The 59,475-nt window shown below is 43.8% G+C and overlaps 1 protein-coding gene across 1 annotated transcript; it reads left to right on the top strand.

The window, feature by feature from the left end:
* The first annotated feature begins 2,126 nt into the window (after nt 1-2,126).
* Nucleotides 2,127-54,320, top strand: LOC306941884 (pleckstrin homology domain-containing family G member 3-like). Its single transcript, XM_079527524.1, has 19 exons — nt 2,127-2,396; nt 10,537-10,604; nt 27,570-28,087; nt 32,067-32,167; nt 35,898-35,967; nt 36,070-36,116; nt 36,860-37,010; nt 37,870-38,001; nt 38,300-38,482; nt 39,476-39,568; nt 39,813-39,890; nt 40,012-40,045; nt 40,304-40,396; nt 44,439-44,471; nt 46,622-46,695; nt 47,194-47,586; nt 49,015-49,131; nt 50,690-52,199; nt 52,633-54,320. The coding sequence occupies exons 2-19, from the start codon at nt 10,556-10,558 to the stop codon at nt 53,409-53,411; spliced, it is 4,455 nt and encodes a 1,484-aa protein (XP_079383650.1). The 5' UTR covers nt 2,127-2,396; nt 10,537-10,555; the 3' UTR covers nt 53,412-54,320.
* The last annotated feature ends 5,155 nt before the right edge of the window (nt 54,321-59,475 follow it).

The raw sequence follows: 59,475 nt of genomic DNA, 5'->3' as shown, positions 1-59,475 counted from the left end.
GTCTTTCAGACCTCAACACTCGCATGCATAATTCCACTAAACAGACTAGCATATTGTTCTCTCCATCACTTGAGATGATCACAAAAGACAGCGGCACGGCGTGGAGCAAAGGCATCCTTTCCTATTCAATCAGCAAGTCATAAATTAGCATCAACCCAATTGATTCACTCAAGCTTTTTGTGAGTTGCCCTTTTAACTGACCTGCCCCTCATAAATGTACAATTGGTAGAATGACAATTTGTTACTTTGGTTCACAAGCCTGTCCGATTTTTTAGCCTATGCTCAAAGGAGGAGAGGCATGTTAAATAAAAATAAATAAACAAGTTTAGGATAATGGCAAACTTTGCAAAGCAATTGTACTGGAGAATTAAAGTAAACTAATGACCAATTTGATTGAAATTTAATCAAGATAAAATCACAATGGAGTTTGCTGGTGATTCAGTCTCCTCCAGGACAAATGGTGAGCCATCAATCATAGGGCCTAGTTGTGTGCTGTGTCTAAAACAAAAGAGATGCTTAGACTGGGGAAAGAAAGCCATTGATCCTGGATGACAAAATCACTTTTTATGCCAACACAATCCATCTGCAGATATTATTTATTTAACACGTTTATTTTAACACAAAACTGTGACTGTATACGTCTACTATATTTGCTGTTTACATTTCTGACTAATAAAGTAGGCTATTCAAATATCATTGCAACTTTATTATGCGTGGTGCCTGTATAGCCAATTATTCGATACTAGCCTATTTGTATTTATTGATTTATATTTATGATGTGTATTGTGTGTTGATTGAATATAGCATAGACTATTTGTTGCAAGTCAAATTATAACAGTAGCCAGTGGTGGAAAGTAATTACATGTACACAAGTACTGTACTTATTAGCACTTCGCACTTAAGTTGTACAGTTTTCAGTACCTTCTACACCACTACATTTCAGAGGCAAATGCTATTTTCAATCATTTTAGTACTTTTACTCTTGGTACTTTAAGTACATTTTGATGCCAATTCTTTTGAACTTTTTACTCAAGTAACATTTTGAACACAGCAACAGGCCTTTGAATTACTTTATTTAACTGTATGATGACTTCCTGTTTTTCATATAAGTGTATATTTTTACATCTTTTACTTTAAATGTTCTGATGAATTGAAAATGGAGGTCCCTGATGTAAACGAGGCTTAGTGCTTTTCCTGGTTTCATCCTCGTAGCAGTTTTTGTATTGACTTGTGCTTTCGTTTGAAATTAGCTCTGGTCCATAGCTCTAATGCCTTCATTAATGCAACAGCAAGAGCAGTAAGAAGGCTATGGACCAGAGCTAGTTTGAAATGTACTCTAGTTTATAGAGTACATTACATTCTACATTCTACATACTAGAATACATAATGTAGGCCTACTAGAGTCTAGATTGATTGATTGATTGATTGATTGATTGATTTAATCAATCAATTAAGCATTACACTTGTTTACAAGAGGGTACACCATGTTCAATTCATCAAAACATTTAGAGACGTACAAATAGACATATAGACAAAGAACAGAACAGGAATTCATCATAATGGAGGTGAAAAGGGAAAAGAAACATATACAGTGGGGGAAAAAGGAGGGGGGGGGGGGGGGCGGTGAGGGGGGATTCAGATTTTACGGGGCCAGTTTCGAATTGCAGCCATCCGTATAGGTGCCCTTTGAGAGCGGTTTTGAAGGAGTCATGGGATTCGCATGTCTTAATGACTGTTGGTAGGGCGTTGGTAGGGCGTTCCACATTTTACATAGTACATTATGTATTCTACCTACTGTGAATACAAATTTCAATCAATCAATCAACCAATCAACCAATCAATCAATCAATCAATCAATCTGTTTATATTGTGGTATTGCAAAAAAAATCAGTAGCCTACTTCTTCTACCACTGACAGTGGCCATTGGATTTAACTAGCCTAAGATTTAGACTCTCGTAGAGGTATTTTTCGATTCTGACGTCTACTCTCTACACTACAGACGTCAGAATCGAAAAATACCTCTACGAGTGTCTAAATCTTAGGCTAGGATTTAACTATCCAATCCAATCGAATAGCAAAGTCTACATTGGCTCTCTGCGCACAGGGCTGTGCGCTCCAGAAGTAGGCGGTCTTTGTCCATCACTTGTCTCACTCAACCTAAGCAAGCCCAGGCGTTGCGTGCGTGTGTGCCTGTGTGGATGTTTTGGGACGCTAGTAGTACGAGCTGATGATATTCCGTGAGATGAGATTTGCCTGTCTCGGAGACTTTACAACTATGTGAAATGAAGCAACTAACGGAGTAAACCTCAATCTTTTTGACGAGACTTACAGGAAGAAGAAAAAACTAGTGTGTGTGTGCGAGATCTTGGGAACGAGGACGGGACTTGGGAATTTTGGTAAGTGCGCTTCTGCTTTAAACTGAAGAAAGTTAATTTATACTACGGTGATGTTTTGGCGTTTTCTTCCAGGTATAGACTTTTTTTGTTTTGTTTTTTGTTTTTACTACATAATGTACTTTTAACTTCGTTATCTATCTCACTTTGCACAGTTCTCGTTTTAACGCGCGTGTTGATTTGTTACTCGTGAAATCAGTTGAATTGACCCACTCCGCATTTTGGACCCACTCACATGTCAAGAAAACCACACACTGAAAGAAAACATCTGTGATGGATAGAGTTTTAAAGATGTCACATGGTGCATCTCGATTTCAAATGACATTGTCATTGAGCCCATGGGACTCTTTACAGAGTTCCCGTCCCTGTGCGTTCTTCTCATTCCCCGGGGGACCACCTCATTCCCAGGACCACGGCTCTGCCTCTTCAACAGCCTTGTGATCATTTGCATTGCATGCCTGGCTGGTACCTTGGGTGCAAATTTCAGATGTTCTTTTTGGGAAGAAAAAAATAAATAGCCCTGCACATTCCCTCTCTCATAGTAGAGTCATCACGAATCTCTGGCAGGGCCATGAGTTTCAGTCTGATAAGTGTTGTTTGTTCTTTGAAAGAAAACAGCTCTCTGTTGAGTGAACTTTGATCAGCTGCACTGGCATCTGCTGACTTTAGACTAAATTTTTCCTGGTTTAGGTTGGAGAGCAGAGTAGACTGATACTGTACATGCAAGACATAAATAAACCTGTGCTGTTTTGACACTGTGATGCAGCTTGAATCATTTGTCCATTTCCCATTTTGGATACATGTGCCATCTTCTTCCCGCATACTTCACATGACAGACCTATATGTTTATTTTCTGATGACTCTGAGCATACCTGCTAGATAGGGTAATCTCTAAATTTAGGCCGTTCCTTGGTCAGTGAATTTCCCAATCTATTGGGAAACAATGGTGCAGTCAGGCAACTGCTAATTTCATCATTTGACCTGTCAGACAATAACGCCCAAGTCCATAATTTGACCCTTCGGACAATAACTCTAAGCCCATCACTTTGACCTTTCATCAGTTGACATTTCAGACCATAACATCTTAAGTGCAGTCCAGTCAATCCTTCCCAGATGGAACACAACTCTCTTCCAGGTGGTCTGGGTGGGGAGGAAGCTGCTCTTGGCTCTCTGAGAAGCGAGAGACGCAGAGTTGGCACACTTACTGCTTCACACTACACAGTCAAATCCTGAGTGTTAACTTAACGCTGCAACAGGGTCCATTTGTAGACCCTCGGAGTGAAACAAACGCATGCTTTTTTCAGTGTAGTCTTTGGTATGTATGCTGTAACTCCTCTGCCAGTCTGCTCCCAGTCTCACTGTAGTTGTTGATGAGCAGACAGAACTCTGCTGCAGACAGACAGCATGGAGTGTCCCAAGCACTTGAATTCAATAATTGCACCTGCAAATACATCCAGAAACGTGTTATCTTTAGAATGGCAACTGTCCCAAATTGCCAGTATTTAACCCATTAAGACCGGATGCTGATTCTACAAATGCCTTCTAAATCTGTTTTTCAGTTTTCTCAGACTTTCGAAAATGTTCAAAAATTGCAGATATACAAGCTCACAGTGCAGCTTATATGCTATTTTTGAATAGCCAATGCAAACATCTTAAATGACACAGTTTTCATGCTTTCCCCGGTTTTAATGGGTTAAAAGAATGGTTGCAAATTGTTAGTTTGCGCTTAATTTTATATGAAGGAATAATGTAGTGTGATATAATGCTGTTCAGAATACATCATGCCATTTTTTTTATTGACCCCAACGTCAAAGCACAGCGATCCCAGCATCCACCAATGTGTAACAAAAAAGAAAAAAGAGAATTCTCTCATGTGACTTTGCACACATGACCCTGAAGTTTCAACTTTTTGGCAAGTTACAGCTAGGATTACACTGGCAAGGTTGGAGGTCAACTTCAAAGGTAAACAAAGCTGGAAAACATTGGTTTCGTTTGAGTTTGTGCTTTAATGTGTTCACACTTAACCACTTTCAACCGTGTCCCTATTTTGGGCATGTCATCATTATGGGAAAATAATCTTCAATAATGTTCAAAAACAGCAAAAATAACTGATCTACAAGCTCACATGTCGCACTGTGACACGTGAGACACCTGTGACACTTGTATATCGGGTATTTTTGCAATTGTGGAAAAAATGTGGTTTAAGAGGTTATGTTTGTGCACTCTAGAGACTAGAGACTATGGAGGTTAGAGTGAGTGTTTGTTCCTCCAACACATTGTTGACAGATGAGCCTCAAACTTGACATGAAGGCAAACGCCACATAATGCACCTTTAAGTGGGCACGTGCCAGATCTATTTCTGAAAACTTGCCCTCTAATTTTAAACCAGCCACCATCTCCTCTCCCCTCCTCACATTTCAGCAGATAATGGAGGACCACTCAGCCACTCGTTCTGTACCGCGCACACTCTATTGGACGGTGAAGTCTTCACTTGTCGTTACTCAATTATGGTGGCGATTTTCACTTGCCAGGTATGCATTTCCAACATGCCTTTAGTCTTATATGGTTGCAGGTCGTTGGTGGTGAGGTGAAAATTACCCTGCGTTCTCTGCCACAGCGGGAAATAATTATACTGCCATTAGGGTCATTTTGGCTGTGGTGCATGTACGCGCGCACTGTGCGGGTACAGCTCTTTGTTTGTCTTCACAGCTCTCTGGTAATCCAGAGGAAAGGACTGCTTAAGATCACCCCAGCTAGGCAGCAAAATGCAATTGTGAGGATAAAAAGACTAAACTCATATGTTGTTGTCTTGTCTTGTGGGAAGTGTCACAGGTTTTGAGCTGTGCTATTCTAAGGGCCGTGTGGATTTGATTGAAGCGGAGGGAGAGCGTCTGGTTTATTGTATTCCCGAGTGAATGAGAAGCTGTTAGTCACTTAAACTAAAGGCCCCAATGTCAGGGACAAACTGCAGGAGTAATGTGGGAAAGAAGGCACCAAGAGAAAGGCTGTTTGTCAGAGGGTATTTTCTACTGGGGTAGTTCAGGGGTAAGAGGGTACGAAGGAGGTCATGCAGTATAAACATGGCCCCCGATGTTGAAATAATAAAGGCTCTCTGTCTCCAGACCCTCTCGGACCTCTGCCTGCCATTCGCATGTTGGCTTTTATTTTCACTTTCAGAGGGTCCCTGCTGACTGATGGGGTCTGGACGAAATGCCACACCATCATGTTGGAAGACGTCCCACAAGGCTTTGGTCGCATTTCCACTGAATTACCCCACCGGGCCTTGTTGGGGGTAGACGGTGCATGCATGCATGCATGGGCAAAGACAATGTCATGTGGTGTGTGTGTGTGTGTATGTGTGTGTGTGAATGTGAGGGAGTGAGAGCACAATTTCTCTTGAGTATTTTTAACTCCTATTTAACGGTTCATCAGCTGCTTCCACTCAAGTTAACGTTGGCAATTTGCGTGCGTGTCAGTGTGTTTGTGTGATGCTCACTGTCTAAAAGTGTTGTTGACTTATAGAGTCGGCTAGAACCGGGGTTTCTAAACCTTTCCATGCCAAGGTCCCCCAAATAGCCATAGCCTCTGGCTAAAATATGAATAATATATATTTTTCTTTTTTTTTAAGCACTTTCACATGAGACACCAGCACGAGAATAAAAATGTTCATGGTTCAAATCCAGATAATGTTGATTGGCAGCAGACTTGTACATGGCCATAATGAGGTCATATCCTTCCTGTCCTGTCTGTGACCCCTCTATCCCTTCCTGGAGAGACAGAGACAGAGTGGCATGATGTCTGCCCAGGAGCACAACTCCTCTCACTTTCTGCTGTCTGCATGGAGCAGTGAGTGAGGACCCACTTCATGGTTTCACTTCCTTGATGGACTGCCAAGTTAACGGTGAAAAACAATCCAGATAGTCATCACTCCCAGAGGGGGTGGGGGGGTGTGGGCGTGGGTGGGTGTGTGTGCGCGTGCGCATTACTACAAGCTCGCTCGCCTGTGGCGCGCTCACGTCTAACGCCACACGTCTATGGGTGAAACACACACAAACCAAACCGTACAACAAAGGACTGACAGCGATTTATCTTTGGCCACTGACAACGCAGAGGTCAAGGCGGTGACGTTATCACGACCACCAAGCACAGGCGTAAACGGCACCTCCACATAAGTCACGGTCTATGTCGTGGCCAACCAAACCGTGCACAAAGTGTGCTCTTCTCAATTGTGTATATTTATAGATACTTGTAAGGGTCAAATCTCCCCACGGGTAAAAAAGATTCAGGTTAGGATTGGACATTTAGAGGTTAGGGTTGGAGATACACCTGATTTATGATTACTTGCGTACCAATGTCAAGCACCAAAAATGGCAGATCTGTAAACTAACAATATGTCGCAGATGCAACGTGTTGTGAGCTTGAAGATCTGCTATAACTCCCGCTTTATGCTGGGTTAGGGTTAAAAATAGCCTTTATACAATTGCCGTCCTAAAATCTTGACCTCACAAGTATAGTAATATGTGTGTGCGCGACTGCACGTGTGTGTGTGTGTATCAGGCGGGTGAGGCTTTCTTTTCACACATTTGTGGTGGCGATGACTCAACCTTGAATTTCCTCAGCGTTTTCATGAGTCCGATATCTTGACCAACATCTGTCCTCCTTAATCGTCTGCTTGTTGTTGTTTTGAAACAAAAGCTCTCTGTCGGAATTCACGGTTCAGAGACGTCGCCTGGATCAGCTTTAATCCAGACGGTTTAGAGGAACAAGGAAAAGTTGTATCTCCCCATCTGATAGGGACACCGGAGAAGTGATCCATTGCAGTCTTTAGTTTAACAGCCAGAAGATTGGCTCTTGTAACATCTGTCATCTATTAAGGAGGTCCATTCCCATACGGGAGGTTCATGTTGCGGCTAACGTAATCATCAGCTGTGGTGGGAAACAAATGCTCTCCATTTGGGTGGAAAGAGCTGCTGGCTCCAGCACAGGTGGCTGACTAGACTACTCCACATGAATGTCAGCCTGTATCGCAGTGTTTTCCTTACGACTTTGAACATAACCTTGCTGCTTCCCTCTCCTCCTTAGGAAAACACTGATTTTTGGAATTACCATTGCTCAGCAAACTGGAGATGAGGGATAATGAGTTAGAATGGTTGAAGTCTGTCCATATGTTGAAAGTTATTCTGCTTTATACTGGGTCCTCCTTGCAGTGAGACATTTTCACAAATCTTCAACCACTTTAAACCTGGCGTCCCTAATAATGTTGGGCATGTCATCATAGGTGAAAATAAGCAGATCTACAAGCTCACAGCGTAACAAGATGTGACACATTGTGAGCTTGTAAATTGGCTATTCGTCGTGCGATGAACTGTTTAGCTGCCTGCCATAGCTGAATGGGTAGAGAGGCCGTCAGGGAAACAGAGGGTCTCGCGGCCTGGCCCGGTGGCCCCTGGTCCTTGTTGAAGTGTCCCTGAGCAAAACACTTAACCCTTTATTGCTCCCCGGATGCTACCCCCGTAGCACGGCACCCACCGCTCCTAATGGCTAGAATGGGTTAAATTTCACAAATGTGTGTGTGTGTTGTGCCAAAACATTTCCCAAAGGAGCGGGGTTCATATTACTATATTATAGTCGGGCTTAAGCAGTTAACTTCTCTGGACAAGTGTGTTTACTCACGCATAGACAAATGTGCTTTTATTGAAACAATGTGAGGGAAAAATATTTACATTTAACAATTCAGAGCAGAGCGACCTACAAATTGCAAGGTCGGATTAAGAGGCATTTGTCAGCAGTACAATAACATCAGCAGTGATTGAGGAACTGTCGACCTTTTGAGAACCCTTGTTTCTCGCCTGGCCACTCACTGTCCAGAAAGATAATAGCATAGTTCTGGTCTGGTTATTCAGCAGGGATAGTTGTGGGGATTTGACTAGTTCAAAGCATGCCCTTTGACCTCAACACCCTCCCCACTGTGTGTACAGGCTCTCCGCAAACCACTTGGAAATCAATGGGCCTCACTTGGAGAATGAGCGTCGGGGAAGGCTTCACTGTGTAAGAATGTCATTCTAGTAGTTCTTCATTGACAGAGCCCAAGAAAGACTCCGGCTCAGTTGGCTCACAACATCATTTTCCCTTCACGGTAAAACTCAGAGTGTTAAATCAACGCTGAGAGTGTAAATGCTCTCAGCGTTAAATCAATGCCCTGGATTTCACGGTGTATTTTCTTTTGATGTTGCAATGAGAAAAAACGATGGTGCCTCACAAGTTATGCCCTAGTTTAAGATGGATAAATGATAATAACTGTGTTCCTTGGCTACTTGAGCCTCCTGACTTAGCACACATCCTTTCCTCTGGTGCGGTCCACAGCTGCAGGCAACCAGCTCAGTGATCACGATGTGCACATCCATCCAGCCCTGTGAGTGTCTCCCTCCCTCCCCCCCACCCCCTCGCTCTTCCTGTGCATCTTAATTGACAAACCTGCCCTTGGCAGCGAGCTTGGCTCGGCCTGGATTCTGGGACCAGAAGAAGTACTCAGATTTACTTAAGTACAAAAGTAGCGGTGTGAGAAGTCTTAATTAGTAAAACCTTTTTACATCGTGATGCGACACATTGTGAGCTTGTAGTTGTACATTGTCTATTTTCTAAATCTAAATCTGCAAAGTAACTTGACGTGGAGTAAAAAGTACAATACAACATTTGCCTTTGAGATGTAGTGGAGAAGAAGTATAAAGTATTAAAAAAAAATGGGAATACTCAAGTAAAGTAAAAAATACCTCAATCTTACTCAAGTACAGTACTTGAGTAACAAATCTACTTAATTACTTTCCACCACTGTCCAGGACGACTGGGCTGGCTGTCAGCTCGGGACAGTGGCCACTGGCCAGCGGTGCACTCGGGAACAATGCCCGTCTTAATCCGCCAAGAATTCCCGCTCCTCTGATGTGCCTGGCCCGAGTATGGGACTGTTTGAAAGGCTGTAGGCTCACTTGGAATCACAGGAGACAAGTTCTCAGGCACAGTCCTCTGTGTTCATTTGCTGTAAAGAGGCCAGAGAGGGAGAAAAAAAAACGTGACGGACTGTGTGAGCGCTTTGGTTTGCTCTGCTGTGACACTCGCTGGACGCGGAGATAAGAAGCCGTGCCAGGCAGCCGATGAGCATGAACTTTTAAACTCGGCCTCAGCTGAAATATCGATGATGGGAAAATTCCTTCAATGTAACGCAAAATGAATTACTGAAAGTGCTTGTTACATAATACATGTTATCTTTTTCGGAATCAAGCCTTTCTTTCTCTTATATAATTCTTTTAGCGGACCTTGTATTGTACTGTACTTCCCTGTGCTTGTTCATGCAAACTGTTAATAAAGTATTCAATCAATCTATATTTGATTTAGTCTTATGGAATCCGTTTTGTTTTTTTAAATTATATGCCAAGCATTTTTATAAAGCACAGGTTATTTCATCTATTTGTTGCGCAAAGTTGCATGGATTCTTGGATTAATTTACCATGTGAGGAGACAGCTGTTTCAGTATAAAAACGTCTGGGTTTCCGAGGCTACTGTTTCAGTGACTTTCATCTTTTTGTAGTACGACAAATGGTGAAAATAGCGGATCTACAACCTCACAACGTGTCTCGTTGCAACACATTGTTACCTTGTAGATCTACAATTCTTTTCTATTCAAACATTTTTTGCCGATAAATGCAAGCCCAAAATAGAGACGCAGTGTAATAATGGTTTGATCAGTCTCAAACGCCTGCCGTCTATGGCCCCAGGGTCCTATATGTCGGCATGTGTCTGGCTGACAACACAAGCTAGCGAGTAGCTATGCAAGCAGTGGAATGAGAAGAATTTCCCATTTCAATACAGATAAGACCTGGATAGTTTTAACTTCACTTCAGCGAAGTGGGCTTCGAGGAAAGCATTCGACTTTTAAGGCGGTCTCCAAAACGTATGACGCACAAGACATGAGAACTATGACTCGCCTAATAAGAGGTTTTATTATTAACTAACGGCATTGTTTCTGTGACTGCGCTTTCACAACTCTATGTGTGAAAGATCAATATTGCTGCAATGTATGTACAGTAAACCCTGATATGGAGTGCTAAAGTGTCGCTCAACGCTTAATGTTTGTTTTTTGTCCCGTCAGCTCCAGAGGCCAGAGTGCCATGCCAGAGGAGTCGCACCGTGCTCTCCACCAGCGCCCAATGGGGGAAGGTAAGACCCTTATCTTAGAGATTAAGGACACAGTCATGCCTCTCGCTGCGGTCCTTTACTAAGTACACCTGAGAAATGGCCAGACGTGCATTAACACACATTAACACATTATCTTTGGTGAGTTCTTTCTCATGGACGGAACTGTGCTTTCTTGCTTGAACGTGCATGTACTATGTGGTGCTATAAAGTGGTCAACGTGTTGATTCCAGCAGCTGAAGTGCAGCAGAGGTAAGTGGAAACGTGCTGGAAGTGAGAGTACAGAGGAAATCCAGCGTTTCTTTAAATGTAAGAAGCGGTGAGCAGTGGAACGTCCCTCCTACGTCTTCTAGGCTGGTAGAGAGGCTCTTTGTGTGGCTGTGGAAGCGGGCCAGTCCCCCCCCCCCCCCTCCTTTTAAACAGCTGAAAACTCTGTGTACCCAGACATAAAAACAGAAAAGTGTTGGAATCCCCAACAAATCCATCGTGCAACAACTCCCTGTACACTGGGGGACACTCGCTCAAATTACATATTATTTCACTGTTCATTATCTTCAGCATCAGAGGTCCACTGCAGCATTGACACAGTGCCTCTTTGTATCTGCATGTCCACATTGTGCCTCTCCACCCCCACCACCGCCCCTTCATATCCCTCTCTCTCTCTCTCTCTCTCTCTGGCCCTTCTCTCTCTACTGAACACATTTGGCGCTTGACTTCCACTTTGGCTGGAGAATACCGATGTGTCAATGGTTCCCTTTTTCTTTTCCGCCCGTCCCTTTGGTTCAGCCGTGGCCAAAAGAGGCCGCTCACTGGGGGGAAAACGTGTGCCGCCCTCGTGAAGATTTGTGTTTCTCCGTCCGTTAAAAGGTCGCATAGCTTCTCAGGGTGCATGTTCTCACAGCTCGTTTCCAAACTCAAAACTCGCCTAACATCTTTACTCAAGAAGACAAGACCCACTTGTAGCTGAGACATTTTTGGATTGGTTTGTTTGTGGACCAGTTGGAGTTGGATCGGTGTTGGTTAAATCTGTAAGATTCATGTCCTACCCGCGATTCAAAGCCGGGTATCCTGTGCGAGTGCAGAAATGTAAACCACTGACCATTTTTTTACCCCCGGGAAGTTCCACTTCTGGTACGACCAGATCAAAATTTCTCAATATAAGAGCAGGGAGTACAGATTAGGCAAAGTAAAGTTTCATTCACTAAAAAGAGTTATGGAATGCAGCTTTAAACTCAGTCAGGACAGCTGGAATGCTGTGTCCACATGAGGTGGTGAGTTGATGTAGTTTAAAGAGGCAGGAGGAATGCATGCGTTAAGGGGAAGCCTCAGCTCTGTGTCAAGGTAAACAATTAAAGAGACTATCTAGTTCCACCTCACCTCAGGGAGTCACAAGAGCCAGAGGGTTTGTGTAGTGACCACGCCATTGAAACAGAACCCAGGGGGGTTTCTCGATGCGTGTAATGTCACCGTGGCTGGCATGATGTAAACATTTTAGCGCTGCTACAGTACATGACGCACCTCACCTCACCTAATGTAGAATCATACATGAATGACTCTAGTTAAGAGTTTAAGTTTTTTCCCTTTTCATGCCTACTTCATTGTCATTGAAAGCCTAAAATGTCCTTAGCCTTTTCTTTTTAACTTTACTCAAATGTGAGTCTGCTGCATTGTCATTAAAACGTTTGTTTTGTTGTTCATGGCCACTCCAAACCAGTACGACTGTAATCATCCTCTAAAACCCCAAACTATGAGACATGTCCATGTCAAAAGCTGACGTCTGTCCCGGTCTCAGTCTGTCAGCTCAAGAGCGCTGACTTCACCAATGCAGCCAACCTGAGGCGGGCCGGGCACCGCGCTGCTCACACAAACACACGGCCGATAGATAAGGGCTCCCTCTGACCTACTTAACCCTGGGCATGGAATGTGTCTGTGTCTGCAGAATGTACAGCTTTAAAGAGGGTCCTGTGGGATGGATGGATCATCCCCATTGACTGCAGCTTTTCCAGACCAGTGGGCATAGGGGTTGTGGATTCAGGGATGGTTGCACCCCTGAGTGAGCTTGTTAACCGGAGCCCCCCTCCCCTCCTCCCTCCCACACACACACACACACACACACACACACACACACACACACACACACACACACACACACACACTGTGCAACGCCTCCACTGCTTAATGGGCTGTAGCAGTGCTTCCTAAATGGTGGGCACAACACGGGTCCAGATGTCCTGTGAGACACATTATCATTAATGATTATACTATGTACCGTAATAATAATGGTTAAAGTAACACTTTAACCACTTTGAATCTGGCATCCCTATTTTGGGTGACAATTTTTTCTTCTTCACAAATTAATTCATTGTGAGCCTGTAGATCTGCTATTTTCGCTGTAAATACTGAGGAGCGACTTGAGATTTTGACTTGCCCATTGGTGTGCCTTAAGTGCGCACACAAGGTTTGAAAAGAACCACTTCTGGGTAGCATTAGTCACTTACTGCTTTAAGGAGATGCTGTAGCAGAAAAACCTGAACGACTAGGGTTGGACATTTGCACCACCAGCCTACCGGGTTCTGCATCTATATTTAAGTAGATCTGTGTATTGTAATATTGTGGAATTTGTACAGAACTACAGTCACTGTATTTCATTTCATTGTTCGGCCCGTCGACTCCTGCACTCCCCACAAAAGCCATTTATTTCAATGTAAATGATTTTACTGCCTTGTACAATAGCATTCCTCCCATTGAAGTCTTCCAGTGGATTAAACACATTAGTTACAGGCTGCTGTCAGATGGCCTCTCAGAATCTCATTTGAATCTATAAGACTCATTCCTAGCCTGTTGCGTAACTGTTTAGGCGCAGTCAAGTGTTATGCAATGTTTTAACACAATTTACCATGATGGTATGGTATGCACCAAACATATATTATAGGAGCTAAAACCTCTGCATTGCGGTGGATGCTCAAGTGTCGGGGTACATAATGAACAACGCATGTGAAACCGTCTCCTCTGACAAAGTGTCTGAACACTCTTCTGCACGACGATGCTGGTGAGATTCAATATTCAAAGTTTCTATTTGTCACTCGCTTATACAAGTTCAAACAGCTAAATGACAGTCAGTGTATGCTCTGTTTTGAGCAAAAATGGCTCTTTACAGTTTTGACCTGGCTGCTTTGTCTTGTCTTTGTCCAGGGTTCTGATAGCCTTGGGGGGGGGGGGGGGGGGGGGGACATCACAGGCACTTGCTTGTCCGCATTGAATAAAGCGCTCCATTGATGGTGTGATATTTGTCCTTCAAAGTCCTTTTTAGCTCTGCTCAACACTATTGTATTAAAAGGATTTATAAAGTTGGTTAAAAGAAGGCTGGACTCTGGAGTTGTATCTCTTCCTCCTCCTCCTATCACAGTAAACATGGATGTTCATGTGCGCTGATGGCAGTGTCCCTTCACACAGCTGTCAGTGCATCCATCAGTGCATGTGGACCCTCCAGAGAGGTGCTAACAGGAATGTAGCATGGCTGTGGACTGTCGGCCTGGTGGTAAAGTCTACAATGGACTCGCACCTCAGGACTACATCAGGCCCCAGATGTTGTGTGGGTGTGTTTGTGCGTGTACGTGTGTGAGTTAGAGCCAGACCTATCGGTCACGCCATTATGTCATTATTTGACTTTTGTGACAACACAACAGTATCTGCAGTTACGCACCTGATTTGTCCCATTGTTTTTGAGTGGTGCAACCACTCCAAGGAACAGCAATGTCCGTGTTAACCTATGTGTGACTGAGTACCAGTAGGGGAAAAAGTGGCGCTGTTGTGCCGTAAACAGAGAGAGATAGTGCTGCACTGTTGCCTGCTAATGAGAGAGAGGGAGAGAGAGGGAGAGGGGAGTTGCACCACTCAGTTCACACGGGTGTGATTTTTTTTACAACTTTCAACCTTTCAGTCCATATATTTTGGTCATGTAATTTCGTAAAAATTCAAAAAAGATCTAAGAGCTCACAATTGATTTTGTTAACAGGGCAAGTGTTTAAATAAATATATTCTAGTTAGATGTTCTCAAAAAGAAAATCAAATCAAATTACTTGTTGCGCTTTTTGACAACATATCGGTCAAAATAATAATAATCGGTGGTCTATAGGACTCTCCCAAAATCGAGATCAGCATCAGACTCAAAATTCGGGCATCGGTCGGGCTCTAGTGCACGTGCATCTGTGTGTATGTATGTGTGTGTGTGTTGTCCTGAGGAATTGCGAGTGTGGACCGGCCCCAGGTCTGACAGGGGGCCTCTTGGTGGGGTATAGGCGTGTTGCGTGGCGGCCCTTCCTTAAGTGGATCATCACATGCCTATGGACTGAGGTCAGTGGGCACGGCGGGAAGCTTTAAGACATGCCTATGGACTGAGGTCAGTGGGCACGGCGGGAAGCTTTAAGATCCGGAGGCCGAGAGCACAAGAGAAGTTCACAGGATTAAACGTGAGCCTTTTGAGTTAGCTTTATCTTTACAGGTACTTTGGAGAGATCCCCAGCCTGTCTTTATTGCAGTGATTGACTCGGCCTCTTTGAAAGGTGTCGGGAAAACCTTTTTCAAATCTCGACTTTTATTGGTATAAATTACAAGTTTGAGTCTTCCTGGCGCTTCCTGGCGCTTAAGCATATTCTGTCGTGCCTATGTTTTTATGGTAAGATTACAGTTCAGCAGCCACTATAGTAATAGTAATTCACGGGGAAAAAATGTAGGTCACGGCTTCTGAATCTGAACAGATAACCAATTTCGACACGCTCCAGCCTCCAATCCTGGGAGTTACAGGGAGTTAACTTACAGGTCACACTATCTCATTGAGCTCCCAGACACTTACCCTGACCTTAACCACACCAAACCCATGGCTACACATACTATCTCAAATTCTATGTCTAAACAATCATTTTAGCATTATAACAACATTTGGGTTCATTTCCACTGTGGCAGATCATGCAATAATAACGATTTTAAAATGCGTCTGTGATGTACAGTAAATGGTTCAGTTTTCAGTTTTTATGACCCAGATCAAATAAAATAAAAATGCCTTTGTGGTTGTTTCACAAAATACAATAATTTGAGTTGCAATTTCAACCCACATCAATCACACAGTACTTTCACTTTTGAACAGAGGAATTTCCCCCCAAAATTCCCAACAAAATATTTTTACCGTGTCTGTTGTGGAATGCAAGTCCAACATGCATGTATGTGTGCCTAGTCCCCGTTTGTCCACAGTGGTTTATTTACTGACCTTCATGTTAACTATTAACCACTTAAACCACCGGAGTCCCCCAGGGCTCTAAACTTGATCATCCAATTTTTTCCCTCTACAATCTATCAATCTCTTTGCCGAAAATAGCCAATCTACAAGTGTTGTGAGCTTGTAGACTCTCTATTTTTGGTGAATATCTGCCCCAGAATAAGGTTGTAAGGGTTCAGGTGGTTTAACGTGGTATGTAAAGGTCCTCGCAAGGTCACAGGGAGGCGTTGATAAAACAAAATCCAGTCACAGAGGTGTCGGAAGCAGAAACTTTCAAAACTGCCTCATCCTCCACTGCCTGTAGGGTCGGTGGGGGGGGGGCATCAGTTGTTATTGTCATTATTGTTGTGTTTCCCGCTGCGTGATAATGGTCTGCAGGGACTCGAACCCTAATCCTCTGTCACCCTCTGTGCATGTGCCCCCTGCACTCCTGAGGGGCAGCCATTCACCGTTGTCAGGTGGGGAGGAGCCCTTCACAAGGGGATAAACTACAAACTACCCCCGGCCCACCTCTCTCTCGCCGTCTCTCTCTCTCTCTCTCTCTCTCTCTCTCTGCCCTCTCTCTCTCTTCCATCTCTCTCCCAATTCAATTCAAATTCAGTTGAATTTGGACCTCCCCCCACTTCTCTCTCCCTCTCTCCATCCTAAATCAACCTCCGTGGGTGTAGAGAGCCAGTGGGGGCGGGCGGGTGTGTCTCGAGGGAATCGGAAAAGCTTTATTGAGATGTGGTGCAAAACATGATTCCTTCTTTATCCCCAAGGAAAACCGTTTAACGCCGGGTCCCCTTGCCTCTGAGATGATGAGTGAGCTGATTAACGCCTGCTTTTATAAGCTGTGAGAAGCCCTCCCCACCGCCCGCCCACCATCCCCCATCCCCCTCTTGGTCTACTACGTAAATGGCAATACCACACAAGAAAGGCATGAGCTGTTAGAGCCAATTCTTGTTTGCATTAATGCATACTTTACAGTACGACGTGGCGGTGTGTTGCTAGTTTAGTTTAGATCGGCTATTGCTATTTCATCCATGCTTCACCGTCATACGACAGGCTTTAATGTGGAAGGAGAAAGTTGTGTTTATGACCGACTGGTGGTGGGGAATCTCCACAATATGGTGACTTCTGTGAGAGAGCACACAGTAAGGAGAACCAGATGCACGGACGTCAGGAATGTCCCAGTGACGTTATTTTTATTTTATTTTATTGTATTTTGTCTGTCGGGACCGTGTGGACTAGAGTGTTTTTATTGGAGACATAAATCCTGATGAAGAGACTAGTGTTTGTGTTGTAGACCCATCATTCCCAGACTAATCATGTCTTGTAGAAGTGTCTGAAGTGAACAGCAGTGGGTTATCAGGGAGGCTTTTGCGTGCCATGCACTGGCATGAGGCATCGCCTCTCTGTTTACCCAATTGTATTAATGTTGTGAGTCAACAAGGTGTAAGCGTCTTTTATGGTTTTTCCAGGCATATTCATCATTATTGTAACATGATCAAGCCAGTGTCTGCCTGGTGGGCAGTACGCAACACAGTGGTGTCGTCTTAGCTGTGACTCACTGTGAGCTGTAGCACAATATGACCTTTTGATTCCTGAGTCGGCGTGAATAGGTGAACATGTACCCTGAAGCCAGGGTTAAAGTGCAAGGCAGGTAAAGGCTTGTGTCGTTGCTGTAGGGTTAGTTCTCCCCCTCCTCCGAGTCCCTACAAGCTGCGGGTGTTTATCGTTGTGGTTCGTGTCCGCGCTGGAAAAGGAATTGTGACACTGACGCAAATGCACATGTTCAGAAGGGCAGTGGTGTGTGTGTGTGTGTTGTGTGTGTTGTGTGTGTGTGTATGTGTCAAGTCAAATTTATGCTCCAGCGTCACACGACTGTGTCGCACGGTAAAAACTACAAGCTCACAACGCGTCGCATCCATGACACGTTTTGAGGTTGTAAGTCTCCTATTTTCGTGCGATAAAGTGTGAATCGAGCTTCAGAGTGGCCTCTCCTATTTGGCACCGGTTGCCCGTTGTAGAATTGATTTTCAAATCCTTTTAAGCACTTAGAAAGCACTACACAGCCTGAGCCTGGCCCGGCTCTACATCTCACGGCATCCACTTGCCAATGTGAGATCTTTCCCAAAAACACTTTAGACTCAAAACTAAGGGTTTATAATGGGTTTTATATTGTTTCTTTTTTTACTTTTATTCGTCATTATTTCTATGTATTGTGATGTTTGCACCTTGTAACTATTTTTTGAAAAATGCTTTCTAATTAAAGTTTACTTGTACTTCTCTGACGAAACCACAAGCCACAACTGTAGCTACAGCATGACGTTCACTGTGGGTTGCAATTTGCAACACACATGTTGTTAACTTGTTGCTACGAATAACGTCTAACTGATCAGTTCATGCAAAGTAGATTCAGATCCTGATGCAAACTACTCCACATGAAGTAGCTGCTGGCATGGGACAGTTTTATTGCCACACTTTACATAAAAATGATGGCATAATAAAGTAGACTCAAACAAAATACCAAGTTGGATTTAGTGATAAGAAACAAACATGACGTAAGGTGTATTGGTAACAATAATTCACAAGTCACGTTCAAAAACGGTATAGGAATGGTTCAAAAGACTCACTGAGTATAATAAAAATCACACCTGTGTGAGTGGTGCAGTGACGTCACACACTAATCATAGCAACCATGCTCATTTTTTGGTGTCCCACGCACAGGTACACGGGTACATACACGGGTACACGGGTACAGACAAAGCTGGTTGTTGGAGTGGTTTGCACCACTCAAAAATGCTTATGCTATGATCAGACTGGCAGCCCAAATTACATTTTTGGCCAATCCAGAGCCGAATCAGGCTGCTTGTAAGTCTGATCAGTGTAAAACAACGTGGAAACGGATATTTGTAAATCAACTACATAAAACCAACCCGACTCCAATGTTCAATCTGGTGAGTAAATCAGATTTGGGCAGGATTTAGTCTGCCAGTCTGAACAAGTCCTGATATATAAATTACCTTAAGGCTTAAAGACTGCGATGATGAAACTCTTCCATCCTGTTAAGAAGCTTGATGGAACATGAGGTGAGAACTTCCAGTCAACCTCCTCTCTGAACTCATCAATGTTGTTCAACTCATCTCCAATCTTGCCAACCTTTGTGATTCAATGTTTAATAATGATGAGAAAGCACCAGTAGATGACCTGTCCTCAGAACTAGTATGAGACACACCCGTATGACTGACCTGTCCTCATAACTAGTACGAGACACACCTGTATGACTCCTCTACCTGCAGTTACTAGTTGGCACCCGATCTCACACTTGTGCTCATGCATCAGCAACAATACATTTCTAAACTATACACAGCATGAATGGGATACAATCTGGATTTGTTTGCCACAGTGATAACAATTATATGTTTGAAACTTGGAGTTGGACTTTTGTTTTTGGCCCAGTCAAAAGGTTAATGTCACAATAGTCTTTAACCTGACATCCCAATTTGTCAGAAAAAATTTCACAAATTACGCAAATTTCTAAACATTCCGAAATAGCGGGCAGATCTGACAACACATCGCATGTGAGCTTGTATGTTTGCTATTACATCACACAACAAAGTGTTTCAGCCCAAGTGGTTCACCCTATGCTTATTCAGAGCGCGTGGCTTGGGTGCAGCATTTCTAGTGTTACTGAGGGTCCTTTGATTTCCAAGCAAATGAGGGTCAAGGTCGAGGAACCAACGACGCCTACGACAACATCTACCATGCAAAGCTCCGGTGGTACAGACACATGGAGTAGGAGTGTACATTATTTCCTCTCACCACTAGGCGAGTGACAGCCTTTTAGAGCAGCCAACACTGGCGCTATATGCGACCTACGTTGTGTAGCCCAGTGCTTCTCAAAGTGGGGTCTGGGGGTCTGTGAACGAATGCATGCCAAACTGGTTGTCCATGATATTATAAAGTTTGACCATTGTAGCCTATTTGTTACAGTAGGAGTCCAGCATTATTGGACTAACTGCAGCTGGGATACAGCCAGGGAACAACTCTGTGGTAAAAAGTGCATTGCAGTGGTTGGAACACTTACGTCTTTTTGCATTCCAAAGAACACGACAGTGGAGGAGCATACCGGTAGTAACGTATTTGCTACTCTCCTGTCATTGCCTAAGACGTGCAAATATCGTCATTACATGGGTTATACATTTTTTCCATAACACAGGCAGGAGGTCTTTTGTATCCGTGACATAAAGGCCTGGCTAATAAGACAGTCTATGACAGACAAATCACTGTCATTTACAAGGAGCTGTTGCCTCCCAGAGAGAGACTAATAAGTAGGTGCTGCTGAGAGGTGTTCATTTCAGAGCCTCCGTTTCTATACCTCTGCCACTGCCTTATTAGGGAACACACTGCATATAACCATGAGGTCATCGTCAGACGAATATATCAGCCGGCTGAGTTGCCGGTTGTCGGAGAACTCGAGCCTGGAATGGAAACAATCGTAGACTTTACATCTGTTTCTAGACAAGTTACTCATCAAGCACCCCCAGACCCCCCCCCCCCCCCCCCCCCCCCCCCCGTACGGCACTCTGTGGGTGAACGTCTTACCTGCCGTCGGCTATGAAAACACAGCTTTATCCTTCTACCCTGAGACTGAAGCGTTCACACTAAATCACCCAGGCTATTCCTCACGCTGACATGTTTCCCCATTGGGGGAATATGCTTCCAGACTTTGGGCTCTAATAAATCAGATTGCAGTGTGACACTGTTTCGTTTGGACTGGTTCTACACTCCATTGATCGCACGGTTTAATGAGATGTATGCTGTGCAGTAGCCCGATTTGGAGTCTCCTCGGCCCGGGACCCAACTTTACAAAAAATCATTATGAATTATTAACCACAAAGCATTTGCAATTCTTTTCATTTCACAGAACGTTTCTAATAGATTATTTACATTTAAGAATTTCTCTCTCTCTCTCTCTCTCTCTCTCTCATCTATATCTATATATAATTTTTTTTATTGTGGAAATAATGATAAAATAAATGTAGGAAACAACATTACTTGCGACCCATAAAAGCGAGTCTGTGACCCAAAACTGGGTCCTGTCCCATTGTTTGGGAATGACTGCAGTAGCCTATAGCAACGCTCCATTAAAGCCAACCACTTGCCAGGGGCTTGTGGATTTGGGGAAGCAACAAAGAGAAGAAGCAGAGCTCCTGCTTGTAGCGTTAACATGCCTTTGTCTGTAATGTTAACCTGCGCTTAACAGGCGGCAAACTGGAATTTGAAGAATTGTAATGAGGGGTTAAGAGGGAATACTGTCTGGAATTTCTAACATTTTTTTTCTTTTTAAGCAACAACATTCATACAATATGAAGCTTATCCTATAAGCATCTAAGCTGTTACACAAAAAAAAGTTGACTTCTAAAGCTCTGTCATTGAGTTATTGAGGTTAATGTGATGTCTGACGTGTAGTCTCTAAATACTATACTATCTCTCTCACCTTGACTTTGTTAATGGTTATGTCTTTGAGTTAATGATTACATGCCAGGTTGAAACAAATAGGGGTTTTGTCTTGTGTTTGGCCTGAAATTGTGGTTTGTCGATATTTGAGTCCACAACTTGGCTATGGATGATATTTTAGTATTTCGGAACATGTACTTAGTATAGTAGCTCTCATGAACATTTCCTTTCCAAACTCTCATGCAGCGCAGCACAGCACACATGGTGATAGACCGGCTGGGAAGGAAGGACCAGGAGCTATTCATAAAAAATGCAAATATTCTTGCAAATCCACACTTCCAAAGGATTATGGAAAGTTTGGAAAATCACCCACTCCTAGGCGACATGCAAGAACATTTTGCAACTTTGTCCTCTCTGCCATTGCAACACGGCCTAGATGCATTGGATCACCATCTGTCCTCAAATCTACTGGTCCTGCCTACACATGTCCCATCTGTATGGAGATAAAACCATACCCCCTCTTATCAGTCGTGGAAAGTAACTAAGTACATTTACTGAGAATTTTGAGGTACATTCACTTTACTTGATCATAAAAAAAAAAAATCTCCATTACATGTCAGAGGCCAATTTCTTCTTTTATGTAATTATTATTAGGGATGCTCCAATCAGGCTTTTCTCATGATTGGCTGATGGCCGATACCGATCTTGTGCGTAAGGGGAAAATTTGAATATTTCCAAAATTATTATGTGAAAACCTAGTCTAATAAGGTATATTGACATAATGACATAGTTCATTGTTCATCGTTTCAATAATGTTGAAAATGAGTGCTATTCCCCTTTAAGCCCTATTTTATACTTCAGCTATTTGAAAGTAGCTAATCTGCAAGTTAACAGTATTTTCATGTTTTGGTATTGCTACTTTTACTTGAGTAAAAAGGAGTACTTCTATCTATCCTGTACATCGGCTGTCTGCTTTTCCGTCGGCGCTTAGCAACTGATCTGCGTGGCAATTGTGTGCATTGCCCAAATATCTACCATTAAAGTGTTAAAAGGTACCGATTATGCGGTTGACACACGGTTATCACCCTTTTGAAACCTGTGAGATGAAATGTTAGGGTATGTGTGTGTGTGTGTGTGTGTGTGTGTGTGTGAGAGACCCTGAAGCACGCTAAGAATGTGTGCACCTGTGAGGAGATGTTCTGTTTTGACTATGAGCAAGAGATCTGTACAAAACACATGTATTGGCTTGAAGTCGTTTGTTCTCTCTTTCCTAAGCTGGTAAAAAAGACAGCGGATCAGCTGTTCTTTATGCTTATTGGCAAAAACCCATGGCATCAGTAGAATGGGTGAGAGACTGCTTTTTTTTCTCTAATCGAACTTGGTCCAAATTCAAAATGTTGTTATTTTTTTTTTACCACTTTCAACCTGCCATCCCCATTAGGAGAAATAGGTGAACATGATTGAACATGAACACAAGATTTGCAGAATTTGCTAAAATACCAGATCTACAAGATCACAACATATCGCGCTGCGTGTAAATCGGCTATTTCCGCTTCGACACCACCGTATCACAAAGTATAATATGGGTCTTATTATTTGATGGTGGATAGAGTCAGGAAATGGGGGGGAAAGAGAGGGGGAAAGAGAGTAAAGGAATGACATGCAGCAAACAGTCTGACCAGCCAGGAATCGAACCAGAGACTGGCTGCTTGGAGCATTTACTTCCATGTGGGATGTGGCCTAACCGCTCAGCTAGTCGGGCGCCCTAATTATTACTAATTAATCCAATTTAAAACGTGTTGTCAGTAAATGGAATGTTGTTTGAGCGTGGCAGAATGTTATGCTTGTGTTTAAAGCCCATTGGGGGGTGGGGGTAATGAACAGGGTAGTGCCAGTGGTGGATCCCTCGGGGATGGATCAGGGATAACCGTTGGCAGATGCTGACATCGCTAAGTGGCACCGGGCAGAACATCTGTTTGTTGTCTGATTGGAATGTGTTCCACAACATCAATCCATCCAGAGTTTTAACTAAAACTAAGATGAGAGAACATATTACTCCAGTTTTAGCTTCACTGCATTGGCTTTCGGTTGTTTTTGGAATTGATTTTAAAATTCTTTCCCTTGTTTATAAAGCTCTCGATGGTCTCGCACCTTCCTACCTACACGTCGGGGCGGCGGTGGCTCAGGGGTAGAGTGGCTGAATGGCAACCGCAAGGTTGCCAGTTCGAACCCGGGCTCCCCCAGAGTTAGTGTCAAAGTGTGCTTGAGCAAGACACTGAACCCCTAATTGCTCCTGATGTGCTGGTTGGTGGTGCCTTGCATGTAAGGCGCCTTGGATAAAGGCGCTATATAAATGCACCATTTACACGTCTGCCTGCCTAGATATATCCCAAACCGCCCCCCTCAGGTCCTCCACTGCTGGCCTGATCGATGTGCCTAAAAATGGCAACTAAAAAACACGGTGAAGCAGCTTTCTGCTTCTACGGGCCGGCGGCGTGGAACAAACTCCCACTATACCTTCGACAGGCAGCCTCTGTAGACATTTTATACACACATCTTCTATGGCGGTCCCTGGCACAAAATCTTTTCAGATGGGGGTCTGTGGACAAATGCATATTAATTTGAGGGTCCTTGACATGAAAATGTTTGAGAACCACTGGTTTAAACCAACATTAGGAAGAAAGCCCAAATAAGCAAACAAACTGCCAAAACCGCAACTCGCTACTATCAATATTTACAAGTGACTTTACAGAAAAACAATGGAATGGCAACACTGATTCAGACTTGGAGCTGATCATGAGGTCCACCCTCTTTGTCCTGATGAAGTGCAGCAGGATGGAAACACTTGGCCCTGCAGCGCAGTGGGCCAGCTAGCCCTCCGCTTATCAGCCACCCACATGTTTACAAGGTCATTTGCATTCCTCCACAATGCCTGTTTCAACAAAGTCACTCAGTGGACTGGTACAGCGCTGCACTCACAGCCTCACACTAGTGGTGTGTATGTGTGTGTGGTGCACTCGGACTATCGGGGTGACATTCTCACCTGAGCAAGTGACACTGTAGTGGGAGGAAACTCCCACTACAACACATTATGAGTATAGGGGACGACATCACCACGTTGGGATGTGGGTTAATGGGCCATGTAGACTCAACATTGAAAACAAGTCAATGTTGGCATTAAAAACATTGAAAACCAGGTTGACATGCTGACAGAAGCGGGCTTGGGCAAAATACGCATTTTGGTGCATGTGGTATGAGGCTGGGTGTCCGTCTGTATAGAACTGGGACTCAAAACTGCAATCTGGGACTTATTTTAATTGATAAAACATCTTAATTAACCATCTGTATAGTTTGCTAATACAACTATAGTACATGTGCAGCGGTTGGAGGTGGACTAACTCCTCTGTTCCATTGAGACATTTTGCCCTTGGTGTTGACTGTTGACACCTACTGGCTGACAAGTAGTACTGCCAGAAGCTCAAGCACAATATACTGTATCTATATCCTCATGGCCAAGCAGGGAAGCACAATATATCCGCATGGCTAAGCAGGGAAGCACAATATATCCCCATGGACAAGCAGGGAAGCACAATATATCCCCATGGACAAGCAAGGAAGCACAATATATCCCCATGGACAAGCAAGGAAGCACAATATATCCCCATGGACAAGCAGGGAAGCAAAATATATCCGCATGGCTAAGCAGGGAAGCACAATATATCCCCTGGCCAAGCAGGGATTTTGTCCTGGCAGAGCGACAGAATCACTAGAGATAGAATGGGAGATCTGGTTCATATGCCAGGTAGGACATGAAACATTGTAGGGATTGTGGCTTTAAGTGGCAGAGCTGCTGGTGTGGCTTTACTGTAAGTGTTTACTGTTACAGTAAGTCATGCGTACATCTGGATAAGGCATGGTTTCCAACAGTGTTCGTGCTTTAGCACAGGGCAGTTTGTTTGTTATGTCTGGTCTTGTCTTGAGCTGGGACCACGCTGGGACTACTATCAGCTGGTAGGTCAAGATTCAAGAAGAATGTTGTGCACAGTGAAATGTTGGTCTGACATGCTCTGCCAGACTGTGCTAACAGTAATAAAAACAATAAATAAGATGTAAAAAAACAGGTGTAATTAGTTGAAACATAGCAATACTAAGTAATAAAATCTAAAGTTTATTCAGTATGGCAGTGTGTACAGTAGACAATTCAGAATAATCTTATAGGTGCTCTGTAGGCCAGACAAACTGTCTGTCTAAAACAGAGTTGTGAACCGGTGCGCTCAGACTGAAACTTGGCTAACGTGAATCTGGTTACAGCTTGCTGAGTCGCCCATGTGCTATACCCACAGCATCTTTTTCGAGTGGAGCTGGAGGAGGAGTGGGAGAAATAGCGCGAAGGAGCTTCGAAATGGCTGACTCAGAACAACTCAAAACCAAAAGTAAAGACAAGACGGGAGTAGTAGTGAGGGAAAACAGCGTCCTCGTTCTAACTCCCGGCAGTGGTGTAGTGAGTGAGTGCGTACAGCCGCTTCCCACTACACTCCCTTCCTGCTGGCCCCAGGCCAAACCCACGGTTTGTCATGGAGCTTTAACCCTGCGTTTCTCAAGTGGTCACTCGGCCTGCCAGCTCATCCGCTGCCCTCCGAGAGGCTTGGCATGGGAACGCTGTTGATGCCGATCGCACTGGATTGTTGTGCACTGTGGGCCAAGCGGTACAGAATGCAGTGAGCTCAGTACTGACTCATGGAAAGTTTAAAGATGCCGGGAGGGAAGTGTGTGCGTGTGGCCATAAATAGAGAGGAAGTTTGATTCTGTTTATTTCTCTATTAGAAATGTGCAAAGACATTTTCTTTCCCCTCGTCCTGGAAAGTTTGGTTCATTATTTACATTAGATGATATACGATATGTTATGTTGTCCGATGAGGATCATATGCTTCCTAAGGCGCTGTGTCCTTGCTTATCTCTGCAGCAACAGGCCTGTGTTGTTGCTGTTGCTTGCCTGCCAGTGACGTACATAACTACCGCCTTAATCATTAAGTCTACAATTTGTCATCACTGCTACACTGTGCTGTAAGAGAACCTGTTCCAAACATGCCCATGATGACATAGTCTGTCTGCAGGCCACAGCCTGATTCATACCTCATCGTACGACCGCGGCTCGCATCAGAAATAGCAGATCTAAGCTGAAAATATCAGACCTAGAGGCTCACAACGCGTTGCGGCACGCTGTGAGTTTGAAGGTCTGCTATTCCCGACGTCTCACACGGCATCGTGTAACGGAGCATAAATTAGGCTTATCAACCCGTTTTCTCCACTTGGTAATAATCGCAGACTTGACTTAAGCAAAAAATAATTAAAATAAATAGACATTTATTAGTCTCAAGTCGAATTGCACGACAAAAAAATCCTTTTCTTTAGACTTTGCAAAATGGTTTTGACCCGTAGACCTTTCAAATATTTAAGGAAATCGAGCGCTATGCACAGTGGCCACCGACCGCTCCGATGTCATACCGCAATGACTTCATATATTTGGGGAACGTTTATGCGGGAAACATTCCCATCTGGCCAGGAAGGATGTGAAACTGTATATGGATTCCATTTCTCTTGATTTCAGACGTTGGCCAATAAAAAGACATATAAACAAAGGCCCTGGTCCCCCTGCCCTCTTTTTTTTTCTCATCAGCTCCCCTCCCTCTGTTTTTCTAAGGTTAAGCCTTCACCAGTCAGTGGAGCGAGAGGAAATGGCTGGGTTTTCCACAGAATGTGCAGCGTCGTAATTAGGCAATGTCAGTAATGATTTGAACAAGGCCTTTTACAGTAAACTACTGGCTGCACTCTACAGCTGGGAGTCAGTGTAGTAACTCAACTGAATTACTATGTTTGAATGAATTATATTGATCTGAAGTCGTCCGCGGACAATGTCTCCGTTGTTTCCAATTTAGACATTTTTAAGCCTATTCTCCCAGTGAGTATCGAATTCATTCCGAGTCTGACTCGCCACTTACCTCCGCCAGTGATTCTCAAAGTGGGGCCCGGGGACGCTATGGGATCCTTAAAGGGTCTCACGGGATCCCCTGGCTCAACTATTGTTAGTCAGGAGCCAAATTGACCCTTACACATCTGTAACTCTGAGCGCGTACAAATAGACGCTCCCTGAGTTATGAGGGGCAGTGGCGTAATGCATCCCAAACTGGAAGTCCTTAAAATTAAAAGGTTTGAGAAACACTGACCTCCCCATTTCTTTTTTTTTCTCTCCTATTCTTCTCTCCCTCCTCCAGAATCTCCTCTGCTGTGCTCTCCCCTCTCCACCAGTGAACATGACCAGGCAGGTGTGGACCTGCTGGGACCCGACTGTTATGGCCGGCTGTGCGCGGAGCCCCCCGGTGGAAGCGGCGGGGGCGAAGGCGAGCGTCCGGTGAGCCTCGTGTCCACGCTGTCCTCCGACTCGTCCAGGGACGGACACAGCCTCTTTGGCAGCACGGCGGCTTTCCCCTCCTCGTCCACCCCGCCCATACCCAGCGAGGACGACATAGACCTGGAGCTGAGCCCGGCCGAAGGCCACGGAGAGCAGGCAGGGGATGGGATCCCCGCCGTTGGGGGTTCGAGGGGCACCCAGTGGCAAGATCAGCTGGAGTCCAGGGTGATACGCTTGCAGTGGAACAACAACGGCGCTGGGTCGCCTGTCGTGGCAGACACCATGGCGCCCAACCCGAAGCTGACGTACTCGGACCGGGTCGTCATGGAGATCATAGAGACGGAGCGCATGTACGTGCGGGACCTTCGCAGCATCGTGGAGGTGAGTTGGATTGTGATGTTTTATGACAGCTGAAGCTTAGCATGAAGTTTCCATTCCAACAAATGCATTTCAGGGCCTTCACCTTTAGCCAAGTATTCACTCTGAGCCAGCCGCCTGATGCTGCAGAAAGTGCAACTTTACAGGATTTCCAAGTGTGTTTCACTTGGATTGGTATGAAACTATGACTTCATGTCTGCGCTGAAAGACTTTTTTTGTTAGGTGATTTACTGGATTTCCTCAGCTAGGAGACGAAAAAGGAACGGGTCTTAACGGTTGTTGAGATTCAAATAGTCTACTGTGTTCCTAGAGAGTGTTTTGTGGCCATAAATGGGCCCTGCACCCGTAAAATACCCATTTGATTGTTTTTCCAGAATCCGGTTTGATTTCCTGTGTTCTACATCAGAAACGTGTGTCCAATATTTGACAGTTTGTTATGTATGTTTGTTTCAGATCACGTCTTTATGGTCTGACTGTGGTCTTGTGTATAAATCATTCTGTATATTTACTTTACAGTTAAAGCTACATCTTAGAGAGCCTGGAATCTTGGCCTCTCTGCTAAAGTCTGGAGTTCAAACGTAGTCAGAACCGAGACACAGAGCAGGTCTTTGAACGCGGCAATCTTGGGCTCTGTGATCTTTGCTTAAAGATAGCAAAAACCTCTGTGTGCATCTCTGAGCCGTGAGCTACAGGCAGTGCGCGACATGGGCAGGGGGATGGATTCCCCAGCGCGGCAGTTCACTGATCTATCATCGCATCTCCCAGCTTTTTGTAGTCTCTAAAGTACTTCCAGAGGGATGCGATCTCTCCGCTTTCCTCCGTATCTGGACATTCATCTTCCATGTCCTTTTCTTCACAGAGAAACAGGAGCACTCCACTTTCCTACAGCCTCTATTGATGTTAATGTCTTAAACACGTGAGGCAGCTTCGTGGCAGACTGGCGTGGTATGCTAGCCAGCACCTGTCCTCACCTTGTCTCTGTGATTGACTGCGCTGGCGCCCGGGAGGTCGGCATGGGGGGGCAGTGCCCTCGCTGTAGTCTGAGTAACTAACGACGTGCTCCTGACACGGACACTCCCAGGACTTCCTCGGGACTTCAAAACATGCCAGTAACAGGAGCAGGACTCTATAGGTCCCAAACCAGCCTGATCCTTCTGGGTCTCTCACCGGGCCAACACAAACACGTCCATCTTGACGCCAACTGGAGAAATGGCACATAGCAACTGTTTTTTCCATACACCACAGTGTGGGAATATGGCCTAGTCCAGTAGCCCCTATAAAATATGTCCAACTAGTAATTGACTCAAATGGATTCCATATGTTTCATTAATTCAGACTAGGATTTAAATTGGTCAAAGATGCGTGAAACTGGACTCTTTTTGGTGTTGTCCTCCAGCAAATGGATTTGCCGTGCTGCAGTGAACTGAACTGCAAAGGTTAAGATGGCATCAAAACCAATTTAACAACCTAAATACCTATTTATCAGCTATTCCCCCCCCCCCCCCCCCCCCCCCAAATGTAAGAACCCAAATCTTGTATGGGGGGTCTCTTGCACAAGATATTTTCAGGTGGGAGGTCTGGGGGTTCTTGACTTGATCAGACAGTTTGAAAACCACTGCTTTTTGGATGCACTGTGTCACGCCTGGCGTTTGTCTTGTCTCCTTGTCTATTGATCACGGGCCAGTGAGCCAAGAACAGCTGTGTGACTCAGCTGGTCCCTCGAGGCTACATCCACCTCAACACCTGGCCTGGACACACCCAGAGTGTCCATACCCCACATTCTAGGAATAGGAATGTAGGGAGGCGCTCTGTGCGTCCAGAGATGAGCCCCCGTAGCGTAACATTCCTTGGATGATTTGGAACACAACTGTTTTTTATGTGGCCACTTCTTGTGGCAGTGATGGAAAAAGTACTCGCATTTTGTTTAAGTAAAAGTATACTGCAATGTAGACATACTCTGTCCTGTAATCGAAACAGTACAAAAGTATTGTCATCAAAATATACTTAAGTACCAAAAGTACCAGTAGGACACCCTGAGGGCGAGAAGCGACCTCGCTCCTAAACAACAGAACTTTTTAATATGGCACAGTTGAGAAGCAGGAGTTAAACTATTAATCTGGTGTCAGTGAGGTCAGATGTAGAGTTGCTGGTCGGCTCCATATATGCAGATCTAGTATGTCAAACCATGTATGGCTATCCAGGGTTTGATGAGGTCAGTGTCGTGATCTTCATATATGGAGATCCTGGTGATTATAGTCAGCTCCATATATGGAGATCCATGTGTTGTACCAACTTGGTTCATTTGCAAGTGTGACTCGCGTTGCGGCAACCACACTGGTTATCACGAGACTGTCACAATTTGGCCATATATTGACATTCCCATATATGGGCTTAATATCGATAACATCAGGGATGTCCATACATGGGCATAACGGGGATTGTATTAGGCCATCGGCTGGGAATGCCCATATATGGACCTATTTTCTCATATGGATATGTTATATTTCCGGCCCGAAAATATTCACGTTTTCGGGCCAGGTAGGGCATAAAATGTGTGCTAATTAGCCAGACGGGGCCTCGGCCACCCCATTAGCCCAGGCCGGGCCTTAATTTTCGGCCCTGTTGAGAATGCTATTCGAGCCTGGTAGGCTCGCGACGGTGTCCTCCGTGAAGTGGTGGCGCCGCTTCTGCTCTCTGCTCAGGCGGCGCCGGCTCGTGATGGCGTCCCCCGTGAGACTCTGGCGGTGGCGCCGAGTCCATTTGTTCCATGGCCTAACTCACTGATTTATCGGATACCACCACACAATGGAACGTTTCCACTGCACTGGCTGTCATTCATGAAAGCAGCAGCCAGTGAGTGTGTATCAGGGCTTCAATGGCGGTGCGTGCGTGTACGGTATTAACCCTATAGAGGACTGTGACTACAGGAGCCTATGAGACGCCCTGCTGAATGCCAGTCAGCATTGCTGTCACTACAGTGGAATGCTTTTTGTTCAGTGTATGGTGTGTGTGTGTGTGTGTGTGTATGAATGTGTGTGTGTGTGTGTGTGTGAGTGAGGGAGAGAGCGTCAGTATCGCTGTCTGTTTGCCTTATGTATACCACATCACTGGGAGTCTGGGTGTGTGTACACAGTTGTTTACTGGTGCTGAATGTTTAGTCTCTGCCTGTGTGTTCGTCCCCTGTCATTTTGCTCCTCTGAGTATCTGGTTAAACGTATTTGTATGGCACATGAGTGTGTAATTGGATAAAGGGGCTGGGTGGGCGGGTGGGTGGGGCGGGGAGGGTCTTCTCAATAGTGGCATGTATGTGGCCAGATTGGCCACAGTGTGCCTGTGTTGTATTTGTTCTTCCCTTCTTCAGAATAGCCCTCTGGTCCATAGGGAGTTGGGGTTTTGGAAGCGGGGCAGACTGCGGTTAATGTTTTTAGTCTGCGTTCAACAGAGGCACTGCCAGACTCCCAGTCAATGGAAAAATCCTTAAAAGGATCACTTTAGTTTGAAGATCACATCCCCGATAGATTAGCGATTGCTTTTAACGAAGAATTCACAGAATTCCGGACAAGGAAACAAAACAAAGCTAAGGACCTTTTCATGAGCTGCACATCTCTCAGCATGAACTGCAGTCTCTCCACTGCCATGGCTGGCTGTACAAACACAATGTCATGTGATAGGTATGTGATATTTTGAACAGATCTCACACCAAAGCGAACAGGGGAGAGAGCCATAGTTGTGGCTTCCACAATACATGCACTCCCTCTGCTGGCAAGAATTTGGAATTGCAAATATAAACACAAGAGCCGGTGCATCATGTTTCAAAAGTATTTGTTACATTACATCTCATAAATTCATAATATTATGATTATTGTAACAAATACTTTGGTTTTGGTTCCTCAACATTGTAGCAGAAATAACAACTGGCAGCATCGGAATTCAGGAACATTTTGATGTTTATCTAAATCCATACTTTGTGTTTTCCCATCAGGACTACTTGGCTCACATCATTGATGTGGGGGATCTTCCCATACAGCCAGAGCAGGTGTGTGCCTTATTTGGAAACATAGAAGACATCTATGAATTTAACAGGTACGTGCACATGAACATACACAAAAATATTGCATAATGTTTTACATAGTACAGTAGCTCCTGTTGCAGTTAGAAGAACTCCTACTAACAGCAACTATAATTAACCACTTAAACCCTATTTTAAACGTAATCTTATGATAGTGTCACGCAAAAACATTGCCTATCTACAAGCTCACAATGTGTTACGATTTTGAGCTTGTACGTCTGCCATTGTTTTTGTAAATCTTTAATCGTGAAAGTGGTTAAGTAAAGTGGTGTGCATTTCTATAGTGCCTTTATCCAAAGCGCTTTGCAATGTGCGTTACATTCACACACCTCCCTTACACACCGACGGCGAAGCCGGCAACCTTGCAAGGCACCATCCTTGGGGTTCAGTGAATTGCTCAAGGACACTTTGACATGAACGAAGCCAGGACGCTGGGGATCAAGGCGAAAACCTTCCGTTTGCAAGATGGTGTTTCTACCACCTGATACTAAGTTCACACTAGTGGCGACAAAAGCTACAAAACCATGCGTTTTGTAGCTGGCCGGCTACATTGCACAATTGAGGTGTTGTGGTGTTCAGTTCGAGCCACATTGTACGAAAAAGATAGCATTAAATTGCCCTGGCAACTGATTTTAATGGAAAGAATGAGCTCTTTTTCCCTTTACAGAACAGAGCAGGGAATTGTGTGGAGAGAAGAGGGGAGTGGAAATGATGAAACAAAAACATAATGATTGATTGACGCTACACTGTGTCATTGGAGCGCCGCAACACAGTTGAAGGCAGCTCAGCGACACCTGTCATGTAGTGACAGGTGTTGTGCGTCAGCGCTGACAAAAAGATTGAAGCTTGCTCAACTTCACCTGTGTGTGTGTGTGTGTGTGTGTGTGTGTGTGTGTGTGTGTGTGTGTCTGTTTGAATGATTGACTCATGAGTACTTTATTAGTCGGAAATGTAAACGGCACGATTCAGACATTTAGGTTAAAAGGGTAACACAAAAAAGTCCCGGGGACTTTTCTTTTGTAAGTTCACGTCACTGGCTTCCATTGAAAATGACTTCACCACCACGAGTGTCAACACAGCATGAGGCAATACCAACTGTTTCAGATGAATGATATTGCTGTAGTGTATAATATGTTTTATATACTGTATGTACTATAGCTGCTACAGTCAAACCAGGTATTGCATGGTCATTGAGTAGATATGACTTTTGTCAATATGACCTTTTTAATTAACATGACCTTGTAGTGTAGGTAGGCTCTGTTTTGCCTGACAATCAGACCGACCGACATGGCCTTCCAAAGCCCTGCTGCTAAAATTAAACACAAATAATTACACCCTTCAAAGCAGCCGAGTAGCAATAAAACTAATAGAATAACTAATATTAACTACCATAACACACTGGGATCACTAAACAAATTAATTGCATATTATTAGTCACATTATTATAATGGCTCAGTTCAGATCCTGAAATCTGGCATCTGCAGTATAGCTCTGTCTCTCATGACGGTGTTCACAGTATTTAGTTGTATATTTCTGTGGGTGTACATTATTCTAACTGGGGCATATTATGAAGAATGGCCAATGTCAAGCCATAACAGTAAGCATTTGCAAATAAACCGTATATATAATATATGTTCGATAACATTTTCAATTGGGTCTTTAATGTGATGTATGAGATTTGTGAGATAAAAAGAAATATTAGTACAGAGCAGCAAGCTTTGCCTTTAGTTGTCCTGTGTTATGTCTGCGAGTGCTAATTACTGACCAAGCACCTTGCCAAAGCGCACATAACATTCCTCTCTCTTCACGGTAAGAAGCCTCCCTCACAGTGCCAAGGCCAGTCCTAAATTCCAAGTATGAAAGATATGACTGTTGTTGCCTTAATGAGATGATAACTCACTAAGTGGGATATATGGATTTTGAAACACATCCGTGCCATTTAATCCTTATCGGAGAGTTCCAAGTTTGTGGTCTTGGCTCTGCAGCAGAATGGCATTATATTATAGTCGTATTGTCTTTTTGTGAATACACTCGAACACAACAACAACAAGACACACACCACAAAACTGTGAAACACACCCACGAAACACAGCGAAACACGCAAGCACAGCCAAACAGCAAATAGGGAGTCTGTTTAATTGCATTGTGTGGGTGCCTTTTGGTTTTTGCAGTCTGGGACGGTGTGCCAGTTCTTCACATGTCTGCCAAACAGCAACTTAGTCATGGCAATTTTGCAGGAAGTTACCCTGGGGGAGCCAAATTACTGGCGTGCAGGAGACATTTGTTCTCCGACAGTGAAGGGGGAAAAGCACAACACTGATTCGTACTCCACAGGTGATCAGAGAACCGATGCAGTCTAGCAGAACTGATGCAAAGCTCTAAATGGCATATTAGCAAATTGAAATGGCATTTATCCTTCTGGGGTTTATTTGGGAAGGATAAGTTAAAAGGCAGACCGTTTGAAATGTAGTTAATAGACGGAATGTCCTTCAATCTGTTTGCATTACTTGTAAACATCTTTTGACCTGGTCACCCCATTCTTTCTCATTCCTCTGGGAGTATGACACCGACATGAAAAGAGAACGTACAACATTTGTCAAATAATGTCAAACCCCCTTTTCTGTTCCCACAGACTGAAATAACATTTTGGTTCAACCTGGACATTTTATCTCTGCCGTTATCATTTGTAAAGCTCACCCAGGCCACATGCCCTACCCACCATCCACAATTACTCACGAAGCAATCATACTCCCTAAGAAAAGATGAATTTTCAATCCGAAATTAATCTCATTTTCATTGCATCATGGGCATGTTGAAACGTTTGTCCTGTTAGTCAGTCAAGCCACGCAAACACAGTATTGATGTTGGCAATGGAATGTACCATGATATATGTTTTGTCTCTTACTGTTGGATCAGTAATGGTTACATTTTATATGCAGCCTTTGTTCCACAGTACAGTATGTTATGTTTGATTAACCAGATTGAAAGTGCTTAACTCTGTCCATGGATTTTTACGGATATTTAACCAATGAAAAGTATTACGTAAATAAAAAGAAGTAAATGAGAACAAGAGCGTTTCCTGAAAAGCTATTGTTATGGCCATAAAAGTGTTCCGCCCGACAGCGATGATGCACTTTATTATAGTTAACTGCCTCCCTGCCCTGAGGCTCCAGGAAGTCTACCCTAAACAAACAACAGCCATTGTTCATTCAGTGATGCATATTACTGTGAGGATGAGCAACACATAGATGTTCTAATGTCCAACAATGCTCATGCCGGGTGGCTGCCCTCAATACGACTAATCTTTAAAACTGCAATCCGGAATTTATTTTAGTGAATAAAACTTTATTTGAACCAATCTGTATAGCAGAGATGTTTCACTTAATACAATATGACTAGTACATCTGCAATTAGACCCTGACAAGAAGCTAGTACTGCCTACAAGTGCAATAACTCCCCATGCCAATCCTGGGTATGATGACATTCCTTGACATTCTCATGCCTCCTTTGAATTCAATCTCCCCTGAGTTGTATTTTCTAGAATGTGTCACTTGGGAACATGGCCATGTCTAAATGGTTATGTCGCCCTCTAGTGGTAAACTTCCTTATGGGTCAAATGTGGGAGGGAAAAAGCCAAATGACACTGAATGTACTCCTCTGTACTTTAAGTGGACTGACTGTTCAGCCCTCGTTCTCTATCGATCCTTCATGTTTGTTTACTTCTCACCCTCCCTGGTGTCTCAGTGAGCTGCTGCAGTCGCTGGACATGTGTGAGAACGACCCTGTGGCCGTGGCGCGCTGCTTCGTGGACAAGGTGAATGTTCTCCCTCACACTGATTCACAGCGCCGTCTGCTCTGCCAGGAAGTACACTATTGAACTATTGATCCGTCTTGTCTTGCCTTTTGTCTCTCCCAGAGTCATTACTTTGAGATCTACACCCAGTACTGCACCAACTATCCCAAGTGAGTAGTCGCAGGAAAACGCCAACCGTTATCTCGTTTTTGTATTTTTTTTTTTCCTTATTCGTTTTTCTTCATCACTCATGACGACGCACTGCAGGGGTGGGGAACCTTTTCAGGCACATCACCACTTAGCCAATTTACAAGGTTGGTGTGATGTGATCACCCAGTGCCTGAAAAAACCCTTGCTTTGACGTCTTATTACCAGGCTGCTAATTAGAATAATGTAAGTTAATATAAGACAAACATAAAATAAGTCAAGTTTATAATGAAACCTAACAAAGATCTACCAGCTCAAAACACATCTCAATGTGTTACTTGTTTTAGTTTTTTATATATGAAGACTGGATGGACATTGGAAATTAGCATTCTTGCTCAATCCTGTATTTTTACATTATCTCATGTATGTATTGTTCATTAATATGGACTGTCCCATCCAAATAAACAAATAAAAGTAACAAAGTCAAGTGACACATTGTGAGCAATTCTTTATCTTGTTAGTTTTACTTTACTAACAAAGAAAACAAACCAACAACCATTGGAACACAGGTTCTGTTTCTTTTTTTTCTCCATTTCTTGAAAAGTAATTGTTATTAATATTATGGGCATGCAAGGTTTCTGGCCCACAGCAAGGATATTATGTGTGTTATAGTATGTGTGAATAGTCTTGCAAGTGAAAATGGATTTTGTTCTATGCGAGACAAAGTCTCTGACTTGTATCTGTGGCTCCTGTGTTCTTCCTGCAGCTCTGTGGCGGCCCTGACCGACTGCATGAGAAGCAAACCGCTGGCCAAGTTCTTCAGGGACAGGCAGGCCTCTCTGAAGCGCTCCCTCCCTCTGGGCTCCTACCTGCTCAAACCGGTCCAGAGGATCCTTAAATACCACCTGCTGCTTCAGGTACGCCTCCAGTACAGTGCTTCTCAAAGTGGGGTCTGGGGACCCGCCAGACGATCCTTGAGGGCCTTCCAGAGGGTCCCCTGCAAAATGAGTAAATGTAGAATGAGAAGTAGAGGTAGCGCATCAACAGTGCAGTGCTAGACCCAAAATCCAGTGTACATACTGACTCAAAAACAGGAATTGAATTTACTTTGTTTTTGTTTAGTTTTTTTCTCTTTATGTCTGGTGTTTGTTGATGTTGTATTTGTATGTTAAAAACGGGAAAATCGTGAAGTACCAATCATAAAAAAATACAAAAAAGGAATTGAAAATAATCTAAGCCTTCGTCAGAGCATGCTTTGATGAAGTCTCTTAGCCGAAATGCGTAAGCGTTCAATTATTGGTGTGTGCCAATACAAAAGTGGAAATGTGAGTACTTTGTTCTCCATCGATTTGAAATTCTGGACATTTCATAAGGAGACAATAAGCAAACATTCAGCGTAAAGGGGCAAACATTCGGTGACAATAGCAACACGATGCGTTGTGCACTTGTAAATTGTGTGTAGAGTGAAAAAAGGAGGGGAACAACTGTAGTTCCCTGGCAGATCTCGGTCAACAAAGTATATAGGGTTTACTTCGTCATAGACAAATGGCGAAAATAGCAGATCTACAAACTCACAACAGGTCACATCATGACCCATCGTCAGCTTGTGTATCTACTATTAATGTCAGGAGCTTAATAGGTATCCTGTGCTCACTGCAAGTGGTAGTTCTCCTGGTTCATTACACAAGAGTGGATCTGTTCTCGTCCACCAATAAGCCCTCTTGTGTGCCAAAACTATGCGTGCCCCATTGAGCCCAAGTGTCTGTTGTCCTGCAGGAAATCACCAGGCACTTTGACCCCGAAGAGGAGGGCTATGAAGTGCTTCAGGAGGCCATCGACACCATGACGGGGGTGGCCTGGTACATCAACGATATGAAGAGGAAACACGAGCATGCTGTCAGAGTACAGGTCAGTTAGTGTAACACACACACACACACACACACACACACACACACACACACACACACACACACACACACACACACACACACACACACACACACGTATACTGAAGATTTATTCACAGATTCTACACACACACACACATGGTCTCTACGTGGGGACCAGGTGCTGTACAGCCTTGACAGATTCATAAAGATAATCACAGACAATCTGTGCAAGTATCACATAGTATAATACTAATACTAGTTTGTCATATTTTTTAACATAAAACCTCTCTCTCTCTCTCTCTCTCTCTCTCTCTCAGGAGATCCAGTCTCTTCTGATCAACTGGAAAGGTCCTGATCTGACCACCTGTGGAGAGCTGGTGCTGGAGGGAACGTTTCATGTCCAGCGGGCCAAGAACACGCGGACACTCTTCCTGTTCGACAAGATGCTGCTCATTACCAAGAAGAGAGGCGAACACTACGTGTACAAGACCCACATCTCGGTACGGCCTGGACCACAGCCGCCACCGTCCTCCTCGACACGGGCTCTATATTTTTGTAAAGTGAACATTTTTAACACAAATCTTTGCTTCTGGAGAAGAATATACATATTTTCAAATATGCAGTCATTGAAAAATATATTGGATAAAGGCTATGTTCACACTGGTATCTCAAATCTTAGTTTTGGCATCATGTAGATTGGTGTCTGGCTTTCCTTTTCTTTCTTTCTATTCTTTTTGACTGAACAGCAAAACAAATAAATAACAGTGTGGACAGTCAGTCCTAAAGATCCGATTAACAAAGCCTAAATATTGGCCGGAGGAGGATAATGTTCCAAACAGTTAAAATAAACAAAGAAAGATGTGTAACAAATGATTTAAAACTAAGAAAAATCAACCTGCAGCACTGGATTACTTGGTTTTAATGTCAAACAGTCATAATTGGTTTAAGAAACGTTGGTGGACAGATTTATGCGCTGGCTGTTGCATTAAAACCACTTAAACCCTCTATCCCTAGAGAAACTGACTTGAGTTCAAACTGTACTTGGTCTGCCTTAGTTTCTTTTTCTACACCAAATCTCTTCGCCACAAATATCCGAGCTTGTACAGTTGGAGGCCATCGATATTGTCCTTTTCTTGTGTGATCTGCGCAAAAGGACAGTTAACCCATTTTGGGCAGGAACCCCTTTTGGTGTTTTAAACATGTTATAATTTAGCTATTGAAAAATAGCAGATCTACAAGCTCATAGCGCGCCACCGAGTGGCGCGCTACGAGCTTGTAGGTCTGCTATTTTTGAAAAATCGTGAAAATATTTATTTCAGAAAACTGGAGGATTTAGAAGGATTTTTTAAAATGTTGAGGTCAGGCCTAAATGGGTCAAATGATAAGGGACAATATCGGTGGCACCCAACTGTACATCTGCTATTTCTGGCGAATGTTCCCCCCAGAATGGTTCAAGTGATTAAAATGTTAATTCTAAAAAATTCTAATTGCAGTGCTCCACCCTCATGCTGCTTGATGGTGCAAAGGACCCCCTGTTGTTCAGCGTCCTCCACTTCAAACACCCCAAGCAACCACACACTGTGCAGGTAAATGTCCTCTCTGGTTCCGCCACCTATCTGCCTGTTTCAATAGCCATGCCTAAACTAGAAAAACATTTAAGTGCAGGTGGGTGACATAGATTGTATAATCTTGTTGACATACAATCAAACCTACAGGAACCCACGCAGCAAAGAGACATTGATGGGCAATGTATCATTCTCTGTAAGCATGCAGCATGCATGCTGTGTAACTAAGGGACTATTTCTAGCAGACAAATCCTTTTTGTTGCAGGCCAAGTCCGTTGAAGAGAAGCGTCTGTGGGCCCATCACATTAAAAGACTCATTCTGGAGAACCATCCTCCACAGAAGGTAAACAGTGGCCTTCTTACAGGCATTCGATCTTATTAATCAACACTCTTTATGTATAAATCTCTGTATTTTTATAGTATTACTCTATTCTGTTTCTTATGCTATTCTTTTTTTCTTTTAGGAAAAAGAATCCTTCCTGGAAATGAATTCTGTCTGTGAGTATTCCAAGTAGTAACCTTTGGACAAATGTAACTGCTGTCTCCACAGCAACCAAAAAATATGCAGTAATTGAAAAGCAGCATGAATACTATTTCCACTACTTCTTAAACGAATGTTGTCTTGTAGATTGGCTGGGGATACAAATCTCAAATTTCTCTTTTGGGTCTCAAGCTAAAGTGTTTGGGAACCATAGTGGATAAAATTATTTTGTTATTACTGTTCTGAGTGAAATGCTGTGTCGCCTCGCTGCCCAGACGCAGGGAAGTTTCACTGCAGTCCAGAGGGGCTGAAGAAAGCGGAAGCTGAAGACTTTCGTCTGGCGGGCCGAAATGGCCGGAGGAGATCAGGTGAGAGACACCCCCTAGTCAGTCTGGCATGCACTTGCTCTCCCTCCATCCCAGAATGATGGAGAATGATCAGGGCTACATATTGAGTCGCATTTTACCACCATCTTTGGATATGGTGCTTCTGAAAACATGTGTGTTGATTTGGGTTAAGTGTCTGTATTTATTACCAAAGCACTGATCACAATGAAGTTTTAACCGCTTACGTTTTTTAAATTGCAGAAAACATCAGATCAAAAGTTATTATTTGTAGTCTAGCTTTGAGGGTTTGTTTAAACACAAACATTGAAGACAAAAGTACTGTAAACACAAACATTGAAGACAAAAGTGAGGACGCAAATTGTGATTGGCCAGAATGAGATGATGTATGATGATAAGGGCGCCCCTCACTTCACACGGGGTGATTGTTTTCTTTTTTACAATGCTCAGCTATAATCAGATGGCCAAATTAGAGATGAGATTGAAAGTGGTACTGCCAAAAGATTAATCAGAGAATACTCCACCTACTGGCAAAACAACGTCTGGAGCCCTGATCTTTGCCATAGAATCATGATTATATTATATTATATGTGTAAAATAGAGTCTATGAACCTTCCTCAGCACCCCAGTAGCACCCAGCGAAATCACAAAATCCCGCGAGATCGCCGGAATCCCGCGAGATCACGCGACCTCACATGATCACTTAATACAGGAAGAGACTGACAGAAACGTTTGTGCAGTAAAGACTTGTAGTCAAGGGGCCAGTGAGGCTATTCAACGTTGAAGGTCTGGGCCCTAGTGGTAGGAGGAGGGACTACAGGCGGACCCGTGGATTCATGACCGGGAAACCCCGTGCAGCTGGGCTTTAACATTGAGCGCTCGGTTGCATACGTCACCCCGGACCTCAAAGTTGAGGTCCGGAGGAGGTACTTCCGGCAGTCTTCCGGGTGCTTCAAAACGCCACTGAGCAACTTCATCGAAATGAATAGCTTGGGGGCTAGTGCTCCAGTTCGGTCTCTATCCTTTATATACTCTATGCTTGTAGTCCCTCTGACAAGTATAATGGTTTGTTGTGTGTAATTAGCCTTGTTCCAGTCTCGAATTCAGTGGGTTCTATCATTCTATGTGTGCGTTACTGAACTAAAAGTAAGTGCACTTTATGTTGTTCAGTTGAGACTTTATAAGTTAGTTAAGAATGAGTGAATTCCTTTCTAATGCTATACATGCTAATACCAGCAGAGCTACATAGAGCAATGTTTGTGATATTCCACTTCAGCAGTGGGAGTTATTAAATACTGCATATCTTCTCCTTATGTCCCATAATATGGCAGCAAGTCCTGCTAAGGTCCTCAGCCTCAGCCTCCAGAGCCTCCTCCAGAGGAGGCACTCGTCACCTCGGGCCCCTTCTCTGAAATCAGTGGGAAGGGTACAGCCGAGCCCCGACGTACACCATCATGCGTTCTGTCTCTGAGGTAGTGAGAGACCAACAGAGAACCCCTCCTTGACAGTCATGGCCGAGCTCCCCTTTTCTCAGTTAAACATCCAAAACCTCCCAGTCCATTCTTCACCTCCACAACTGAGCCGAGCATCGTCCCTGCATGAATACCCGAACTACATGCTCAGTAATACTGCACCCCATACCAAAACGTCCACCAGCTTCAGGCAGCTGCAACCACTCACAGAGAGCATCGACCAACGTCCGCATTCCCAAGCAACTTGTCACACATCTACCGCACACGGAGATATGCAAGCCCATCACAATGACACAATCCCAGATACACCTTTCCCAACTACCACCATCTGACCCTGCTTCATGCCCCAAGTCGACCTGATGCCCCAGTTTACGGCCCCTTCCATACATGCCACAATGTGGAAGGTCCAACGTTTCCCGACTTCACGAAGGAAGACCGGGCACAGTACGTGGAGCTCCGAATGTCACTGAATAATCTCCTCCATGAAAGGCAGTCCGAGCAGTACAAGTATTCTCTCCTCCTGAAGCATGTGAAAGCCCAAAATGCCCACAGACTCGTCCTTGCTTATGCTGAGTCCTCCCAGCCCTACACTAATGCTCTACAGGCACTGGACAAAAGGTACGGGCGACCCTACCAATTTGTTCTCAAGGAAATCGAGGCTCTGGAGAACTCGCCTCTAATCCAGGCAGGAGACGAACAAGCCTTCGATGAATTCTCCCTTCGAGTGCAGGCCCTTGTGGGCATGTTGAAAGCCCTCAAAGATGATGGTAAGGAAGAGCTGTATAGCGGCTCAAACGTTAAGCGCCTACTGAACAGGTTACCCCGAGACCAACAGCAACAATTCAGAAGACAACACAACCTCCTATATCAGGCAGAACATCCCTCCTAGAGTTTGCAGATTGGCTGCAGTTCGAATCTGAATGCATGGAGTTTGACCCAACAGACCCCCCAGATAAGAGACCACAAACCAGCACGGCATTCCCAAAGTAGAACAACTACCATCATGCATGGAGTGGCGGAATCTCCCCTGCCATCACCACCTGACTCACCAAAGTGGCAGAGCAAAGGAAAGGTGTTCTGCCCTTACTGCAATAACACAGCCCATTATCTAAGTCAATGCACCGACTTTGCATCCCTCTACAAAGACCAGGTCGTCAGCTGGATCAAAGCGAACAAACGGTGCTGGAGATGTGCCAGAGAGCACACGTCGAAGGCCTGTGACCTAAAGAAGCCTTGCCGTATCTGCGGTAGAAGACATCTTTCAGCTTTACATGATCAACAGTGAGACACACCACAGGAAAACACAGCCGTGTACAGTGCCAGCTCAGAGCCGCTGCATCTAGATCAACCTCACCGTAACAGCAGAGTGTTCCTAAAAATCGCCAAAGTCATCCTTCGCTACAACCAGAGAATGTTCGAGACCTACGCAATCCTAGACGACGGTTCAGAGCGAACCCTTCTGCTCCCTACTGCTGCCCAGCACCTTGGACTGCAAGGAAAGTCAGAGGATCTCAAACTGCGGACCGTGCATCAAGAGATTAAGACGCTGCATGGTACCTCGGTGGGCTTCTCTATATCATCAGTGAGTCAGCCACACCAGAGATTCCCTATCCAAGGCGCCTTCACTGCCGACCACCTGAGTTTAGCAGAATATACATACCCAGTGTCTGCACTGCAAGAGAAATATCGCCATCTCCAAGGACTTCCCTTACCTCCTCTCCACAAGGCATGCCCCATGCTGCTAATCGGGTCAGACCACTCAAATCTTATTGTCCCTATCGAGCCAGTCCGTTTGGGCACACCTGGAGGTCCGGTAGCAGTAAGAACCGTTCTCGGTTGGACCCTACAGGGCTCAGAAACATGGTCCGAGCTGCCTGCCACAGAAGACCCAGTAGAGCTCCTAGAGACCAGGTTCTGCGGACTGATCAAAGTTGATCCTCCCATGGTAGAAGTTCCGCAGTGCTCAACAGCCGAGTCCTTGGTGGAAGCCAACCACAGCCCTCAAGACGGGGCGGCATACCAGGCAAGCACTCCCTACGCCTCAGACTACCAGACAGCAGAAACCAACATACCACAACAAGCACAGATGGAGAGTTCTGAGGATCGCCGAAATCCCGCGAGATCACGCAACCTCACATGATCATGATCAATTCCTGTTCTGTTCTTTGTCTATATAGAAGTGTCTATTTGTACGTCTCTAAATGTTTTGATGAATTGAACATGGTGGACCCTCTTGTAAACAAGTGTAATGCTTAATTGGGTCGTCCACTCACAGTTAACAGCCTTTGTATTGAGTTTGTGCTTGAAATGTACTGTAATTCTGCAAACTGTTAATAAATATTTCAATCAATCAATCAATCACTTAATACAGGAAGAGACTGACAAGTCAAGATACTGTGTTCCCTTCTAGACCACATTTCTACCCCCACCTAAATCCTCAATAAAACGGGCTAAAGGCCAAAGACTGTTCCCTGTGTGTTCTTACCGACACTCTGTGGCGACGACCACCCCACCTGAACACCCTACACCCAGTTTGTCACTAACGATATGTGACTTATTTGCGTATCTTTTGATTCTTTCCCCCACTTTTTTAGAACCAACGAAGCAGATCACAAGGCCTACAAAACGTGAGTACTGTACATACACGTTTTCCCCCCATTATTGTCTCCACCAGGCCGAAGGCATGGGGAGAGAGTATGTTTTGCACTCCGTCCGTGTGTGTGTCCGTCCTTCCGTCCGTCCGTTACCAGCTAATCTCCGGCACCGTTAACCCAGTCGATGCCAAACTTTGCGCACACACTCCCTGGATGCCAACGATGAACCTCTGCCCCACATTTTCCAGAACGGCCATGAGGCAGCTTTTCACATTTTTTACCTAAAACTGCACCGATCTGCGTGAAACGTTGCATGCACACTCCCTAGAGGCCAAGGACAAACCTTTGACCTGCATTTTCCGCATCTGCCTTTTATAGCGCCACCAGGAGGCCGACTTTAGTAAAACACATTTTTTGATATTACTCCTCCAGATTCTGTCCAAAAATCTCACAAATCGTTACACAGTATCTCTATGGTCATGTGCTCAAGTCGGATCTGTCCGATATTTCATATTCCATCCTAATTGGCTATAATTGGCTTTCACAGTTTGCAAGATTGCCCCGTTTTGAACAAAAGCCTCAAATCATGAACGCAGCGTGCAATTTACGTGAAATCTTTCACACATTTTCTTACTAGGCTGAGGAATATATCCCACCCTTTTCACAGTGGCCTGTTATAGCGCCACCAACAGGTTTATTTTTGCAAAACTGCCAGTACCCATAACTTGTGTACTGGCAGTGAGCTGGTAGTGTACTTATAGTGTACTGGTAGTGTACTGCCTAGTAGTCTACTGGTAGTTACACCACTAGGCTATTGGTTGTACTGGTATTGCTGGGGTCTAGTAAGCCTAGTTTCCCCCTCCGCCCCTTACTCGGTCTCCAATGCAATTCTCCTTTGTTCTGCCTCAAGGACTCCTAAAAAAAAGGATCAAAAGACACACGTGCACATACACACTTATGTAGCCTCCTCCATAATGAAGTGACTGATATATCGCAAGGCACATGACATTCAATCCATCTCATTCTGCCTCCTTGTCAGATCTGCATCCCGCCGCCCTCTCCTATCATCTCATTAATTGACTCTCAACCTTTTTGAATTTCAAGCACCGTTTGATATGCATCAGGCCACGGACCCTTTAACCCATTCTGGGCGGGAACCCCTTTTGGTGTTAGCATTATGTTATGCTTTAGCTATTGAAAAATAGCAGATCTACTTGTAGGTCTGCTATTTAAAAAAAAAAGAACCACTGATGGCTTTTTCAGAAAACTGTCTGAAGACATTTTTAGAATCTGATCTCAGGTCAAAATGGGTTAAATCTCTGAGACCACAATATGCACTGTAAAATCCTCAATCCTCATGGAACCAAATGGACCCGTACGGGTCCATTTGGTTCCATCTGTACACTCTCAGAGTTACAGACCTGTAAGTGTCCATTTGGACTCCTGGGGGTCCCCGGGGGGCGACGTTGAGAACCAACGTTCTAATTGGTCATTATAAAAGAAGAGAACCTGTGTTCTCCTCCAGAGCGCCCGCTGCATGTGCTCCCAGTCCAGATTTTAACCCATAATAATGAAGATTTAATTTTCTTCTGACAAATCCATCCCCTCCGCCCACTCGCCCATCCTGAAGGGGGGGAGTCGGTCATTGAGTCCCGGCTAATCGCATCACGGCCAGCTCGACAGAAGGATGTTCCTCTTTTTGTTATTTATCTTATCGGAACTTCCTCTTGACGTGCATGCGCCAGATAAAAGGCTGCTACACCGATCACTGCCTGTGGAGATGCAGGGAGAGATAGACAGACGGTTAAAGCGAGACAGCACTGGCCACGATAACAGAATAAAAGTTCATGGAACGTCCATGTGCTTTATTGATGTGGCGGGGTCCCCCAGTGCTCAATCCTTGGCCCATGCCGTTTTTCCTCTCTACACCAAATTCCTTGGGGAAAATTGCCGCCCTACAAGCTCACAGCACGTCACATTTGCCACAGGTTGTGAGCTTGTAGATCGGTTATTTTTGCAGAATGTTCTTCTATTATGACATGCCCACTTGCCCAGAATAGGGATGCTATAATAAGGTTATTAATTAATCACTTTTTTTGTTCTTATCTTCCGTGAAATGGGACATGACAACATTCTCTTTTCATTTCTCTCCCCCTCTTCTCTCTATCTCATTCATCATGCAGGCATTTTAACGGTAAGCATCCGTGTGTGTGTGTGTGTGTGTGTGTGTGTGTGTGTGTGTGTGTGTGTGTGTGTGTGTGTGTGTGTGTGTGTGTGTGTGTGTGTGTGTGTGTGTGTGTGTGTGTGTGTGTGTGTGTGTGTGTGTGTGTGTGTGTGTGTGTGTGTGTGTGTGTGTGTGTGTGTGTGTGTGTGTGTGTGTGTGTGTCCGTCCTCATGTGCTGCAAAGCACTGATTGCATTCAGCATGTTGTGGAAACATGCAGCTCAACCAGGTTTGACTCAGCAGTTCAAACTTCATTTCTTTTTGCAAAAAGAAAGTGCAAAGCTAAGCTTCACTAGAACAGCGCTTTGTGTTTTCCCCTGAACCGGAGGAGTTTTCAGGTCTGCTGGCACTGTGAACGGAGATGTGATTTGTTTGCCGCAAAATGGGCACATCACGGAATGACCTGATTTTAAGATTTTTCAAATATGACCTCACGCAGCTTTTTTGTGATTCTATCTGTCTTCAAAAGCACCGCTCTGGCTATGCCCTCACATTAACCACCACCCCACATCTTTGTGACTTCACGCTACAGCACTCAGACAGTGAGGGTGCACTGCTGGGGGAGAGGCGCTCCCTCCAGCCAGCTTCTAGTGTCAGTACACTGGCCTCCAGTCTAGGCGATCCTGAGGCTTCTGAAAGGCCTTGCATGGAGGAGGAGGAGGAGGAGGAGGAGGAGGATCTACTCGGCTCCAGCAGGGACTCTTCGGCGCAGCTGAGTCCTTGCGACAGTGACCCTAAACTGGGCTCTTTGCCCAGAGAGGGTGGGTTGGCGCTGGAGAAGGAGGCAAAAGAGGAGGAAGAGAGTAACAAGGAGGATTTACTAATGGGAGACGACCAGGTAGCCGACTTTGCCAGCTCCATGCTGGCGGCCATCTCGTGCTGGCACTATAGGGCGAGGGCTTTGCTTTCTGCTCACTTCACAACGGTGAGGCTAGGCTCTCTGCCACACAGCTGGTTTCTCATCTTCTGCTCTCAACTCCTCCGGCTCGACAGTCAGCTCTCCTCTCCAGGGTTCGATTTGTGAAAAATTAAAACGGAGGGGGACGACATTTTCTTAACTACTTAAGTCCTAAATACTTCTTCCAACGACAAATAGCCAATCTACAAGCTCAGAAAGTGCTCCATCACATTATGAGTATGTAGATCAATTATTTTTGACACGTTTTCACAAATTTGGAAAATGTGCCCAAAAAAAGAGTTAATTTGAATCATTTACATGTATGCAATTGTGATATTATCGACAATGATCACCCCCCAGCAAATCGAACCCTGCGATGGCCTCTTCTCTCAATGTAATTTTCCTCTCTCGTACTTTCAGCCCATTCTTCCCCTTTCTATGTATCTCTTTCTCTCACTTTTCCTCTTCCTCTCATTTCCCTCTGTCCCTCCTCCCAAAAAAACCCCCATCCATCAACAACTACCACCGTTTGCCGTGCACGTGGAATGACTCTCTTTCCCACCGTAATCATTGTCAATGCATGGACTGATCACACCATAATCAATGCATGGACTGACAAGCTCCTCCCAGCATGCTAACGACAACCTGCATGTTCATCACGACAACGTCACCATTCCATCCTCCTGGTGCATGTGGAGTTTGGCCACGTCATTTTGCCTCGGTGGTGGACGATACCACGCAATGCATGCCGTGTTCCCGATGTATGCATGAGTTTTTGTTTTCAACCATGTCCCATTCACAATGCAGCGTATTCCGTCATGCATCTGAATTTGATTTGGATCGTGGTGTTGAAAGGATGAATGAGCACATTTGCATTAGAACAACTGATTTAATGTGCCCTCAGAAAGTGATATTTGATATCAAGGGTTAATGTAGTCAACTAGCCATCTAATTATACCAACATTGTAACAGCCATTGCTTTGGTCTTTCATTATCACATTTATCTTTTGAATATTCCTAATCGAGAAGTCTTTGTTTAAGCCGACGGTCATAATTCTTACTGTGTTTGAATATAAACGAATGCATGTAATTTCAACAGAAATAATATTATCCCTGTTGCTGAATATAATTTACCTCACAGCCTCATAGTACCCATAAAAGCGATGGTTCTCAAACATTTAAATTTCAAGGACCCCCAGTTTGATATGGATTAGGCCACAGCCCCCCATAACTCGGGGAGTTTTTACAAATGGAACCAACCAAATGGACTTGTAAGGGTCCATTTTGGTTCCATTTGTGCACTCAGACCCGTAAGGGTCCATTTCGTTCCTAACTATCAATCTTTAAGCTGTAGGACGCCTGGCGGTCCCCAGACCCCACTTTGAGAATCACTGCCTAAGAGGATAAAAAAGGAGAAGGAAAAACACCGTTTCATCTGGAGACTTGCTCTTTCAGGCTGATCAGAACGGCGATGCTGCAGGACTGAGGACCACCCAGCGAGAGGAGTTGGAAACGTCTCCCCAGGAGGAGCAGCCTGGAGACCAGGCTAAAGAAGAGGCCCCCAACAGCCAGGTATATTCATTAAAAAGCCACTGTGCCGTTTTTAGACATTGAATTCCACACATCGGGTGGAGTATTATTGCATTTCATGGTGTTCTCTCCATCTAGAGCAGTGGAAAGACGGACCAGAGTGACGTCTTTGGGGTACTCTGACTTGCTCGCTCTAGAGCAGGACCAATTTTTTTGGTTCAGTGTTCCCAGTGGGAATCGAACCCAGGACCTAGCTGCAGGGACAGCGCTACAGACTATACGCCACTGTCTCCCCAAATCATGCTTTTCATTTTTCATGGTTTTCCACGATAAAAAGCTTGCAATGCTTTCACGCCGCATTGGGAGCTTGTAGATCTGCCATTTCCACTAGTTTGTGACCTGGGCAAAACCTACATCTAATTTCTCTTTTGGGTCTTGAGCTAAAAGGTTTGGGAACGACCGCTCTAGACTAGAGGCACAGAGCATTTGAAAAAACTTCCACCTGATACGAATAAGAACTTCTGATGTCTAAAAGTGGCTACCCATGTCCACACAGTCTGGTTTCAAGGCTTTGATGTTACGTGTGACGTGTGATTACCGCGTCAAAGGACCGCCATCCACCCGCTAATTACAGCGTCAAAGGACAGCCATCCGCCCACATTGCCCTCAGGTGCATGTGTGTGTGTGTGTGTGTGTGTGTGTGTGTGTGTGTGTGTGCGCAATGCATTGAATTACATTCAATCAATCAATCAATCCTTTATTTCAGACCCAGGGAGATCCATATCACAGATAAAATACATACATAACAGTATTAAAACACATACTGTATAGTAGAAAAGAAAGAAAAAACAAATATTCGTATTGCTTAAGTTTGTTATTTATGTCATGTTGTCTCTGAGAATATGCAAGCAGTTACTAGCCTAATGGTCTTGACTACCAAATTCAACACTTTGAGGCCTGGAAATGTCCTACTGAGTAGGTAACCCCGACTACGACCTAGGTATTTATAGCATGGTCTATTTATGTCAAACAGTGCCCGAGGCACCTGGAAATTAGAATGCTCCCTGGCCCGTGCTGGTGCCCTGTGGGTAGTATACTCCCCTTGAGAAGAGACAGATTTTCTTAGATTTGATGTTTTATTTATATTCTAGTACTGCAGGGTGCTCAGTGAGACAGAGTTTGCATCCAAATAAAGTATGACAGGTTGTTATTGTCCCTCCCTAGCTGCAGCTTGCAAATAACCTCCGTCAGGGTTACGCACACATGCACACCAGTTGGAAATTAGGCTAGATTAATGGCAGACCAGACATGTTAGTGTCTGAAACTGCCACATTCACCACGATAACGGATATGGGGCCAGGGAGGAATTATTGGCGATCAAACTGAAAATGGGTTCGGAATGCCGTCGTTATGCTTTGATGATGTAATGCATAACAGGACCATAAAATGTAACTGCGGAGGACACCGTAGTAGGCTGTAAAACATGCGTCATAAAACTTGGTCCATTAGCTTCAATGGGAATGGCGAACGCTCATGATTACCTGATCACAATGTCTATTTCATATCATAACATGATTTCCTTTACCAATTCTGTTCCTAGGTCAACGTAGAGGAGCTGATCACTTTCGCAGAGGAAAACGGGCAGATGGAGGAGGACTCCACCCAATGTCCCCAGTCAGCCGTCTCCCCTAGTCCGCCCCCCGAACAGCCAGACGGTGCATCTCCAGGACCGGAGGAGAATTGCTCAAGAGGAACTGGAGAAGAAGTAGAGAGTGAATCTTCTAGTCTGCAAGCAGACGACAGCAGTATCCTGACGAACGGGGAGTTCTCAGAGGAGGATGAGGATGTGGGTTCTAATGGGAAGAGCTTTCTGCCTCCTCCTGTCCTGGACCAGGCCAGTGTGATCACAGAGCACTTTGAAACCAGACTGCTGTGCCTGGAGACTCCAGTGACGGAGGACCAACCCCAACCAGACAGGCAGTCCCCCGACACCGAACCCCCCCACCACATGGAGCTCCAGGAACAGACCCAGGTCAGCCCTTGCCCAGAATCCCAGCAACTCCCAGATGCTACACCCTCAACGCCAGCCCAGGAACCTGGCCCGACACCCCCCACTGATGCGGAGCGCACGTCTACTCTTTCCAAACTGGACCGCCTGCTCATTCACAAGATCCGGAGTTACTATGAGTATGCTGAGAATCAAGATGCTAATTTCAGCATCAAGCGCAGGGAAAGTCTCTCTTATATTCCAGCCGGTCTTGTTCAGCACCTGAGTAGACAGCTTAATGGGGTTCCTCAGGACCAGCCTGTCCAGGTTCACAGGAAAGGCTCGTCTCATTCTCATAACAGACCCACATCCTGGTCTGTGTTTGACCTTCCCGGGTTAGAAAAGAGCCCGACTGAAACTCATCATAAGCTTGAACCAAATAGTCCAAAGACTGAACCTCGTCATAGACTTGAACCTCAAAGGCCAGAGGCTAAAGCTCAGACCCAGTGTGTCATTGACACCTCTACGACAGATGAAGTGTTCAGACCATCTTCAGAAATGGTCAAAGTTTGGCAGGAGATGGAGACGGAGATGGAGACGGAGATGGAGACGGAGATGGAGATAAATGGTAGCCTTGAGGAGAACCAAGAAGTCCAACAGAATGTGGAGGAACAATCAAATGATTCTATGATACGGGTGAGCCAGCAGGGGCCGAACATGTCACATACCTCAGATGTGAAGACCAGGGAAGAATCGCTAAGTATTTCGGAAGAGTCCGAAATGGACATTGTTACAGAAGATTTTTCACCTACTTCACCTTCTCCAGCTAGGGATGAGGAATCCACGCAGGATTCATGGCTGAATAATAAAGGGTCCCAAGAAAGGTTTTCCCGGGCTCCACTACCCAGGATCATTAGCCTTCGATCGGGCATAGAAGAGGAGCACATCATACAGGACATGGGAAAGATGAGGAACAAGGTGTTTCAGCTGGCCCGGCAATACAGCCAACGCATCAAAAACAACAGGCCTGTCATCAGACAGAGGAACCGAGAGCGTGAGAATCACCGCAGCACCCAAAACATGCCCGCTGTGCATGAAGAGAAGACGCAGTGGAGAGACAAGTGTGAGTGAGTTATGTCCAAAAGGTTTACCTTTTACTGTCTTCTGGTGCCAGTTTTATATCAAGTAATCGAGATCATCAAAAACTTTATCAAAAAACATCTTAGTTTGGTTTAGTGAATAAAGTCTTAACATAAACGATATACAATATCACCAAAATGCTTGTCTTTTTTAATATTATAACATGAAATGTGTGTTTTGACTGATACGGACAGTATTACACGTGTGCGTTAATATAGGTAACTTGTAATGAGCATTTAACATCATTTTTACTTTATTTACCATTCAAATTAATTGCATAGATTAAACGGAGTAATCAAAAAAATATTGACAATTCTGGATGAAATCAATAATGGTAATATAATAATTAGTTGCAACCCTACAATCATCCAATAGAAACTTGTCCAACCTGTATCTTCCTCTGTGTATAAATGCAGGTAAAGCCAACCTGAGACTGCCCTTGAACACTTATGATCAGGTGACCATCCATGAACTACGTTCGCCAAGCCCGGGCCAGACCCCAAGTTCTGGGGCCAGCTCCCGGGTCACCTCCCCCTGTCCCCCCCTGGCTACCAGCCCCCACAGCCCACTTCAGTCAGAGACCATACATTGGCCAGACGTGCACGAGCTGCGCTTCAAATACACCCGCCATAGGCTGGACCCAGGGGCCTCCGACCACTCAAGAGTGGGATCTAGCTCATCTAACCCAGAGCAGATGCTAGACTGTTGCACTGAGATGTCCAGTAGGTCATTGTGTATCCCTGCTGACTACATATCCAGCTGCAACGGCGTCCCTGACCCCCACACAGTTTTGACGGACCATCCCTACATGCCACATGGCAGCCATGTGGAACAAGATGGCTCCCAGCCTCCGTTGTGCAGCTGGAGCTCCTTGGATCACATGTTCGGGACTCTGCCTCTGCATGAGGTGCAGAACCTTCCAGATCCTGTACGGACCTGCAACATGGACGGACAGGCCACTCTGCATGATGAAAATAAGGTCATCATAGTGGAAAGGGTTTCCGGAGACAAGCGAGGGGATGGAGGGATGATGCACAGAGAGCAGGAATTAATGTCAAGAGGAAATGTCAAACTGCTCCATGATGGATTAGACTGTGCCGAAAGTTCTGCTGCACTGAATTCAGGAAAGAAAATGGAGAGCAACCTAGTTAGGAACTTACGGGAGAAGTTTCAGAGCTTGAGCTCTGGCTTGTGAACACTTGAATTGTGTAAAATTTATATTTTTTATAATTATCATCAAATGAATATGAATAATGACCACCATGCCATGATCATGGAGGTCTTTGCTAGTAATACTGGTAACTTTGTATTTTCACATTTCTCCTATCTGCACAATAATTTCCTGTTAATTTAAAGGACACTGGGTGATATAACGCTTTGTCAGTTCAAATGTACTATACAAGGGATATTATGGGTGATCAGTCAAGGCCATGGTGGGAAAGCATGACTCTGAAAATGTGTAAATGCAATATTTGTATATTGGGTTTTTTTTTGTCTACACTGTACTATACAATGTTTATTTAGAAATGTATACACATACAGTAGTCTGGACTCTTGTGTTCCATACGGCAATATACATTTTGAAGGTATACCTGTACAGGTCCACATTCTAAGTTACGTAATTATATTTTGTTTTTGTGCACTGCTGTTCCACCCACTGTTAGCGACTTCTTGGTGGACACTGAAATTATATGTAAACTGTCACGTAATTTGGGAGGAAAACAACACGATTGACAGGTGACAAACATGTGTCTCTCTCTATAAAAGATTTCTGCAGTCTTTGTTATTGGGAGGGTGTCACTATTCACAAAAGCTCCTCACAGTTTGAACCATTGACCAAAGAGTTTGTTGCCCCTTGGCTGAGTATTAATTGGTGTGTTTACAGCACTATCTGGCTCCCACATCTCGCTGCTTCTTAAGAGGTTTCCATAACGTCACTGGAGCTTTTTCCCCTCAACGTGTTGTATATTTTCTTCAATGTTATTTATGAAATTGTATATTTGAATAGATTGATAGCTTCCCCTTATGTTTCCATTCCAGAAAAAGAATAGATTATCGTTTCATACTTGAAAGCTGCATTTTCAAATAAAAGCAGAAATGTCAATTATGCCTGCAAGTTCCATTTGTAGCCTGCCACAAATCAATTTAGATCACATCAATATTTGCTTGTTAACTGCACACACGCAGCAGTGCTCTAGCCAATCAGTGACAGTGAGCAGCATCTGAAAACGCATCAGTACAACTTCCGGAGAACATTGGAAGAAGAGGAATGAATGATGAATGAAAAAGGAGACAATGGTCATGAAAGATCTGATTATTACTGATATGCGATATTACCGAGTATATAGCATGTGTTAGGCCAGGAATAGGTTTATGCTGTATGGCATTCCAACAGTAGAACAACTAACAAGCTATAATAAATGGATCCACGTCATGTAAGAACATATACTTTACTTTACACCAGTGGTTCTCAATCTTTTCAGGCCATGACCCCCCAATATAATATATGAACTGAGGACCACCCCACCCTGACAAGCACTTTAAATGTAGGAGTTGAGGCATTGCATATCATTTGGCGTTGTGAGCTTGTAAATCATCAATTTTCATTTTTTTTGCCTCTTATTATTATTTGTCAATTTGGCCAATGTTTGACCAGTTTGTATAGTTTGTTGATTACTTTTTAAAAAGGATCTTAAAAGTCCTTAAATTGACACTTTACTGTCATCTAAATTATGTGGTGAGCTACAGGTTAAGAACCACTCGTTTAGACCACTGTTTACCAAACACTGGGTCGGGACCCATTTGTGGGTCGCAGACTCATTTCAGTGGGTAACGAGTGAATATCCCATTTTTGCCCCTCCTATACACAGGTTTAATGTTTGTCTTTAGTTCAATGTTTGTTTTGTAAACGCCATTGACAATGAAGGGAAAATTTACATCATAATGTAACTCATTACGTCATATTGTCTCTTTATTGTTAATGGTGTTTAATGTTTGTGTTGGCACCGTTTGTTTAAATTACCATTTCATCACCTAATGTTTTAAGTTTTCACTCATTTGGGCCCCAGGCAAACATCAGAGTCTCGACCTGAGATGTTTGTGAACCACTAGTTTAGACAATAGGGCGTGCCTGGAACATAACACTGTCCGTCAAATCACCTCCCAGGATATTCAGGGACTGACTTGTGTTCAAGTTGTTTTGCAAGAAAAACACTCTTTGGGCCAAAAACAGCCAAAGCAGTCATCACAAAATGTGATGAGATCATCACATTTGTAAAAGTGGCTATGGCCATTTTTAGCTCCACGTGCGTGGTTCAAGATAAAGCCAGGGTTTATAAACTGAAGGTTTAGGGTTCAAACCTCTTACATCAGTGGTACTCAACCCGCGGCCTGTGGGCCACATGCAGCCCCTACTTAATGTATCTGTGGCCATGGTCATACCAATAAAAATCACACCTGTGTGAAGTGAGGGGCACTCTTATCATCGTACATCATCATGACGTACACTATGACATCAGACGCTATGACTGGACAAAATTGTCAAAAGTTCAAAAAAGGAAATAAAGTTCAAAAAAGGAAATAAAAAAATCTAAAATGACTTTGAAATTTCTTAAGCTCCTCCCCCTGGAGGCGGGTTCCTAAAAAGATCCTCCCCCTGGAGGTGTTCCCTCCATGCTCCTCCCTCTCCTACCAGAGCTAAAAAAGGGCGTGAGGAGGGAGGCGGGCTGCCTCGGCACTCTTGGCCTTAAAAAGCCAGAAAATGAAGGTTTGCTCTGAGCAAGATTCAAACCCACCACCTTCAGCTTGTGAAACCTGTGCTTTTCACTTGCACTAGACTAGAAAGACCAAACAGGAAAGCTAGCATGGGCACCAGCCTAATTCTAAATGACGGAGTGGTTGCGGAAAGACCCGTCCGGCAGCACTGTTTAATGCAATTTATTTGTGCGAGTATTACTCATGACGAAGTCAACAGTATGTATGTCCATAAAATAAGCAAGCAGCATGCGCAGACAATATACTAGTTATTTATTTCAATCATTTTATTATTATTATATTTTCACAATCTGATAAAACGCCGGCTAGCCTACATTCTAATGTAACGTTTTGATAATTTGCGCGACATGTATGCATATGACGGTATAGAGTTTATATGTGTGACCATGGCAGAGTAAGAGCAGCTCAGTGAATTCAACTTGACGGTATTCCATCTTGGGAATCCATTAAAAGTGCTAAGGTAACCACACTGTTGATGTGTTCCACAATGGCGAGAGTAGACAAGCCTATAAGTAGAACTCTACAATATGAAGGTACAGATCACAAAAAGGCAACATTTCTGCACATTTGGTCATCAACACTGATGAGTAGAGAAGGGATGCCTGCGAAACATACATTAGGACCACCAAGTCAAAAAAAAGAAGAAAATAAAATCAATGGCATAAACTCAAAAAGTGTTTCCTACTTTGCTCAGTCAGTGCAAACAAAGAAAGACCAAACAGGAAAGCTTGCACGGGCACCAGGCTTTATAGGGGAGGGGATAATCAGTGACTACTTACACCTGGGTAATTGGGCGCATGGAGACAGAACTCATGCATCTCACATGCCTTTGTGGCATAAACATAAAGACAAGGATTTATAAACCGAACATCGTAGGTTAAAAAATGAGTCAATATAAAAACTGAAACAACAAATCAAACTAAACATGTCAAATAACAAACCAAAAGCAATATGCAGAAAACAAAAATCCTCAACCAAAACAATCCAAATGCCTAACCAAAAAACCTAAATGCTTTTCAAAGCAAACTTATATCATACAACCTCTAATCATTATGGTTCTTTATGACAACAAATGAGATTTACGTTGGAACTACTTTATTCTGAACTCGCATTTAATATTTCAATGAGCAGTGTTTAGTGACCTTCATAATGTCACTAAATTTATAATGAATAAAATAATTTTCAACAAAAACATACTGACTCAAAAGCCTTCTCAACTGCATTGCCCATGCCAGTGTGGCTCAGGAGATAAACCTGGGGTTTATAAATGTAACATGTAGGGTTCAAGTCTCCTGAAGAACATTTTCACTGTCCATCTTAAATTCTGAAAGGTCGGTTATGTAATATGTTCTCAACTGCATTTCGCATGCATATGTGGCTCAAGTGTAACATTCAGGGTTTGTGCACCAAAGGTTGGGAGTTCAAACCTGTGACAGATCATTTTCAGTCCATCTAAATTCTAAAAGGTGGGTTAAATATAAGTTCCAGATTGTACCTTACATGCCAGCGTGGCTCAAAAGATAAATCTGAGGTTTACAACCCAAAGGTTACTGGTCCAAAACTCAAACAAAACTAATAATCAACAAAAAACTCAAACAAATCTAATAATACAAAAGAAACTCAAACAAAACTAATAATCAACACAAAACTAATAAAATAAAAAACTCAAACAAAACTAATAATCAACACAAACAAAAAAACTCAAATAAAAAAACTCAAATGACTCAATAATAAAATGAGTGTGAAGATGTTCAAAAATCCTCAACCAAAAAACCTAAATGCTTTTCAAAGCAAACTTATATCATTAGGGTTCATTATGACAACAAATGAGATTTAGGTTGGAACTACTTTATTCTGCACTCGCATTTAATATTTCAATGAGCAGTGTTTAGTGACCTTCATAATGTCACTAAAATGCACCCCGATTACAAAACTGTAAATCTAAAAGGTCATCTAAACTCAAAAAGGTTAAGTGTATGGTTCTCAGAGGCATCTTCCATGCCTTTGTGGCATAAGCATAAAGACAAAGGTTTATAAACCAAAGTTGATAGGTTCAAAACTCAAACATGACTCAATATTTAAACTAAAAGAAACAATAAAATTGAAGATGTCAAACAACTCCAATTTATAATGAATAAAATAATTTTCAACAAAAACATACTGACTCAAAAGCCTTCTCAACTGCATTGCCCATGCCAGTGTGGCTCAGGAGATAAACCTGGGTTTTATAAATGGAACATGTAGGGTTCAAGTCTCCTGAAGAACATTTTCAGTCCATCTTAAACTGTGAAAGGTCGGTTATGTAATATGTTCTCAACTGCATTTCTCATGCATATGTGGTTGAAGTGTAAAATCCAGGCTTTGTGCACCAAAGGTTGAGAGTTCAAACCTGTGACATAACATTTTCAGTCCATCTAAATTCTAAAAGGTGGGTTAAATATAAGTTCCAGATTGTACCTTACATGCCAGCGTGGCTCAAAAGATACATCTGAGGTTTATAATCCGAAGGTTACTGGTTCAATACTCAAACAAAACAATAAGCAACAACAAACAAAACAGCTCAAATAAAAAAAACTCAAATGCCTCACTAAAAGCAAATAATAAAATGGTTCAATTAAACAAATAATAAAAATGCTCAATTACATGTGAAGAAGAGGTTCAATAAAAGGAAATTAAACAGGAGATTAGGGTTCAAGCCTCTTGAAGAACTTTTTCACTGTCCTTCTGAAAGGTGCAGTGTTTGAACCTCCTAATGAAACTCCTAAAGAACCTCTAAATTCTGAAAAGTGGGTTAAGTGAGACATTCTCAACTGCATTAACATGCCAGTGTGGCTCAGTGGATAAACCTGGGATTTCTAAATGGAACATTTAGGGTTCAAGTCTCCTGAAGGACATTTTAACTGTCCATCTAAATTCTGAAAGGGGCAGTGTTTGAATGTCCTAAAGAACATTTTCAGTCAATCTAAATTCTAAAAGGTGGGTTAAATATAAGTTCCAGATTGTACCTTACATGCCAGCGTGGCTCAAAAGATAAATCTGAGGTTTACAAACCAAAGGTTACTGGTTCAATACTCAAACAAAACTAATAATCAACAAAAAACTCAAACAAAACTAATAATACAAAAGAAACTCAAACAAAACTAATAATCAACAAAAAACTCAAACAAAACTAATAATACAAAAGAAACTCAAACAAAACTAATAATCAACAAAAAACTCAAACGAAACTAATAAAATACAAAACTAATAATCAACTCAAACAAAAAAACTCAAATGACTCATTAAAAGCAAATAATAAAATGGTTCAATTAAACAAATAATAAAAAAGCTCAATTACATGTGAAGAAGGGGTTCAATAAAAGGAGATTAGGGTTCAAGCCTCTTGAAGAACTTTTTCACTGTCCTTCTGAAACCTCCTAATGAAACTCCGAAAAAGAACCTCTAAATTCTGAAAAGTGGGTTAAGTGAGACATTCTCAACTGCAT

The sequence above is a fragment of the Electrona antarctica genome (assembly GCF_951216825.1).
Source record: "Electrona antarctica genome assembly, chromosome: 18".
NCBI lineage: Eukaryota > Metazoa > Chordata > Actinopteri > Myctophiformes > Myctophidae > Electrona > Electrona antarctica.
This window is presented reverse-complemented; position numbering and strand designations above follow the sequence as displayed.

Coding starts and splice junctions, on each gene's coding strand:
- LOC306941884 (XM_079527524.1), top strand. CDS start 10,556: ATGCCAGAGGAGTCGCACCGTGCTCTCCACCAGCGCCCAATGGGGGAA. Junction 38,002..38,299: donor AGCATGCTGTCAGAGTACAG/GTCAGTTAGTGT, acceptor TCTCTCTCTCAG/GAGATCCAGTCTCTTCTGAT. Junction 46,696..47,193: donor TGTGTGTGTGTGTGTGTGTG/TGTGTGTGTGTG, acceptor TTCACGCTACAG/CACTCAGACAGTGAGGGTGC.